We start from the raw sequence: 72,089 nt of genomic DNA, 5'->3' as shown, positions 1-72,089 counted from the left end.
TATATATATATATATATATATGGTGGGTACGGAAAGTATTCAGACCCCCTTAAATTTCTCACTCTGTTATATTGCAGCCATTTGCTAAAATCTTTTAAGTTCATTTTTTCCCCATTAATGTACACACAGCACCCCGTATTGACAGAAAAATACAGAATTGATGACATTTATTAAAAAAGAAAAACTGAAATATCACATGGTCCTAAGTATTCAGACCCTTTGCTCAGTATTTAGTAGAAGCAGCCTTTTGATCTAATAAAGCCATGAGTCTTTTTGGGAAAGATGCAACAAGTTTTTCACACCTGGATTTGGGGATCCTCTGCCATTCCTCCTTGCAGATCGTCTCCAGTTCTTTCAGGTTGGATGGTAAATGTTGGTGGACAGCCATTTTAAGGTCTCTCCAGAGATGCTCAATTGGGTTTAAGTCAGGGCTCTGGCTGGGCCAATCAAGAACAGTCACAGAGTTGTTGTGAAGCCACTCCTTCATTATTTTAGCTGTGTGCTTAAGGTCATTGTCTTGTTGGAAGGTGAACCTTCGGCCCAGTCTGAGGTCCTGAGGTTTTCGTCAAGGATATCCCTGTACTTAGCCGAATTCATCTTTCCCTCAATTGCAACCAGTCATCCTGCCCCTGCAGCTGAAAAACACCACCACAGCATGATGCTGCCACCACCATGCTTCACTGTTGGGACTGTATTGGACAGGTGATGAGCAGTGCCTGGTTTTCTCCACACATACACAGGTGATGTTAAGGCCAAAAAGTTCTATCTTGGTCTCATCAGACCAGAGAAGCTTATTTCTCACCATCTTTGGAGTCCATGTGGGTTTTTTCAGGCTGTGTCTTGCACTTGAGGAGAGGCTTACCCGTCCGTCGGGCTACTCTGCCATAAAGCCCCGACTGGTGGAGGGCTGCAGTTGATGGTTGACTTTCTACAACTTTCTGCCCACGTTTCTGGTGCCTCCCCTGCATTTGACTACATCTCTGGAGCTCAGCCACATTGATCTTTGGGTTCTTCTTTACCTCTCTCACCAAGGCTCTTCTCCCCCGATAGCTCAGTTTGGCTGGATGGCCAGCTCTAGGAAGGGTTCTGGTTGTCCCAAACGTCTTCCGTTTAAGGATTATGGAGGCCACTGTGCTATTAGGAACCTTAAGTGCAGCAGAAATTTTTTTTTTTTTGTAACCTTGGCCAGGATCTGTGCCTTGCCACAATTCTGTCTCTGAGCTCTTCAGGCAGTTCCTTTGACCTCATGATTCATATTTGCGCTGACATGCACTGTGAGCTTTAAGGTCTTATATAGACAGGTATGTGGCTTTCCTAATCAAGCCCAATCAGTATCATCAAACACAGCTGGACTTAAATGAAGGTGTAGAACCATCTCAAGGATGATCAGAAGAAATGGACAGCACCTGAGTTAAAATATATGAGTGTCACAGCTGCAAAGGGTATGAATACTTTTAAAAATAATCTCGGCAAAAAATGTCAACAATTCTGTGTTTTTCTGTCACTATAATAGTGCTGTGTGTACATTAATGAGGAAAAAATGAACTTAAATGATTTTAGCAAATGGCTGCACCTATAACAAAGAGTGAAAAAATTTAAGGGGGTCTTGAATACTTTCCGTACCCACTGTGTGGTGATATATATATATATATATATATATAATATATATATATATATAATATATATATATATATACACACATATATGTTCATACACAGCTTGAGTAGCAAGATTGTTTTCAGTTTTAACTTCTTCCTCCATTTTGTATTTTTGGGTAAGAATAAGAAGCACTTCAACATAAGAAATCATTTCTGGAATCTGCATCTGAAATAGGAATTTAGCCTACATTTTAATGTATTTCAGTAGGGACATGGATGAATTTAACCTGCAGTTACAGATGAATAAATAGGCTTTATGTTTTGTTTTTAACATAAAAAGTTGAATACTGATATTTGAAATAATTTAAAACATGGAAAAAAAATAGTCGAAATGTGAAATTAAAACCGCCATTAGGTGGCAGCTAGTGAATGTTAAAGAGTGAGTCACTGAGATTCAACCGATTCATTCAAACGGCTGATTCATTCAGAAACAAAGCATTTGACTGTGTTAATGAGTGAATCACTAAATCATTTATTCAACCAATTTGTTCAAAAAGCTGATTTATTCAATACGTTAACACCATCCATTGCTCATAGACACAAAACAGTGCTGTGTGATCTTTGTTTGGAACTATTTTCGTTAGCAAAATTTATGCAAAAACAAGCAATATTATGTCTAAAATGTAAGTCACTTATTGCTTTACTTAACTTGTATAAAATTATTATTAAATGTGTTCATGCATCTGCAGAAAATCGGAACTCTTTGTGTGATATAGATTAAGTTAACTAGACCTACATTAAATTATATAAATATAAAAAGCATTCAGAAGAAATTTTCCTTTCTACAGTTTAGAATGCCTGGAATTTTAATTTTTTTAAATAAGTGAAAGTGACCACTGCCTGAAAAGGTGCGTTTCCGGAATGTTCACGTCAGCGCACAAACCCGTAAATGGAACGTTTCCAGCAGTTTCCGTGCATGTGCTCTGGCGTTTCTGATTTCTGGACACCGTCAGAAACGGACTGTTTTGTGTGCAGCAGTTTTCCAGTCTGCTCACTAATGCGATAAACTCCCAGACACGGACAGAAATGTTTACTCACTCACCGGTAAATCCACGTACATCCCTGTGCATGAGAAGTAAAGTCTCCGCAGAATCCAGGGTACAAGCAGTTAAATCTCCGTAAACGTACACTCATGTCTCAGTAAACGTCTATAAATGACTGTACACTTAACATGTTTTAAATGCTATGGGCCTTCTATACAAAAATGTGTCATATGTACTTATAAAAACTGTCAACAAAGCCACAAACAGAGCAAGGCTTCAACAAAACTCAATTTTTATTTTTCAGCAAATGCAAGAGAGCAAATTTTTAACAGGACTGCAAATATTATTAAACAAACTCAGCAGGACGTGCAAAACATAATTTAGATGAGAAAATCTTTTTGCTAACACAGACACTTCAAGTAAATCATTTAAACTGATTAAAAAAAAATTATAATTTAGAAAAGAAACAATAAAAAATGTATGCTAACCTAAAGAAAAACACAATAATGAATACACTTGCAATGGACACTGCAAAGTCAGAACAGTGATTACTGCTCTCTCTCAATCAGACAGTCACACACACAGCAATGGAGCCCAACACCCACAACACACACACACACAAATATATATTCTACAACTCTTTTGGCACCATAGGACCATGCCATGTCTTTTTCATTTAATTCTTCCTTGAGAATTAATTAATTAATTAATTAATTGAGTCTGTTCTTTGTGGAAACAAAACTGCTGGATTTTATTGAATTGAAAGAGGAAACCGCAGAGGAAATTGCAGCTGAGGTCCTGGTGGTTGTTGTATAATTTATTTTTTATTGCAAAGTGGATTGGTTTATTTGTATGCAGACAAAAAAAACAACTTGTTGGTGGAGTAATTAGTATTGTTGGTGTAAATTTACATGTACATACAAAAATAAAAAAATTGGCAGAGAGATGCAATTAGCTTAGGTTGCCCTGCCCACCTCATTCATAACACAGCCAGAACAGCTGTGGGGTATGATTCCCCTTGATGTTGAGAACCCCTGCTCACAATTATTTTGGGATTTTTTTTATTTTTTCACAGTTCAGAGTTGAAAGACTAAAGAGCTTTTGTGAGTTTGTTGGTCAAGAATACCATAACATACTTGGTCACAGTAATGTTCGCTGGCTGTCCATGCTCCCTGCAATCGAAATCACTTGACAAATGGCAAATAAATAAATAAATAAATAAATAAATACATAAAAATTTGTCGGAGATGGAGCACAGTAGCCAAAGACAGAGCAATCCTAAAATACAATCATCTTAGAAAGATGTGGACTAGTTTCCTTTGAACTTGTTTATTAAGGCAGATATGTTTTAAATATGTTTTAAATACATATTACATTATTCCTTCTGTTCCATGTTTATGATTCTATAAAAACTGCTTAAGTAGTAAATTTAAAGAAACGTTGATGCCACTTAATATGTGTATTGTTGAACAAAAATGAATTAGAATAACAGTTAATTCAGTTCATTAGTTGAATTAGAAGCCCAAAACAATAAAAATACAAAAACAGAGGAAAAAGTTTTGTCCCCGTTTTTTAATTCATGGATAATAACAAGCGAGAGTTCAATGATACTTTTACCATTGAACTAGGAAATGTCCCCGGTTTTCATTGAAAAAATCTGGTAAATTACAGGTTCATTTGGCTCAAAATGAAGTTAGTCAAAGTCCCTTTAAGACAAGTCATGTCACTCAGCAGCCATCTTTAAAACGCCTCTTGGGCATCCAAGTGCAACTCAATCTCTTTGAATGGGGAAACATCAAATTCTATAAAACTGTCGATTAAATTTCATATCTGAAATTACCAAAGAAACCTGATAACAACTGTGTCATAAATGTTGTTTATTTTGCTCAAATAGCGTTATAAAAAGCTTATTATTCAGGCTAGATCTTTTTGGGCAGGATAAGCGATATATTTAAACCATTTAGGTGGGTGTGTCTGCTGCGCACTGTGACACAAGTAACTGATCCAACACAAAATATAGCCTATTATGTACGTAATTATTCAGGAATTATTAAACATGAAAGTATTAGTATGAGAAATGGATTTGAATATATTACAATAAATAATACAATAGCCTCTGTTAATATTGCTCTATAATGAAATGAAAAGCTTAACTTACCATCTTGAAATAAAGCTTCATGTCTTTAAATCCGTAAAGTATTTCTCTGAATAAATTATGATGTGTATATTTTTAATGTCCTGATTGAGCAACATCTATTTCAGACTCTCCAAGATCGCACAAATATGTTTATTACCGTTTCCATGTAAAATGTTGTATGCTAAATTAATAATTAATTTAACCCACCGTTTAAATTATTACCTGCTTCAAAATGAATGCTGTTAATGAAATCATTGTTGCTGAGGTCGTGTCCGTCTGATGTTTATCATTGTTCATGATGTTCGCTACTGTAATGAAGATAGCTTTTTAATAAGTAGGGGAAATTCCCGACATTTAAAAAAATAACCGTTTACATGCCTAGGGTGTTTGCATTGTAATAATATACAGAAATACTTCAGATTTAAAAATGCTGACTTGTTAGGTGATGTTTTCTCATTAAAATCGTACAATTTCCTATTAATTCAATAGAACGTTTACACACACTAGGGATTGCCAATATGGCGACGCAGCGGCTTCACTTTCATGACGTCATGAGCAATCCAGTTCTATATTATAGATCAGTGATTTGACCATATGCACGGTTACTTCCTGGTTTTAGATAAGCCAGCTCAGTCATTTTCGCTCAACTGTACTGTGCCGTAAGGGAGCGGCCTTTGCTCGGTTTCTCTACATAATCCATTCAAAATTTGGAGAAAAGTTTTGTTTGTCTAAGATGACCAAACGTCCACATATACATTTCAGGAATGATAAACACGAATTTTAAATTTACGCGAGAGAATCCGTTAAATCATGCTGCGAGTCAGTAAGAAATTAGATGGAGGTCTGTCCTTGCCTAATTTTGAATTATATAATTTAGCCTTTCAAATAAGGGGAATCAGAATCTGGGTTAATTCAGATTCTCCGGTTCCATGGCGAGTTCTGGAAGCGAATATTATCCATCCGGTTCGATTACAGGATCTCTCCTTTTCAGGTATTTCAAAATCCTTAAAGAAAACTTATGGACCAATTATTGAATATTTACTTGATGCATGGAAAAAGGTTGAGAAAATAATGGGTGGACCTTTCTTATATACTAAGACAACTCCTTTATGGCATAATAACCGATTATGCACTGGCAACAAACCCTTTGTTTTTAAAACTTGGTCAGATGCTGGTGTTCATAAATTGAATGATACTTATTTTGATAACGGCCTCAAGTCGTTCCAGGACTTAAGTGCAGAGTTTTCTTTACCTGGATTCTCTTTTTTTCTATATCTAAGACTGAGGTCAGCTTTAAAGGCCTACGGCGTTCCTTGGGCCACCAATGTGCTCTCTCATCCTTTGTGGGAGTGGTTGAACATTGATACTCCTTCTAGTGGTTTAGTTTCTAAGATTTATAATTCTATCCTCTTACTGCAGTATACTTCTATTCCAGCTATCCACTCCTGGGAAAGGGATGGTCTTGCTCAACCTGATTGGGATGTGGTATGGGCCAGATGTTTTACTGCTTCTAAAAATCTTGCACATCAGATGATACATTAAAAATGTATTTATAGAGCCTATTTCACTTCCAGTGTATTATACAAAATGAAGGTTAGATCTGATCCTTACTGTCATTAATGTAATAAATCTACAGTAGGCTCTTACTTGCACATGTTTTGGGAATGCCCGGTGGTGGTTCCTTTTTGGAAAACTGTATGTTCCGTTCTTTCAGATTTTATGCATTTAGATGTACCTCGAGATACCCTACTTTTTCTATTGTTAGACGATTCCAGTTTCCAGTTGAAGGTTCATCAAAAAAAAGGACCTTATCAGCTGCAAGTACGGCTGCCAAAAAGACTATTCTGAAATTATGGATAGAACCATCCACTTCCATAAATTTCATTTGGCTATCATACTTCAGAGACATTGTCTTGCTGGAAGGTACCACTTCCAGGCTCAACGGCGCAAAGGACAAACACTATTCGGAGTTGGAACAAATGTGGCTGAGATGTTGCTAGAAAAGGCTGAAAAGTTGACATCCCTACTATGCTTTTCTGACTTTTATCACCATCACTTTTATTTTTCTTCCTCTTTTTCTGTACAAGTGGACGGCTTCATGGCATCTGTTTGTGCATAGTTCTTCTGATCCGTGAACTGTGATTTGTTTCTGAAAGTGAATAAATCTGAATAAAAATGTTGATCATAAAAAAAATCATGCTGCGAGTCATTGCTATGATTGACAGTGACAACGGAATGAATCATCTGACAAGCTGATGTCAAAATAGAGCTGTGCATTCAGACTAACAAAACTACAGCAGCAACCAGTCTGTGCACTGTAAAAAAAGAAAAAAGTTAGTTCAACTCAAATTTTCAAGGCAAACCGACTGCACAGAATTTTTGAGTTGAAGATATCAACTTAATTTTTAAGTTTTGAAGAACTACAAGTATTAAGTTGCGTCAGCTAAGTTTTTTCAAGTTCTGACAACTACATTTTTTTAATTCAAGGTACTGGAAATTTCAAGTCTGTAAAAGCTTACTATTTTGAGTTCAGATTACCAAAAATTTTACTAATAGAAAAATTTGTCACAGCAGCTGAAACAACAATTACTGTCGTTGAGGTAATTCATTTTTTTTTTCCGTTTTCTGGAAACAAAACAAAATAATGTTTAAAAAGTCACCACGTTAAAAAAATTATGTTTGTTTTCAAATGACAAAGGTGAAAGGCTAGACACATTCAACAAACAGGCAACATTGTCTTTGTTTATAAGACAACTTACAAGACTATTATGTCCAGAAAATTATATATAACCAGTTTAACATACTCTAAGACTCAATACCAGGCACACACATGTTAAAAAGATGAGCTCTTTACATCACAGTACAACAAATAACTAACAATAATGATAAAACAATAATAAAAAAAGTTCAAATTAAGTAGCAAACAGCAAACAGCAAAACAATAATGCTATTACAGTAACTGCATAATTTATTCACGCTGCAATGCATGCTGGGAACTCACAAAGCCTTAACATTTCAACAATATGAAATTCTTTGTTCAGACAACTGTGTTTGACTAGTTTGGTCAAAACATTTGGGGTAATTTTGTTGGTCTGACAAGGATTTTTGTGTAGTTTCAAGAAAATACATTTTTTTGGTATTTGAGACCTCAAAAGTTTTTCGTAAACTGGAAAATGAGAAGTTTCATTTTTTACAGTGTTGTTGAGACCTTACAAATAATGCAATATTGCCAAAATGACAGATAAACAGTTGTATACACTGTAAAAAAGAAAAAGTTAGTTCAACTCAAATTTTCAAGGCAACCGACTGCACAGAATTTTTGAGTTGAAGATATCAACTTAATTTTTAAGTTTTGAAGAACTACAATTAAGTAGCGTCAGCTAAGTTTTTCAAGTTCTGACAACTACGTTTTTTTAATTCAAGGTACTGGAACTTTCAAGTCTGTAAAAGCTTACTATTTTGAGTTCAGATCACCAAATATTTTACTACTAGAAAAATTTGTCACAGCAGCTGAAACAACAATTACTGTCGTTGAGGTAATTCATTTTTTTCAGTTTTCTGGAAACAAAACAAAATAATGTTTAAAAAAGTCACCACATTAAAAAAAAAATTATGTTTGTTTTTAAATGACAAAGGCTATGACAATCAACAACAAACACACAACATTATCTTTGTTTATTAGACAACTTACAAGACTATTATATCCATAAAATATATATAACCAGTGTAACATACTCTAGGACTCAATACCAGGCACACAATCCTCAAGAATGGTGACAACCAACACATGTTAAAAAGATGAGCTCTTTACATCACAGTACAACAAATAACTAACAATTATGATAAAACAATAATAAAAAAAGTTCAAATTAAGCGAGCAAACAGTAAAACAATAATGCTATAACAGCAACTGCATAATTTATTCACGCTGCAATGCATGCTGGGAACTCACAAAGCCTTAACATTTCAACAATATGAAATTCTTTGTTCAGACAACTGTGTTTGACTAGTTGGGGCAACATTTGGGGTAATTTTGTTGGTCTGACAATAACATTTCTTTAATGTGTAGTTTTTTGTTAATAATTTTTTTTTTGTATTTTTGGGTCAAAAGTTTTCGTAAACTGGAAAATGAGAAGTTTCATTTTTTACAGTGTTGTTGAGACCTTACAAATAATGCAATATTGCCAAAATGACAGATAAACAGTTGTATAGTGCCTAAGTATTAATTCAGAAATGTGTAAATCCCCAGCTGAAAAAGCCAAATTATCTGAACTTTCTGAATTATCTGAACTAGGATTTGAAGGAATGTTTCTCTTCGACAAAGACGTCAGGGAAAGTTACCACAGGCATCGTGACAAGATGGCGGACGCAACCTTTCAAACTTTTGAAGGGAGCTCCTGGGAAAATCCTTGGAAACCCCGTCACAGGCGGTTGCCATGACAAATTTCAAATGAGCATGCGCAGATAAGTTGACCTCACTCTAACTGGGTGTCAACACAACTTCAAAATAAAATCAACTCAGTTTATAAAATAAGATGAACTTTTCCTCAGAAACGTCTGAAAGTGAGTTCAAGTGGCTTACAACAGATAGTTCAAGTTCCAACTAGCAATTTTATTGTCAGTGAATGCAAAAATCTTAGTAAGGTGAATAATTTTGAGTTGTCGTTTTTACAGTGTAGTGCCTAAGTATTAATTCAGAAATGTGTAAATCCCCAGCTGAAAAAGCCAAATTATCTGAACTTTCTGAATTATCTGAACTAGAATTGGAAGGAATGTTTCTCTTCGACAAAGACGTCAGGGAAAGTTACCACTGGCATCGTGACAAGATGGCGGATGCAACCTTTCAAACTTTTGAAGGGAGCTCCTGGGAAAATCCTTGGAAACCCCGCCGCAGGCGGTTGCCATGACAAATTTAATGAGCATGCGCAGATAAGTTGACCTCACTCTAACTGGGTGTCAACTACAACTTCAAAATAAAATCAACTCAATTTATAAAATAAGATGAACTTTTCCTCAGAAACATCTGAAAGTGAGTTCAAGTGGCTTACAACAGATAGTTTAAGTTCCAACTAGCAATTGTATTGTCAGTGAATGCAAAAATCTTAGTAAGGTGAACAATTTCGAGTTGTCGTTTTTACAGTGTGTTGGATAAAACTTGAACAATGTATTTTTTTTTAATTTAATTAAAAATATTTAATGCATTATTTATTTGTTATAACTTATTTAATTTGTATTTAACTATATAGGTATTTAAATAATTGTTGTCTGGCCTTATTTACATTTACATTTAGTCATTTAGCAGACGCTTTTATCCAAAGCGACTTACAAATGTGGACAATGGAAGCAATCAAAATCAACAAAAGATCAATGATATACAAGTGCTATAACAAGTCTCAGTTAGCTTAAATGCAGTACACGTAGCAAGGGCTTTTGAATAATATAATAAATAAAAAGAAAACAAATAGAATAGAAAAAGAATAGAGCAAGCTAGTGTTAGAGGTCTTTTTTATAATTGTATAATTAATGAAAAGAAAATAGATAAAATACAAAAAAAGATTAGAAAGATAGTTTTTTTTAAAGAATAGAATTAGAATAGTGAGTGCTAAAGTAAGAGGGTCAAATATGGAAGAGATGTGTCTTAAGCCGATTCTTGAAGATGGTTAAGAACTCAGCTGCTAGGATTGAGTTGGGCAGGTCATTCCACCAGGAGGGAACATTTAATTTAAAAGTCCATAAAAGTGACTTTGTTCTTCTTTGGGATGACACATTCAATCGACGTTCACTTGCAGAACACAAGCTTCTAGAGGGCACATAAGTCTGAAGTACTGAATTTAGGTAAAGGGGTGCAGAGCCAGTGGTGGTTTTGTAGGCAAACATCAATGCCTTGAATTTTATGCAAGCAGCTATTGGTAGCCAGTGCAAATTGATTAACAGAGGTGTGACGTGTATTATTTTCGGCTCATTAAAAATTTATCTTGCTGCCGCATTCTGGATTAATTGTAAAGGTTTGATAGAACTGGCTGGAAGACCTGCCAAGAGAGCATTGCAATAGCCTTGATGTGCCTAACTGGATGGTGAAATTGTGATGAAACAATGGGTTTGCTGGAACCACAAGCAGTTCTGTCTGCGAGCAGCTACCGTCGGATCATCAGGATGGAATAAGAAGTAGAGTTGAGTATCATCAGCATAGCAGTGGTATGAAAAGCCATGTTTCTGAATGACCAAACCTAATGATGCCATGTAGACAGAGAAGAGAAGTGGTCCAAGAACTGAGCCCTGAGGCACCCCAGTAGTTAGATGTTGCGACTTGGACACCTCACCTCTCCAAGATACCTTTAAGGATCTATCTGATAGGTAAGATTCAAACCACTGGAGTGCGGTTCCTGAGATGCCCTTTGCCAGTAGGGTTGACAGGAGGATCTGGTGGTTAACCGTGTCAAAAGCAGCAGACAGATCAAGCAAGATAAGTATTGAAGATTTGGATTTCGCTCTTGCCAGTCTTAGGGCTTCAACAATTGAGAGCAAGGCAGTCTCAGTTGAATGTGCACTTCTGAAGCCAGATTGGTTGCTGTCAAGGAGGTTGTTCTGTGTGAGAAAGGCAGAGACTTGGTTGAACACAGCTCGTTCAAGTATTTTTGCAATGACAGGAAGAAGGGAAACTGGTCTGTAGTTCTCTAAAAGAGATGGGTTGAAGGTGGGTTTCTTAAAGTCCCTGTAAAGGCAATTTAAAAAAAATGTTGGTAACACTTTATAATAACTGCATGCTATTAATCATTAGTTAAGCATTAGGAAACAGTTAATTCATCATTTATAAAGCATTAATAGACATTAATAAGCAGTTTATAAATACAGATATAAATGCTTTATACTTGATTTAAAAGCATATTTATAATGTATTTAATAATTGTTTTTTCATACTTTATTAATGATCAATTTATCATTTCTAAATTAAGTATAGCATTATTTACACACCAGTTATTAAGGAGTTGTCAGTGGTTCATAAGATCACTTAGAAATTGTAAGTAAATGATTAATAAACTATTTAAATGTGCATTCATACATCTTATTATTCAGACATATAGTAATAGTTACTTAGAGTGTTAATAAATGGTTTATTAGCATCTATTTCTACTGTAATTCAGGGTTAATTCAGGTAGTTATAAAACATATGTAGTTGTTAGTTAACTATTTATGTGAGCTCATCTAAAGTGAGGACTATTTATGCCCTGTAAAGCTTTTACAAATGAGATTTAAAGGCTGTTAATATTTCTATGTTCTGTATCACTGTGTTGTGTTTGTTTCCTTTTCCTGTTTAGAAGATAACTGAGACTTTAAATATCCTTTATAAATGCTTTACAAGGCATAACTAGTCCTCACTTTAGATGAGCTCACATAAATAGTTAACTGACCACTACTAAATGCTTTATAACTACCTGAATTTACTACATTTACTTACAATTTCTTGTGATCTTATGAATCACTGGCAACTCCTAAATAACTGGTTTGTAAATAATGGTATACTTCATTGAGAAATGATAAATTGATCATGAATAAAGTATGACAATAAACTTATTAAACACATTATAGATATGCTTTTAAATCAAGAATAAAGCATTTATATCTGTATTTATAAACTGCTTATTAATGTCTATTAATGCTTTATAAATTATGAATTATCTGTTTACCAATGCTTAATTAATGATTAATAGTGTGCAGTTATTATAAAGTGTTACCAAAATGTCTAAACACATTATACATGTTAGAAATGTATTGCTAAAACATATTACAAAGACTGTGAACTGTAAAACACTGAATTGTGGAGTTAGACCATTAAACAGTTTCTCACCCTTGCTGTGATCCGGATTTTTTGGGCGGGGCTAAAACGGGGGATTGATGACGCACTGCGTCCCCCTGAGCTCCTGGCCCGGATTTATGAATATAAATAGAGCACATTCGCGTCAGTTCGCCGCTCAACCGCGAGTTACTGTCATATTGTTACTTACTCTGGAGGCTCAAACATATATGGTTTTGTACAACCAATTAAGCTGTTAGGAGCATCCATTCCGGCTGTAGCTGTGACAGTTGAGTGTGGCGACTGCAGCTTTCCCGCAAGTGGGCGTGATTTCAGCGCAGCCAGGGGACACGCCCCCAGCGTTTGAGAGCTGAGACTACTGCTCATTTTTTTGAGATTTTGATAGCTTATTTTATATACTTACCGGCTTTTTTTATCATTCAAATTTTGCTGGGTGCCTAATAACACATTTTTTCTGTGGTATGACAAACTCAGAACACATACTTAAATTTGACTTTACAGGGACTTTAAGTAGTGGAGTTATACGAGCCTGTCTAAATGATGAGGGGAAAACACCAGTGTGGAGGGATGTGTTAATGATGTGAGTGAGTGCAGGTACAACTGCAGGAGAAATGGCTTGAAGGAGATGAGATGGAATAGGATCAAGCGGACAAATAGTAGGATGATTAGAAAGGATGAGTTTGGAGACTTCTGCCTCAGAGCGTGAAGAGAAGGATGTGAATGAGTGTATGTTTGCTGGTGAGATGTGCTTGACGGATTGTGGTGTGGAAAATTGTCTTCTGCCTCAGAGCGTGAAGAGAAGGATGTGAATGAGTGTATGTTTGCTGGTGAGATGGTTGATGCAGGAGGGAGAGGAGGAGGACAAAGGAGCGAGGAAAATGTTTTTAAAAAGCATACGAGAGGTAGACGAATTGTTAATTTTGTTATGGTAGTATGTCCTTTTAGCAGTGGAGACATTAGCAGAAAAGGAAGAGAGGAGTGACTGATACACATTAAGGTCAGTAGTACTTTTGGATTTGCGCCACACCCTTTCAGCAGCTCTAAGCTTAGAACGATGTTCACGTAGACCAACCAAGCGGCTGAAGGGATGGTACGGGCTAGCCTGGAAGACAAGGGGCAGACAGTGTCTAAACAAGATGTAAGAGTGAAGCAGAAAGTATCAGTAGCACTGTTAGTATCAAAAGATGCTAACAGTTTAGGGGAAGGAAGCGAAGATGAAACCATTGTAGATAGCCGGGAAGGTGAGAGTGAGCGTAGGTTACGTCGAAAGATGACATGTGGAGGGTGTAGTGTGGAGGGGTAAATGATGTGTCAGGGACCATGTTGAGGTTAAGAGTGAGGAGGAAATGATCTGAGGTGTGCAGTCAGTGGAGCAGTGTCATGTGTAAAAAAGATCCAGTTGGTTGCCTGATTTGTGAGTAGCAGTAGTTGACACACTCGTTTGAGATCAAAAGAGGCAAGCAGAGTGTGGAAGTCAGCAGAGAGAGGGTTATCTAGGTGGATGCTGAAGTCTCCAACCATAACTACGGGAGTACCATCCTCAGGAAAGTTTGAGAGTAGCACATCTAATTCATCCAATAATAGTAATAGTAAATAAATGAGATTCAAAGGAGTTGTTGATACCCAAAGATGGTAAAGGATTACATTTCCAATCATTAGAGATAAGCAGACCAGTACCTCCACCTCTTCCAGTCAAACGGGGGGAGTGGGAAAATTAGAAATTATTGGAGAGTGCTGCAGGTGTAGCAGTGTCCTCTTGTTTGATCCAGGTCTCTGTCAGGGCCATGAGATTTAGCTTTGAATGACTAATAATAGAAGTAATGAAATCGGCTTTGTTTACAGCAGACTGGCAATTCCAGAGACCAATAGAAAAAGTAGTGTATTAGCAGGCAAAGTGTGCAGGTTGTTAAGATTGCGCTGCCTACAGTGTGTGATGCATGGTTTGCGAATGGTAGTGATAGTAGGGTTCTGGAAACACATAGTAAGAATTGGTTATAAAAACTAAAACAGAAGTGAAACAAGTAGTAGGAAAAAGGATTAATCAAAACAATACTTATTTATTTCTTAAATGACAAGTGACTTTGTGACTTCCTGCACTTGCTATACTTCAGTTCGATAAAGTACAAAATGGGTTAATATATTTATTTTATAATAATCAAAAGACGTTTAAAAAACTAGGGTTGAAATGGCAGCTGCAGACAATGAGTGATCCTAAACTGTCATCTCGTGGTTATAACAATAATTTTATTTTCATCTCAAAAAGTCTTTATTTTTCTCTGAGACACGTTTTTGGCACATTACTTCATGTCGTCTTCATGAATTAGAAAGTCAACCTTTAATAATGTAAATTTTACTGCACAACGTTGAGAAATAATAAATGCTTTCAAATTGTATAAGATTTTAAAAATGTGTTCATGGCTTTGAAGATATTATTGATTATCGAGAATACCATTACCATGTCGTTTAAGAGATTAGTCTAACTGGCTAAACAGTTACGATAGTGTTATTTTTCAGCATTTAAATGTACAGTTATGTGTCTGGGTACTTTCCTGGGATTACCAGACTATAAAATGAAATGTTCTTTAATAACATGAAACTGTATGTTAATTCCGCTATCGTTATTTACGGTGTTGCAGTTGTTTTGTTTCGCAGTTTCTGATAAGAATGAGGCAGGAGAGGTTTCTGTGAAAGTCTCTACCTGTATAGCACTTATAAAATGAGCTATATGTGCTATATAGGTAGAGGTTGCTCACAAGCGACAAGCAGTGAAAAAGTCGCTTGCGGTGTGAACGGGGCTTTAGAATGCTGAATGTTTCTATAGCTACCGGGACGCTTCTAACGGCAGCTGTAGTGATGCCGACTTTACCAATTAGCGATTGGCTCCTACATTCAGAAGGTGGGGCTTCCTGCGATTGACCAGCCATATTGAGCGTTGCATTTTTCCCCATTCAAAACTATACGAGTGACATGTCTTGTGTATTCTATAGTCTTTGAGTTAGTTCATGCTTAAAACAAAACAAAACAAAACAAAACAAATATCTTCCACTTTAAGAATTTTTCTGTTGAATTGAGTAATGTGCTCACTCTTGACATAAAACAGCTGCAGGATGTGTTAACAATATCTGTATTTACAAGCCACTATATAGAGAGTAATCTATTTACAAATAAAGAGAAAAGAAAGCACCTCGTGGCTGATGATCAGATGCAGCACAGAGAGCGAGACTGAGGTGAGAGAGTAGATTGAGCTTCTGCTCTCACTCGAGAGATGTGAGGAAAACCCTGCGGTTTCTTCATCCAGCTGTTGCTGAGAGCTGCTTCTTCCTTCAGCCTGAAAACATCTGGAGAAATAAAGCTGGAATCGTGTGCTTTAATTTGTCTGAACGCACTGGGCTTTAGAGGACCTGAATGAGAGCAGCCGGTGCTCAAAATCAATGAATCATCAGAGGGATTTTCTAGCTGATGAAGATGAACTTTGGGACAGTTGTGATCTCTGTGGGTCTGTGCGGGCTGCTCAGCTTCATCCTGCTCGCCGTGTCCATCGGCACTGAATACTGGTACATTATAGATGTAGATGAAGGGAAGAACTCCAGCCTGGAGTACAGCAGCTCTCACTCCGGACTCTGGAGGATATATGAAGGTAAGATCACAACACAAGTTCATGTGAATATGAAACATTAGGCTAAATACTGAGTACTGATGAAGTAGCCTGCATGAGCTTAATGTGCATTTATTCATTCTCCTGTTCTTACTGTTTAACATTTCTCATTCCTATAGCAGCACATTAACCAGCAAACAGTTCGATTGGCTGCAAATGAAGTAATTTCAGAAATATTCACAGATTGAGTTCTCATCACTGGCTGAGTCTCCATTATGTACATAATTAATGTCTCGTCCAATTCTGTCGCTGTTTCATGGCACTAGACACAATTAAAGAGAGAAGCAGTTCATCACACAACTGTAAATGTTTCATGTTAGACACAGTTACTAAATCTGTTGCATAAAATAACTATTTTCCATTTCATTCTCATTGCAGTAAAGATGATTTCTTCCCTCTAACACAAATGCTATCTTGTAAGAAAAGAAACCCTTTAAATGCTGTGTGTTGTATGCAGTGAACTTTGTAGGCTGTAGTTAATTTTCAGGCAACTGTGTAAAGTGTAATGGGTGTTTGCAGCTTATGACTGGTGTTTCAATGTGACCCACAGGACAGAACGGCAGTTATCACGACATCTCGTTCTACACAGACTCGTCCGACCACACCGAGCAGGAGAAGCACCTTTTGAGTGAGTCTCTGAAAGCTATCTACAAATGAGCCACAATCAGAGAATGACGTTGGAAATAGGCTTGTTATGTTTAGTGTATTCTCACTCTCTTCAAGATCTGTATTCTCTGCACGACATCCATTCTGAACCATCATTGGCCACCTTTATTATAAGAGAGATGGCACAATTATCAAAGCTGATGGCCTTTGATTAGTAGTCATGTGCTATATTGACAAAAAGATGATATCTCAATATTTTCCAGGATTTTGTCGATAGCGTAAATGAGAAGCTACTTTGCTGAGTGTGATTGTGTGTCAGTACGTTTGCTGGTTAAGGTCTAATGTGGACAGATATCTCCCAAACCTTTTCATAACTTCATATTCTGTGCAGTGGTTACTTCACAGTAGTGATAGTAACTTTTCCACCTTAAACTGATTTCCATTGTTACCTTTATAAGGGCATCTTTTTCTAACCTTATTGGATGTATGCATCTTATTTCATGTCAAATTCTTAAATTTATTCAATAAATTATTTTAGAATAAAAAGACAATGTAGGCTGTTAACAATAAAATGAAATCAGTATTAATAAAATCAATTTTTTTTGTACTGCAGAAATATCACAGAAGCAGCATTTACATGAATTTATGCTGAACTTATGAGAATAATGTTTAAAAAAAGTATTGAATCATTCATTTAACATTTTTTTAGCAGCTGATTTATTCAGGTACAAGCAAGTGTCTGTTTTTATGAATGGCTCATTGAATCGATTAATTTAAAAAGCTGATTTATGTGACAAATTAATTATTTATGAAACTCTTTGTGTTAGCAATATAGAGCAACATTGACAATAGAAACTTCTTGTATACTGGACTATAAAAAGCAATATCACATTTGCAATCATGCTGATATTTGGGAAAAAAAATTCATTGTTTGAAATCGCTTTAGAAATGTGAGACAAAAATGCATACAGTGGAAATTTTGCCCCCATTTTTTTATTTTTTTTTTAAATTTTGGGGTCATTCTATATGATAAACATCACACAGCCCTAGTGGTCACTAGTTCAAACTCACTGAAATAGAAATGACAAAGCTGCTTCAGATGTCTGTAAACATGAATGTGTGGCAGCAGGTTACACTGAGCGTGTAACAAAGACCTGTTTGTGTCTCTGCAGACTTGCACAGGGTCATCGTGGTCCTGTTGCCTCTCAGTCTGGTGCTGCTGGTCTTTGGTGGGATCTTCGTCTGGTGGCGTGAGTCCCATTAACAGCAACACAGCATTCATTGGCCATCTACACACATCAGCTGAAATGAAGTGAGCTCTCAGCGGTGCTAACGCTGGAGTTTGTGTTATTGTGTAGAGGTCAGTGAGAGATGCATTCAGTGGCTCAGACAATGTCACACGTGGATATAAAACACAATGGGAATGAAAGAAAACAGAAAATGTCAGGCGCTCCAGCTGAGAGTGCAGCTGTTGGGTGAACTGGTCACACACAGTCAGGGGTTTTAATAGATATGGAAGTTTTTCGCTCAATAATACATATCCACAAAGCCTGCAGTAATGAATAGCAAAAATATTGAACAGATTTATTTGATGTGTTTCATCTGTTTAGGGGATTTATTTTCTAATCTTGAGCCAAATTATGTTCTAGGCACATATAAATAGCAGTGTATACACATTATAATGTTAAACGTATTCATACCAAAATTCTTTTTTTTTGGTAAATGTCTTTTGGTTTGGCATGCATACTGAACAAATGCAGTGTTGTTTTAACAACTGCTGATTACTATAGTGAGGCAATGCCAAGTCTCTTTCTGGATGTGCTAGCACTGCATGAATGTGCTTGAATGGTCTGCCTGCAGTCCAGATCTGTCTCCTGTTGAAAATGTGTGGTGAGTCATGAAGAGGAGAATAAGACATTGATAACCAACAACTGTGGAGCAGCTGGAGTCTTGTTTCTTGTTTAATTTCACTTGCACACCAGTAGAAATTAGTCTCTTCAATTCAGGAATGATTAAAAAGTGTAATTAAAAGGAAAGGTGATATAAAATAATTTCAAACATGTCTCTGTCCCAACTTTTTTGAAGTGTGTTGCAGCCATCAAAATTAATTTGTTTTAAATTACAAAATACAATTACAATTAAGGCCAGTGAAAACAAGAGTTCTATAATTTTACATTTTATCTTATTTACTGGCTCCTTTTTTCATATTCTTTCCTCTCGAGTGTTTCCTTTTAATGAATGTGCAGAATGTCGCAGAGCATCTGGTTTATAACTTGTTATTCTCTATTTTTGTTATAATTGCATAGAGGTTTATTAATTACAACACAGTGTCTTATCTATATCTATACTTTATCTTAAAAGAAAAGGAGAAAAATATAAGATTCATGAAAAAAAAACATTTATATTTTATTCTCTGCAGATGCTGTTTTTGTTTTATGTAAATTACTGTCAATTATTCACCACCAAATTTAGGTCATATATTCATCCAATCCAAAAATTAGAAAAATTAATTGTTATCAAATGAATTGTTGACATGCAAAAACATTTTCCATCCTGAAAACATTCCCTGTGAAGCCGCCAAAGATGTCATACTGTATGTCCGCAGAACTTTATTTCTTTACTGAAATTAAACTCAGTATATAAGTTACTAATATATACTGAATATAAATATATAAATATACCTACTATATAATAGGACAGGAACCACATTCAAAAAATTAACAAAATGGCTAAATGTGTTTTTCTCTCTGTACCCATCTGTCATCTCTGAAAGGCACAGAGGCATACCCCACATCAGCTGTGTCAGTGCATTTTTTATTTAATGTCTTGAAAAAGCACAGCATTGTTTGAGAAATGACTGATGTTTAATTGCAGAGCAGCAGGAAAATCTCTCCTCTGTTCTTTCTGTCAAGTGATTGTGAAAGGTCAGGGCTCCTCTGAGCTTCATGTACAGTAAGTGGGTTATTACAGAAATAATGACTGAGTTCCTGACGGTTCCTTCAAGCTGTTCTCAAGTAAAGCACAGATCTTCTCTTACGACCATGGTGATTACAGAATGAGCTTTCCTATTAATACTCTCACCACTAACCTGTGCGACTGTCATATTCTGTGCTTGTGCACTGCTGAGTTTCATTCTAAAGAAAAGACTCATTTGCTCAGATAGGATTTTGCCATCATGCATTTACTGTATAGAACAAGAATCAAGCCATTACAGCTTTCACATGGAGGCTGTTCAAACTCCTGCCACAGAGCACCACTCACATAGTTTTCCATTCAATTACATCATATTTGTACCAAATTGTTGTTAATGTACATAATGGCTTCACCCAGGCTGGAAGATTGTGCATTTTTTCATTAGTACTTTTTTTTATTATTATTTTTTTTTTTTTTTGTGGCTGGAATGATGTCTATGTTTCACACAGAGAAAAAAAAAACAGGAATTTACAGGATTAAAGAGTATTATTTTACAAAAAATGACTTTAGTCAGATTTATTGTGAAATCAATGCATGCTGGGTAATTTTTTTTTTTTTTTTACAAATGACTGAATGAACAGCAGAATGATGCTAACATCTCAGTAATTTACTGCTCTTGTTTTACTGTGAATTCACATTATAAAGTTGTCTTTAACTGTGACAAATTCAGCTGATTACTACTGTAATTGTTCTGAAGTGATTGGTAATTGTTTAGGATCTTGAAACTTGTATATTCATATTGAGATTTCTCATCATGTCAGAAGTTGACAAATGAAAACATTTGTTAAAATGATGACAAGCTAGAATATGAAATAAGCTAATTGCCTGACTTCAAGCTAGTAAAACTATGCTTAGCATGAACAAGAAGATTAATCAATAGCTTATTTCATATTCATATCTGTTGGTGGATGGATCTTTCACAATATTGAAGCAGCTGCTGAGATACCACTTTGAAAAAATTTTACATCAATACTCAACACACAAAACACAACAATTGTAACACTCAACAAATAAAACGATACTTACAACATAAACCGATATTACAAAATAAACAAATATTACAACCTGCTAAAACAAGTTCAACAAGAATAAAAAAATAAAAAAACATGATCTATGATCTTTTCGATGCATGCTGGGTGCCTTCATATTTATTGACTTACTTTCTTTAATCTTGTTTGTTTTGTGAGTATGTGAAATATCTGTGGGTTTTATTTGTTTCTAATACTGTAGATATTAGTATCATCACATTATAACAACGGTTGGTAATTACGGCTGTTATACTGTTCTGTTGAAAAGAGCACTACTTGAAAGTTCTTAGCATGTTATAAAATGAATGGTACACTTACTCCAGTGATAACAATTACAGTACATAAATGGTCCTGGTTTATATTAAGTGACCTCAACTCTTATATCAAAGTACAATGTACTCAATGTTAAGGTGTAAGGGATGGGTCAACAATGTAATTATAAATGTAATTACTGAAATTATTTTTTTAGGTATTTTTTAAAACATAAATACAATGTAAAAACATGTACACAATAAGTGCATTGTATATGATTATTTATATGTAAGTACATAGTAGTAACAGCCACTTAATATAAAGTGGGACCACATAAATAAATCAGATTTACAGTAAATTACATTCTGTAATTTCCCAAATAATATCATATGGTCATGGTATTAATAAGGGATAGGTCACAATCTGCTGCTACTGTGAAGGAGCGAAGGAGACGTAGGGGAATTTATGGAGAAAGTCTTTATTCATCCAATAGAATGCACACGTAGCATAGAGGATTGACGAACAATACCGGACAAAGGAACTCAGGGAAGACAAGACTTACACATCAGGAAAGACAAATACACAACATAACAAGGAACTCAATGAGACAAGGCTGAATCAAATGAACACACTAGGAACAGGAACATAACCAAATATGGGCACAGTCACACACACAACGTAAAAAAAAGCAGTGAGTGTATTTTCAGACCACTGCTGCATAGTCATTAGTTCATGTTTTTCCAGGAGTTGAGTGCTGTGAGGTGGAAGATTGTCTTCTGCTAATTCACAATCAGACGTCAATCCATCCATCCATCCTCCAACCACTTTGTTTTGCAGTGGGGATGGTGGAGCCTATCTCAGCGTCTTGGGCCCAGGGCAGGGAATCATACTGGATACAATCACTGTTAAAGTTTTCCTGTAAATGAATAGTAAATCAATATTCTGTTGCCAGTAGTTTACTTGTAATTTACAGTTGTTCTATTTCTACTGTAATTTGTTGCTGTTTGTTCCCATTCAGTCAAATTCGGCCATGTTCAGGAATTAGTACAATTAAGTTTGAATGTCAAACTTATTCAAAACAACTCCAGCACATTCCTCTAGGGGGCAGTAATGCTGGAAACTCTATGGAATGCTGCGCAAGCGATTTTTGAATGTCAATAGCCTGACTTTGGCATCGCTTTTGACAATGAAAACTACTGCAAAATATCCTTTAAAATCTGTAACAAGACACAAGCCTTTGTAGCTGGGATATAAAGATTGTATTTTTTTATTTTTTAACTAAATTATGTATTGGTTTCATTTTTCAATAGTATGTAGAACTATTATAGTTCTGTGGCTAAAACACCAAACATAAATGAAATGTTCTTTCTAGGAACCAGTAATACGACAACCTCCTTAGACAAAACACAAAAACCCTTTAGGAACCAGAACAAGACAACACCACTTTCGGATTTGGAAGAAAACGGCAACAAAAAAAAAAGGCCGGCAATGCGTTTAAAAATTAATTTAATTTCAATAGCATGTATCTGAATTACAAATGAGAGTAAAACCTGCATGGAAATGCTCTTTTTTAGGCCCAGGTAACAAGGGACACAACAACCTTTTGAAGTTGAGATGGAAAACTGTATGCATTTTAAATGAATTTATTGAAGGTTTAAATTTAAAACTCAGTCAAAACAACTGCAGTATCTTCCTCTAGGGGGCAGTAATACTGGAGACTCTTTGGAAGGCTTTGCAAGCAATTCTTGAATGTCAATAGCATGACTTGTGCATTGCTTTTGCCAATAAAAGCTACTGGAAAATGTTCTTTAAAAAATCTGTAACAAGACACAGCCTTATAAGCTGAGATAGAAAATTGTATTTATTTTTAAACTAATCCAATATTTGTTTAATTTTCAATAGTATGTGTTCTATTATAGTTTTGTGGCTAAAAACCCCCATCCAAATGTTGTTCTAAGAACCAGTAACAAGGGACACCACACCTTTTGAGTTAGATAGAAGAGCATATTTACTTTTACATTGATTGATGTATTTGTTGACATTTCATACATGTGCTGCCTTATAGTTTTGTGAATAAAATCAACATTTAAATGTTTGTTTATGAACCAGTAACAAGACACACCCTTTGAAGTTGAGATGGAATACTGTATGTTCTAAAAATGAACGAGTTAACAGATTCATAATCAATTCAATAGCGTTCATCTGATTTACATATGAATAGTAAAGATGGCTGTCCAATAATGTTTCTTTGAAGTAAGAAAACACAAACAACACCCATTTACGTTTACATATCAAACTGTGTGCATTCTAAATGAAATATTTAAAATGATGAATGTCAAAACTTGGTCAAAACATGAGCAATATCTTCCTCTAGGGGGCGGAAAACTGCACAATCTTTGTAATGCTTTGCAAGTTTTTTGTCAATTGTTCCATTTCAGTAACCTTTGTTTTGCTATAGTTCTGTGAATAAAACCAACATCTAAATGTTCTTTTATGAACCAGTAATAAGACACCCCTTATATTTAATAGTTATTTTTTATACATTTCACAAGTGAAGCTTTTAGATCGAATAATTGTACCTTTTGCTCTTAGTTTTGCACTTTGCAGACGGTCCCTATCCTGCACTTTTACATTATAAGGTCTGTCAGTTACAATACCTTAAGGCAGATTAAAACAAATAAAACACATTGTGTGTTCTCTTCTACATTTGAAAACGATTAGAACACAGCATGTTTCTTGTCATTGTGCTAAATCGTTAAAGAACTATTTAGTTATGCAGTTTGACTGGGAAAATAAAGTAGCCTATGTCACAGGATAAACATGTAAAATGTTCACAATATTTTTAATAGGTCTGATGTGTTTTAAAATTTGGGCAAAACCTACTTCCCCGTTAATAAGACTAGAGCAGGGATCTCCAAACCTGCTTCTGGAGAGCATCTTCAAGTAACTCTGAAGACCTTGATTAGGGTTTAAGCTGAACTTTGCTGGAATTTAGTTCTCTAGGAGCAGGACTGGAGACCCTTGATTAAGAGTAACTGAAGGAGAACTATTCATGTTGAGTTTGAGTGTGATAAAAAAATAAATAAATAAATAAATATATATATAGAAATTATCAAGTAAAAAAAAATAAAAATAAAATTACTAATTCATGTAGTCATTTTTTTGTTTGTTTGTTCATTATGTATGTTCTCTTTTGTAACACAAAGGCCTGAAATCAAGTTTCTCATTAAGGAGGAAGAGGAGGAGAAACCTGCCTGTAAAATTGAGAGTTTATGAGGAGACAGAGTATTATGCTTCTGTTGGCACTTAGTGAGCATCATCTCTGGGATGCAGCTGTGTGTTTCATGAAGACCCCGAACAAAATCCCATGATCCATGAATATTCCTCCTGTTCTCAGTGACGGAGCTGCTGTGAACTCTGACTCTCTGTGAGTATCATGTAGTTCGGGGCCCAGACTCTGTTGGTGCCTTCAATTAATTATTATATTGATGCACCGCCCCTAAAAACTGAAACACTGGATTTTTTTTTTTTTTTAATTGAACTTCAATTTATTGCGAAAACACAAAACTTTGAAATCAGTATTATACAATAAGATTACATGGCATGAGGGCATATAAAAAAGTTAATAATTTAAGATAAAAAAAATAAAATAAAAAAATAATAATAATACATTTGATCAACAACAAACAACCTGCTCCAAATTGAACTCAAATAAGGATGCACACAGACACACAGATTCACTGTAAAACCTGACGAGTTCTGAATACTCAAAACTTTTCTGGAAACTGATTACCTCAGACCATTTAAGTAGCTCAGTTTTTTAAGAAAATGATTATTATAAATGACAATTAAGTCATACCTAAAAGTTTACATTTGATTTGATTTAATATTGAAGTGTACTGTGCTTAAAACTATTTACCATACATAATGTTTTTCATTTTTCAATGATTTTGATGGAGTAGTATTTGATTCAATACAAATGTTAAATAAAAAAAATATGCATATACATATTAAGGTAAAGGTAATCTATATGATGCTTTTATTCACATGCAAACTTTGATCATCCACATATATAGAACCTATAAAATATGGTAAACTGAAGCTCAAACATGCTTGAGAACTAATTAGGTGTCTTAAACCGCACAAATAATCTGGATTATTTTTACAAGGTGTTTATGCACTTTTTGAAGATGGAAGACCAGATTATTTGTGCGGTTTAAGACACCTAATTAGTTCTCAAGCATGTTTGAGCTTCAGTTTACCATATTTTATAGGTTCTATATATGTGGATGATCAAAAGTTTGCATGTGAATTAAAAGCATCATATAGATTACCTTTACCCTTAATATGTCTATGACACTGATTTTTTTGCAGGATTGGGTGAAAAAATAATTAAAAAAAAAAGTTTTGGAAAATGGACCAGACTTATCGGTTTAAAGCAATATGAAAGTGAATAAATTATGACAAAATTAAAATTGGGGGGTGAATTAACCCTTTAAAAAGTAGTTAAATTAATTTATGATTTATTTATGTAAAGGTTCATGATGAGAATCAATCCTGACAATAGCAAGTGCTCCTCAAAGGTCCAGATCAGCAGAAGAAGTGGAAGATGGTGAAAGGAAGAACTCGTTTGTGGATTTCAACTGGCAAAATGATTAATCTACTAAATATATTCTGCTCAGGAGATTTTTTTCAATCTGTCAGTGTTAATATGATACGTATGATTGTTCATGTTTTCCATCAAATAATTTTCTTTTTTAATGCTTTAGTATGAAACTCATGTGAATCGTACAATATTACTGCAGATGTTGGGCGGTTTTTACTTTACCATCAGGGACAGTGTAACAGTCAATCACTTGTTTTAACAACAATAGCCGCATATTTACTGTAAAAAAGTGCATGGGCTGCTTGGATGCCTTGTGTTCTGAATATTGAATCACTTTTATTTTATTATTCTTGATTAGTATAGTATGTTGTGCTCAGGATACTTATCTAGTCATTGAATGGACATTTTTTCTTAATATGTAAGTTATACGTAACAATGTTTTGTGTCTTGCCGTCTTCCTGTCAATGTCATACACAATGTGAGAACATCGTAAGGTGAGTAATATGGATACATAATGTGTACATGTAAGGTACATAATCCCACAGGAGATGTAACCATAAATGTTAACAGGCAAATACAAAACATTTGGATTTAACTGAACACCATAGTATAAGAAACTCCTTGCACAGTCATGCAGTGTTATAGCATGAAATGTAACTTGTGACATTTAGCATAGCCAGACAGACAAATTTATTAAATCATATTCTGGAGAGGCACCATTAAGTGCTATTCTGTTTTTAATTTTGGAGGGAAGGGGTTGTGGAATACATTTAAAGTATTTGCATTAATATTTTCTCTTGCATCTATAGTCATAAACGAATTACTCCCATCCTAATGTTATCTTATTTTAAGACATATAACACAAGCATGTACAAGAAGTGAATATCAATTAATGCAAGCAGCTGCTCAGTTTGAGCCAAGAAAAGAGTTTGATCAGAAGTGCAAAATAAGGCATTCAGCTGCATTCATCAGAACATTTAATGATATGATATATCCTCACTAGGATGCATTCTTCCGTTTGAGAAGCACCCAATGACAGCAAAAACATTGCAAGAGTTAATAAAAACACACGACAATGCAAATGTTCAAAAACGCATTCAGTGCGAACGGCTCCGTAGACTGAATTCCAACGTCATCACGTGCAGTTTGGGGCGGAGCTGTTTCATGCTGAAGTGAAACTAAAAGCGACTGTGGCACACGCCATCTTCAGAGAACTCAAAATCAGAAAAAGTCGTCGTATGTTACGGTAAGTTCGTTAAAACGTTTCACAGCTGCAGTATTTTTACTAAGGAGCTTTTGCGACGGAATAGACTTGAAGTCGAACTCAAGTCACATCAAAGTTGATCAATGATCATTAATATCCCGTCTCTTATACTATACGGAATAACTTGTACATAAATTGCTTGGAAAATGGTTCGAACCTTCCTCGCGTTTAATATCCAAAGCAACAGTCCTTCTTTTATAATGTATTTTTTTTTTAATGTGGATGTAATGTTGATTGTCGAACCTTCCTCCGTTTCATATCCAGTAAATATTTGATCATGATTTTTTTTTGACTGGGGAAATAAAGTTGCCTGTCACAGGATTCACATGTCTTATGTTCAGTATAACGTCCCCATTATTTAGAACGAAGGATTTAACTTAAAACAACTCACATTTGTCAAATTTTGTTGTGTATTATAGGGGTATGCCGGTATCAAATTTTCATGTTGAGATTAATTGCTAAAGCTTTTATCACGGTATACAGTATTATCACGATATTGAGTTGCAAAAAGTGTTGTCATAAAACAGTATAACAGGTTTAATAACTTTTTTTTTCTAATAACAAAAATAACTGAACATTTAAATACAATAAAGGAATTGTATGAAGTGTATAAATTTAAAAAGTTTAAACGTGTTAAAGTATTATAAAGACCAATAGGTATCACTTTACAATAAGACCTCATTAGTTAACCTTAGTTAAAGCATTAACATTCACAATGAGCAATAGCTACATTTGCTACAGAAGTTATTAATCTTTGTTTAAAAATACAACTCTTAGTTCATGTAAGCTCATTAAATATCACAGTTGCAACTTGCAACTTTTGATTTTAACAACACATTATTAAATATTGGAATTAATTACCTAAGATTAATGAATGTTTAAAATAATTGTCTGAAAAAAGTCTGAATATTTAAGTATAAGTATTTGGCGCTGTGATGAACAACATAGCGAATACAAAAATCTGAATGGCTATTTAAATTATATAAACATTTTTTAGAAACATTTAAGAGAAGTATATATGAGTTTCTTTATGGTGTTTGCTGGGTTTCTGCTGATTTTCTGCTTATGATGTAAGATATGTTGTTGTATCTGAAATCGCCCCCTATACCCTCATTCACTATTCCCTACATTAGTCCACTCATACAGTTCACTTGAAGGAGTGAATGAAAGTGAGTGAGTGAATTCGGACACTGAGTGCACCGGAAGGACTGCTGCTTTTGCATAGTTTGTTTGATGTTTATTTGAAATTTGAAGGTGAAGTGTTAAGTTTTAAGATTAAATATTGAATTTTGTATTGTGTATTGTGTATAATAAACTACTAGTTTAAACATTTAATAGTCAATTTACAATGAATTTGTACCTGTGTTGTATTACGCTGTATTACGCCGTGGATGTGCGCTTTCAAATGAATAAAATGATAAAATGAATGAATGATTCAGCTGCAGCGCCATCTTCTGGTGTGATGTGGGAATTCATTTGGCATGTGACTCTTAGAGTGCATTATGGGTTATCTCTAGCCATTTGGTGTATATTTTTTGCGGTGTATTTTTTGATTTGATTAGTGCACTCGATAACGTCCACTCTGGTTTCGGACACCACTAAAAATATTGTGCATATTCATTATCGTGATATATCGCATTACCAAATACCGGCACATATCTAATGTACTATGGTCTTTTTTTTTTTTTTGCTACATTACAGGCCTAGAAAATCAAGTTTCTCCATCAAGGAGGAGGAGGAGGAGAAACCTACATTTGAATGAGTGTGTATGAGGAGAGATAGCAGGAGGCTTCTGTTGACGCTCAGAGAGCAACATCTTCAGGATTCAGCTGTGTGTCTATGAAGAGTAACATGAGGAGAGATGGGATATTCCTCCTGATCTCAGTGATTTTCACACTCAGAGAGCAGCATCTTCAGGATTCAGCTGTGGTGTCTATGAAGAGTAACTGCTCCATGATTTATGTTCCTCCTGATCTCAGTGATTTTCACACTCAGAGAGCAACATCTTCAGGATTCAGCTGTGTGTCTATGAAGAGTAACAACTCCATGATGTTCCTCCTAATCTCAGTGATGTTCACACTCAGAGAGCAACATTCTTCAGGATTCAGCTGTGTGTCTATGAAGAGTACAACTCCAGGAATGTTCCCCCTGATCTCAGTGATGTTCACACTCAGAGAACAACATCTTCAGGATTCAGCTGTTTGTCTATGAAGAGTAACAACTCCAGGGATTATTCCCCCTGATCTCAGTGATGGAGCCTGCTGTGAACGCTGACTCTGTGTGAGTATATGTAATTGTGGGCCAAGACGCTGTTGGTGCCTTAGATGAAATATTATATTGGTGCACTGCCCCTAAAAATACTGAAATAGGCATGTTGTGTGTGTTGTGTGTGTGTTTTTTTTTTTTTTTTTTTTTTACTACTGAATTTATTGGCAGAAACTAGATGCTTTTTAATCAATCATATACAGCAATTAATCATACAACAATAATCAATAAAACAACATATATAGCACACAAATGTGAAGTAAATGATTCTAGATATTAAATGATAAATAATACAGTCGCCCAACAACAAGCACTCTGCTCCAACTGGCACCAATTGGGGACGCGACACACACAACACACACACACACACAACACCAGACCACACACACACACACAGACAGACACAGATGTTGGCACTCCTGCCCTACCCTTCACAGAAACCTTTTTTTTCTATTTTTACATTTCTAACAAAACATGTTTTTATTATTTGTCCTCATAATGTAGGTGAAGCCAGGTGTTTCCTTGTCATGTAATTTGTGTATTTCAAAGTCAGTTTGATAGGTGTATAACACAGATGTGAAGCTTTAAACAGAAATTTTCACTGAGAGCTTTTCCGAACCACCAAAATTAACTTCATTTTGACCACATTTTTGTTTGAAATGATTTCAAAAACAGTTTTACTTAATAAATATTAGTATGAAAGTTTAGTGAAATGTTTTCATGATGACGTTCATTACATAGGTTTTCACGCGTATCGCATGCTTAGTCAATGAGACCCAGTGTAGGTGAGTCATAAACCTGGTGAGGTTACTTATTGTCTGGTGGTTGTTGTTTTTGCTGGTGTCTTTTTTATTTACTAAATAATTCTTGTTCATACATTAGATAAAACATAGGCTATATCTTTTTTTCCTTCAAGGTGTAGGTGCAGAACATCACTGGAACAGAACAATATATTACACGGAGAAACAGAGCATACATGATTCAAATGTCAGAGTTTAACATATGTGCTATAAATGGTGCTATAAAACCCAAAAAAGAATAATAATATTAAAAATATGTAAGAGTTTAGTGGATGCATGTATTGTGTTGGTCTTCACATGTCTCACACAGCTATCACGAGAACCACATAAAAAATAAGAACAAAGTTCAAACTGATAACCTGTAAAATATAATATTTTATTTTATAATGATTCAGATGAGTTATTACAAAACAAATACATATTTATTCTCTGGAAGCCAAGCTCAATGAGTAAACACTGTTCCTGTATTCCTGACATGGGTCAGACTCTGTCACCACTCACAGAGACACCAAATACGGGGACATTGCTTATAAACACAAATACAAGAATAGATACACTAGTTTTAAGAAAACTATAATTACATATTCATTTTATAATAGAAGAGCAGGGGATTGGAAATCAGCTCCTTCAGGTCAAAAACAGGCCACTCTTTTTAAAATTAACTGTAGTGAGTCAGGTTTTGTCAGTATCTTCAGTTTTTTTGGAATTTGTGGTGCATGAGCTCATAGACAAATTAGGGATGTCCCGATCAGGCTTTTTTGAGCCCCCGATCCGATCTGAGTCTTGAAAATATTGAGTATCTGCTGACGATCTGCTGATACAGAGTCCCGATCCAATACTTTGTGTAAGAGTATATTAGACTCTATGGTTATACTTGCATGATTCTTGAACTTGTCTATTATATATGTGTATATATAATATATATATATCAATGTCCCTCCGCTATGCATGACCCGAGAATGTCTTATACATTCCCTAAGTGTCATAGTGGATCTAACCATGTCATAATGCATGTTATTACTTAACTATTTACGTATTACAGCAATACGGTTTATAAATGTCTTCTGTTTTAAACTGTACAGTATGCAACACAAATACTTCTTTTTATACCAATTTGATGGAGCAGACAGATTGTCTTCAGAAAAAAAAACTGAAACATTTCTGTCTTTTTCTCCGTCTCATCAGCAGGAAGAGAAAGAGAGCAGCATCTCCAGTATCCAACTGTGTGTCCATGAAGAGCAACAGATCCCTGAATGATCCACCCATGTTCAGTACTGGAGCAGTGCTTTTTGACCCTCTGTGAGTATATGATCTTGATGTACCAGACATTTAACACAGGAACACAGAATGTACACGGAGATTACAAGACAGTAAATGTTCTTTAGCCAGAAAATATCATCAAATGAAATCATGTTCTCCTTTTTAATAAGTACAACAAAGAAATGAAAATCATGATGTAAAGCAAGAAAACCTTACAGAAAGATGCCTTTGTTAAATGAAGTTAGTGACACAGAAATCAGAAAATTCTGGTTTGGAATAAATAACTATTTTTAAATGAGTGGTTTGCAACCTGTTTGCCATGACGACTGGCTGGGGTGCTGTGGATAATCAAAAATGTCTAATTCTAGCACTGTAATTATTAATACTGTAATATTTGATCATTTTGATCAGCAATCCTATAAATTAGTTATGACTGCATCACAGTTGTCAACTTTTCAGCCAAAAACTTCATTTACATAATCACTCTCTCTCAACAAACAGAGAGAGATTGTGGATGTGGCTGTCTCTTGTAATGCTTTGAATTCAATCACTAAATGATGAATCTGAACATTCTAGTTTGAAATAAATGTGATCCTAAATCAGCAGTTCCCAAAGTTTTTTGCAGTGATGACTAGCTATGGATAGTGCAGAATTTCTAATAGAAACCAAAATGCTCAATTTTCATTTTTCTTCAGGTTTTGTGCTATATGTTTTACTAAATAGTCTCTCCATAAGCAATGGTAATAAAAAAATTATAAAATAAAAACCTTCTAGTCCTCTAAAACCAATACCACAATCATTTCACTTCTGGTGATGGGGATTTCAACAAAACAACAACAACAAAAAAAACTTATTGCATCTTTGATTGCTTCTATAGTATATCATCTGTCACTGTTTAAATTAAAAATAATTTCACGTGAACATTGCTTTTTGTCAATGTCAATGTATCTGTTACTGGATTCTAAAATAATTTGACAATGTCTTTTCTTGTTTGTTTGTGTCTCTGTTCATTTTTTCAGTGGTAAAGGAGCTGTGTCCTCAACGACCGTCACATTCCCCTACTGTCAGATCCACACCAGTCATCATGATACAGAAACAGACCTGCAGCTCAATTCAGACCAAGCAATGCATGATGATCTACAGAAACTCAAAGACAAGCACAAAACCAGCATGAAGAACAAGTATGAGCGCTTATTTGAGGGATTCAAACTACCAGAGAATAAAACCCTCCTGAACAGGATTTACACACAGCTGTACATCATAGAGGGAGAGAGTGAAGGAGTGAATGAAGAACATGAGGTGCTACAGATGGAGAAAAGTTACAGGACACTCCAAGACACTCCAATCAACTGCAATGACATCTTTAATCCTTTACCTGAACCAGGATATGAGGAGATGAGAAGAGGGCAGAAAGGAACAATAAAGACTGTTCTTACTAAAGGCATTGCTGGAATTGGAAAAACTGTCTCTGTGCAGAAGTTCATTCTGGATTGGGCCGAGGGAGCAGCAAATCAGGATGTAGATTTCATGTTTGTGCTTACATTTCGAGAGCTGAACTTGATTAAAGATCATCAGTACAGTCTTCACAGACTTCTGCTTGACTTTCATCCTGAACTTCAGCATCTGGACTCAAAGATTTATGATGAATGTAAAGTTGTGTTCATCTTTGATGGTCTTGATGAAAGCAGAATTTCACTGATGTTTTCAGACAGTCAGAAAGTTTCTGATGTGACTGAGATTTCATCAGTGGGTCTGTTGATGTCAAACCTCATGAGAGGAGATCTGCTTCCATCTGCTCTCATCTGGATCACCACCAGACCAGCAGCAGCCAATCAGATCCCCTCTAACTACATCAACCGTGTGACAGAGATTCAGGGATTCAATGATCCTCAGAAGGAGGAATATTTCAGGAAGAGAATCAGTGACGAGCATCAAGCCAGCAGAATCATCTCACACATCAGAAGAGCAAGAAGCCTCCACATCATGTGTCACATACCCGTCTTCTGCTGGATCTCAGCCACTGTGCTTCAGAACATCCTGAAGCAAGATGTCAGTGCAGAAATCCCTCAAACTCTGACTGAAATGTACATCTACTTCCTGCTCATTCAAACAAATATGAGGAACCAGAAGTATAAAGAGAGAGGCCCAGAGAAACTCCTGCAGTCCAACAGAGAAGTGATTGTGAAACTTGCTGAACTGGCTTTCAATCAGCTGATGAAGGGCAATGTGATGTTTTATGAGGAGGACCTGAGAGAGAGCGGTATAGACGTCACTGACGCCTCAGTGTATTCTGGGATTTGCACTGAGATCTTCAGAGAGGAATTAGTGATTTATCAGAGGAAGGTTTACAGCTTTGTACATCTGAGCTTCCAGGAGTTTTTTGCAGCACTGTATGTGTTTTACTGCTATTTACACAAAAACAGTGAGGTTCTGAAAATGTTCCTAACAGGAAAATCCAGAAGTCATTATGAGAAAGTTTCTCTGGATGTGTTTCTGAAAGGAGCAATGAATAAAGCCTTGAAGAGTAAAAATGGACACCTGGATCTCTTCCTTCGATTTCTTCATGGCGTCTCACTGGAGTCCAATCAGAGACTCTTACAGGATGTACTGATACACACAGAGAACAACCCAGAGAGCATCAAGAACATAATCCAAAACCTCAAACGAGGTCAAAAAAACAATGTCAGTCCTGAAAGATGGATGAATCTGTCGCATTGCTTGATTGAGATGAAGAATAATTCTATTGTTGAGGAAATGCAGGTATTTTTAACATCTGGGAATAAACAAAAAAGTCTTACTCTTGCACAATGCTCAACTTTGGCAAACATGATCCTGATGTCAGAGGAAGTGCTTGAAGAGTTAGACCTAAAAAAGTACAAAGTTAAGTCATCAAAAGAGGGTAGATGGAGACTGTTACCTGCTGTGGGGAACTGTAGAAAAGCTCTGTAAGTATGAAACAATGAACACATTTACATTTGACTGAAGTTGTGATTTCTGTTTGTTTGTTTGTTTGTTTGTTTGTTTGTTTGTTTTTTCAGTTCAGTTTCTTATCTAAAAAAAAAAATCCAAAATAGAGTTTCATACAAAAGACTCTGAATAAGTGCATAAAATATAAATATATTAACATACTCAATAAACCACATCACAAAAATGCATGGTTATACAGTTCAAAATATGTAACACCATCATTATTTTTCATATCCTTAACTCTACACCTTTGTACCTTATCCACCCTTAAAGGGTGCATAGTTATCGTACTTACAGAACACAGAGAGGGTACGGTACAAAGTTGTACTTTTGAAGGTATGAAAAATAACTGTAGTGTTACATATGTTGAACTGTAACCGTGTTGGCAGATTTACCATCATTACCATGTTTATATTAAAAATATCATGGTAAATCTGTGGTCTAAACTATACAGTAGTTGACAGTAAGCCTACAATTTGTATGCTTTTGTCTGACAGATATATTAAAAATAATTACAGAACCAAACATGATCCATTTTAACTTTTAATGTTCAACTTAAAAAATGATTTATAATTTACAGGTCTAATTATATATTCAAATTTACATGTATTGAGTTTTGTGGTGCTCCAGAACCATATTCAGACACAGACCTGTGTTTTTGTGCTTTTGCCTTTGAGGATTTTGAATATAAAAATAATTAAGATGGATTGAAGTGAAGACTTTTAGCTTTATTTTAAGAGGTTCAACAAAAATATGACATTTACTATTTAGGAGTTACAGCCATTTTAAGCAAAGTGCCACCATTTTTTCAGTTTAGTGGGACTCAATGTTGACCACACATGGACAGTTTGAAGAGGTTAAATAGTGAGAGGTTAACCTGGGGTGCTGTCACAGACACACCAGGCTCCAACACTATCCAATCACAGCGCAAAAGTGCCACCATCGGAGCCAATGGATTATGTTGGACAGTTGACAAAGAAGGCATGCACACTTGCGAGCACAACAACCTGCACCACTGACTCATCAGCACCTTATAACTGTGCACATACAGCGACACACACACACACACACACTGTCTGGTCTCGTTTCGCAACTAGGACTTACACACATGCTTACGTTCAAGGAACTACCAGTGTTATCTACTTCAATAGTATGTCAATGTCTCCACGATCCCAAGTACCGTGTGTGTGTGTGTGTGTGTGTGGTGTGGTGTGTGTGTGTGTGTGTGTGGTGTGGTGTGGTGTGGTGTGTGTGTGTGTGTGTGTGTGTGTGTGTGTGTGTGTGTGTGTGTGTGTGTGTGTGTGTGTGTCTCTCTCTCTCTCTCTCTCTCTCTCTCTCTCTCGTCATCCTCCTCCTACATCTCAACTTCTCCACTGCCACTTGGATCTTCACTCTGCCAAAAGACAAAGGACAGTATCATCATTCTTTCACTTATCATTCATGATTGCCACTTCAGTTTGACTCACCTGTGTTCGCTATTCCCTCTGCTTGAGTCAATAGACAACCTTACCTGTGATCTCCCATCTCCGACCTGTCTGTACTGTAACAGGTGCTTCCTATTCCCTCATTACTTCAAGACAAATTAAGCAGAAAAAAAAGATCTGGGCCCTCATTCATAAAGTGTACAGATTTGGTCTTAGAGTGTGCGTAAGCTTAAAGCCATGCCTACACTCATATTTGTAAAAACTGCCTTTGACGTGGAAAAGTGCTTAGCGTCACGTCAGGGTCTGAGCAGATGTACACACTTTTCTTGTTGGAGTACTGCAGGTTTTTGGAAATGTAAACTGTTCTTGCAGCTCGCTGTTTAAAATTAGACGATTTGGCCGATGACTGGTAATATTTATATGTTAATGGCATTAATCAGGAGTTGTTAACAAGTCAGAGAGCTGAAACCATCCAGTTGCATGCAAGTTCAAGATCATTTTCGATTTATAGATTTCACATCTGAAAGAGAGGCATATGTGCGTTTTCTGTGCGTACGTTCTTTCTACGAATCACACGTATGCATATTTGAGAAATAATCTTAAGATTAAATTTAGGATGGTTTCTGCACAATATTTTATAAATGAGGCCCCCGGACTTGATATGAGGAACCAAAGTGTCATTTGGAAGCTGTTTGACTGGTGCTACCAATATGAACTCCAAGGAGATCTAGAGAGATCTAGAGAGTTAGCAAAACCTTAGGTGTGGCCAGATCAACGGTTTGGCTACATTCTTAAGAAGAAAGAAAGCTCTGGTGAGCTTAACATCAAAAGGCCTGAAAGACCAAAGAAGACAACTAAAATGAATGATCTCAGAATCCTTTACTTGGTGAAGAAAAATAAATACAAAAAATCATAACATCAACAGAACATAATCTGGAGGAGGTAGACACATCATTGTCATAATCTATAATGAAGTGAATGTAAATACAGAGAGTTAACAACAAGGTGCAAACCACTGGTAACATTCAAGAACAGGAAAGCAAGATTTGACTTTGCCAGAAAACATCTAAAAAAACCTCCCATGTTCTGTAAAATGATTCTAGGACTGATGAAACAAAGATTAACTTGTACCAAACTGATGGGAAGAGAAAAGTATGGTGGAAGAAAAGAACGGCTCACGATCCAAATCACACCACATCAAGTGTCAAACATGGTGGCAGTAGTATTAAGGCGGCATGGGCATGTATGGCTGCCAATGGAACATGCTCACTGGTGTTTATTGATGATATAACTCCTGACAGAAGTAGCAGGATGAATTCTGAGGTCTTTAAGGCTATAATAATTTTTGAAGGCAAATAAATTTTATATTCTTCAAAAGTCAGTCGCCTGATCTCAATCCATTAGAGCATGCTTTTCAGTTACTGAAGACAAGACTGAAAGCAGAAAGAACCACAAACAAGCAGCAGCTCAAGATGGCTGCAGTGAAGACCTGGCAAAGCATCTCCAGATAGGAAACTCAGAATTTGGTGATGTCCATGGGCTCCAGACTACAGGCAGTCATTGACTGCAAAGGATTTTCATCCAAGTATTAAAATTATGCTTATATTTACAATAATGTCACTTTGTCCAAATACTATTGAGCCCCTGAAAATGGAGGTACTGATTTGATAAAAAGTCTTGCACCTTCAATCACATCTTGATTGTTTTTATTTCAAATCCATTGTGGTGGTGTATAAAGGCAAAAGCCCACAAAAAACTCAGGCAGTGTCTAAATACTTCTGGAACTGACTGTATGTCTTCCATTTGTAATTGTGCGATTACTCCAGATTTGTTTCTCTATAAATAATAAGGATTCTTTTGAGCTGTATTTCCCAAAAATATCATCAGACTAAGCTGACTGCATAGATGGCAGTAGTTTGAAGTAAAAGTAAAGATGCTTTTGTAAAACACAGCTCTGTTTGAAGCACTGAGTGAAGTGTCAGGAGTGAACACTCTCTGCAGTGGGAAGCTATATATCCAGCGCCCGGGGAGCAACTGGGGGTTCAATGCCTTGCTCAAGGGCACTTCAGCCATGGGTATTGAGGGTGGAAGAGAGAGCTGTTCATTCACTCCGTCCCACCTACAACTCCTGCCAGCACCGAGACTCGGACCTGCAACCTTCTGGTTACAAGTCCCACTCTCTAACCATTAGGCCACAGCTGCCCCCTACATGCCTAGAGATTTGATTATTTTATGTGAGGGTCAATTCCTTTGAATACACCAGCAATATCAAAACTTATCAATACTTCAGGATCGATCCACCTGTCTCTTAAAATATGTTTAATTCAAAATGTAAAGGTTTATTATTAATAGTCCACAGATTAGTTATAGCTTTCCACATAGTTTATTTCCTTCCCAATTCCTTATTTCCTTAACAATTATACACTTGGGAATGTGAATTTCTTAAAATCAATTTTCATATACTTGATTTTTAAAACATTTAATTTAGGAAGGACACCTATCATGCCAAGACACAAAATAATCTAGTATAAGCACTATAGCTGTTCTTCCTTAATGACACAATTGTCAGCACACTTAAATGCATGTCTTTTCATAAAGGATAACTACAAAGTGTCAGATTCATTGAAAAAATAGCTGTCGCTTCCTAAGACCAGGGATATGCAATCCTTTTCCTGGATTTCCAGTGTCCTGCTGAGTTTAGCTCCAATCTGTCACAACACAACTACCTGGACGTTTCTAGTTATTAAAGAACTATAATAAATAATAATAATAACCACATATTTAGCTAACAAGACATGTACATACAACAAGAAAATATGTTAAAGCATAATACAAATACTGTTCATAAAATATGAAGTAATCAATTTAAAACATATGAAACATAAAATATGAAGTAATGTCTTTATTTTAAATGATCAATCAGCATGATCTTTTCTGGTGAATGAAGTTTGGGAAACCAGCACACCAGCATGTCTTATATCCAAAGCCCTCTCTTTTTTTCAGATTGGCAAGCTGTAATCTCTCTGATCAGCACTGTGAAATTGTGGCTTCAGCTCTACAATCTTCAAAATCCCCCCTGAGAGAGCTGGGACTGAGTAACAATAACCTGATGGTTTCAGGAGTGAAGCTGATCTGTGTTGGACTGAAGAGTCCGAACTGTCAACTCAACATACTGAGGGGTTTGACTTTTCACATTGATTCAGTATGTTAATAATAAACACATGAAGCTGGGGTTTGCGATTAAAGATACAAAATAGAACAAAGATACAAATTAAACAATGTTTAAACTTTTCAAGTTTGAAGGTGTTCAAACCGAATTATCAAATGTAAAATTGCATTGCATAGTCTTGACCATATAAATTAAATATATATTAATTCTTGTTAAAACTACAAAAGTAATTCAGTCAAGAGCAGTGGGTGATTTTCTCTCTCTTTTGTGTTTTCCTGGATTAACATTAAGGACACCGACAGTAGCAAGCAAATTAGGCGCTGTCACTTTAAGAGACAATACATCAAATCCGAATCAAAGTACACATCCAATTTCTTACTCAAGTGTTTATGTTCACTTAAGACATACCCAATAGTTTTTCAAGGATACTCACCAAGATGGTATTTCAACATAATTTGTATGTATTTTTGGTAACACTTTATTTTAGGGTCTCTTAAGTAGGTTGTTAGCATTCATATTACTAGAAGATTAGCTATTTATTAGTACTACTTAAGCACATATTAATTCCTTATTCTACATGGCCTTATTTTACCTCCCTAATCCTAGTCAATACTTAACAACTTAACAACTACCTTACTAACTATTAATAAGCAACCAAATTAGGAATTTATTGAGGGAAAAGTATCATTTTTGGTTTCTTTTCATTGAGATTGCGAAAATTTGCTGACATCCAAACATCCAAGTGCACACAGGGAGTCCAGGGAGCAGCTGGGCTTTTGGGGACTTGCCCTTTACAATCCCTGCTAGTACTGAGACAATTTCTGATATATGCTGATATATACATTGCATGTCAGAGACCTGGAGCTGTCTCAAAAACATCTTCGCCACACATATGCACTTTTATATTATATGAAACTTATTTTAGAAAATAATATTAATAACAACATTCACACTCACTTTATATTATAATTATACATACAGTACCTCCGCCACAACATTGTGGTTTCATCGATGGTATATATAAGGGCTTAATTATTTTAAAATATTTTTGTTTCATATCATTAAATACTATTAAAATACTGACAAAAAATAACCATATATCACACACACATATAACACAAAGTTTTATGTATTTATATTTTTAATGTTTTGAAAACTCTCCCAGGATGCACACTCAGTTAAGGTGACGGTCATAGAGCGGACTCAGGTGACTGGTAATTTTACATTAGGATGAATATGCTACCTACAGGTGATTCATGATTTTTTTTTTAATCTTCCAGCAAAATATCATCATCTTTATCATCTCTGTCAAGTTAACAGTGCTGGCTCAGTAAATTAGTAAACACTTTGAGTCAATGCCTATATAATATATAATAAATTAATAATGCAGAAGTAAACATTCAAGCAGAAATAAGAAACATGGAAACTCCATCTCTCATTTCAAACTCGCTCACCCCCGGCCATCCCTTCCAGCTCATCTGTCCTCTCCACATAGGATTATAGGAAATAATGCTTCAGTGAGTGTACATCGTTTGAACACTCAAAATCAGAAGAAAGGATTGTGGATAAAAGGTAGTGAACAAATGTAGAGAATGTTGTCATTCATAAAGCTCTAAACAGATATATCATTTATTTTTTCCTCACAGCCTTTGCAGTTGCACTGTATACATAAATACTGAATCATAAAATGAAAAAGTATTTTTAATTTACACTGAAAAATGCTTGGAGAACCATCTTCAAATTTAATCCTGAGCTTGTTAAAACAATTATATTTATGTAAGATATGTTTCAAGGTTTCAAAACATTTTAAGTCTTAATATGTTTTCCTTCTTTTTAACTTTTTATTTAAACTTTTTCTTTAACTGTTTAGCATTAAATCATATTGGGATGTTTGTAAGACACACTGTAAAAAATGACCGTGAAATTTACAGAAAAACTATGTAAAATCCACACAGAAAAGTATTGTAAACCCCAAAACATATTTTTTTTGTTTAATTCACAGTGGAATTTTGTAAACTATTAAACATAATATTTTGTTATATTTACAATAACAATATGTGATTGTAATCAAAATTATTTGTTAAAATTACAATTATTGGTATCAAAAACAGAGAAATACTGTAATACTCATAACAAAACAATTTTGTTAATTTGACATGCAAATATTGTAAAAGACTAACTTTTTAGTCTGTTGTTTTTAAAAATACAAATAAAGTATGTATGTCACTTTACAAGTTTATGCTGTAGACTAATTTTAGCATGATTGATGAAACGATGCAAATTTGAGGTAATACATTTTTTTCCACAAAAAAATAAAAATAATTGTGAACCTGAGAGGTTGCCCCATCTATATATATAAAAATATGGCTACAATTATAATAATATTTGTTTTTATAATTTAGGCTATTTGTTTGTAGCATATTGTACACTGTAAAAAATAAGTGTTCATTTTAACTGTACAATTTGTAAAACGCTACAACAAAAAAGTGTTAATAGGTTACAGTAAGTTCCTGTACTATATACAGGGGAAAAACTGTAAAAGATCTAACCAGACATTTCATGTAATTTTACAGTAAAATGCTGTTAATTTTACAGTTTTTAGAAATAAAAAAAGAACAAATCAATGTATAATTTACAGTCAAAAACTGTAAACTGATATTCCCAGAATTCCCTGTGTGACGCTCCACATTTGAAAGTATTTTGTTTAAATAATCATGTTTAATAGTTTTTTGTTATCAGTTGTACATTTGGGCTTTATGTTACATCTTCTGCTGTTTAATTGAAAGTTTATTGAATTGTTTAAGTATCGTGTGTCACCCATGATGGTGTTTTGTGTTTGCATGAATGACTTTGTGCACCTTCTATATATTATATACAAACTTCTGCTTGTGGCGAAGCTACTTGTGATGAACTTCGATTCTTCATGTGGCTTTCTCTTTTAACACACCTGCATTATTATGGTGGTTGTCAGTTATGTTAAAGGTACAAAAACAGATTTTAATAGCAGTGTGCGTTGTTGAATTTACTGGCTTTACATTAAAATTTTCTTGTTTGTAAATAACAGTTTTATACTGTAAAATTTACAGTTTTTGGCCGTAATTGTGTTTACAGTTTTTCTGTATTTTTTTACAAAAGTATTCTGGCAACCACAGCTGCCAAAAATTATTTTTGTAAAAACTACAGACTTTTTTTTACACAGTGTACTGTAAAATTTACAGTTTTTGGCCGTAATTGTGTTTACAGTTTTTCTGTATTTTTTACAGAAGTATTCTGGCAACCACAGCTGCCAAAATTATTTTGTAAAAACTACAGACTTTTTTTTACAGTGCACCCAATTCAGGCCTTGCAGTGTCTACTAAAGAGATGAAGAGTTGAAGTTTAAAACCCTCTGATTTAGAGAACTAGACACATTAAAGGGAGATGAAGAGAGGTGCGACGTGGGCCCTTATGTGCATGTAGAAGAACAGTTGTGTTGCTGCATTCTGAATCATTTGTAAAGGTTTGATTGCTCATAATAAAAGTCTAGCCAGAAGAGCATTGCAGTAGTCCAGCCTAGAAATGACAAGGGCCTGGAAAAAAAGTTGTGCAGCACATTAGGAAGGGCCTGATCTTTTTGATGTTGTGCAATGCAAATCTGCATGATCAAGCATTTTTTTAACGTGTTCTTTGAAGGTCAGCTGGTCATCAAAGATTATGCGAAAACTTCTTACCAAAAATTGATGGGGTAATTGTTGATGAACCTAGCTGGATGGTGAAATTATGCTGTAGAGTCGGAGTGGCAGGGAAGACAGAGAAGCTCAGTCTTTGCCAGTCCAGACATTATAACCAAAGTCCTCTCTCTTTTTTTCAGATTGGCAGACTGTAATCTCTCTGATCAGCACTGTGAAATTGTGGCTTCAGCTCTACAATCTTCAAACTCCCCCCTGAGAGACCTGGACCTGAGTAACAATAACCTGATGGTTTCAGGAGTGAAGCTGATCTGTGTTGGACTGAAGAGTCCGAACTGTCAACTCAACATACTGAGGTTTGATTTCACATTGATTCAGTATGCTAATAATAAAACATTTGAAGTTGAGGTTTGCAAACAAAGATACAAAATAGAACAAATATACAAAATTAAATGGTGTTTAAGATTTTCAAGTTTTATGTTGTTCAGGTACAAAGTAAAACCTTGCATAGTCTTGGCCATATGTATTAAATATAGATTAATTCTTGTTAAAACTACAAAAGTAATTCAGTCAAGAGCAGTGAGTGATATTCTCTCTTTTGTTTTCCTGGATTAACATTAATTACACCGACAGTAGCAAGCAAATTAGGTGCTGTCACTTTAAGAAACAATACATCAAATGATACACATCCAATTTCTTACTCAAGTGTTTATGTTCACTTAAGACATACCCAATAGTTTTTCAAGGATACTCCACCAAGATGGGTATTTCAACAAAATTTGTATGTATTTTTGGTAACACTTTATTTTAGGGTCTCTTAACTATGTGCTTGTTAGCATGCATATTACTAGAATATTAGCCATTTATTGGTACTAATTTAAACACATATTAATGCCTTATTTTTACATGACTTTATTCTACATCCCTAATCCTAGCCAACTAACAACTTACTAACTATTAATATTAACAGCAAATTAGGAATTTATTGAGGGAAAAGTATCATTTTTGGCTTTCTTTTCATTGAGATTGTGAAAATTTGCTGACCATCCAAACATCCAAGTGCACACCAGGGAGTCCAGGGAGCAGCTGGGCATTTGGGGACTTGCCCTTTACAATCCCTGCTAATACTGAGACAATTTCGGACGCTGATATATACATTGCATGTAAGAGAGCTGGAGCTGTCTCAAAAACATCTTCGCCACACATATGCACTTTTATATTAAATTAAACTTATTTTAGAAAATAATATTAATAAAAACATTCACACTCACTTTATATTATAATTATACATACAGTACCTCCGCCACAACTTTGTGGTTTCATCGATGGTATATATAAGGCTTAATTAATTTTAAAATGTTTTTTTTCATAATCATTAAATACTATTAAAATACTGACAAAAATAACCATGTATCACACACACACTAATATAACACAAAGTTTATGTATTTATTATTTTTAATGCTTTGAAACTCTCCCAAGATGCACACTCAGTTAAGGTGACGGTCATAGAGCCTCCCTCAGGTGACTGGTAAATTTTACATTAGGATGGAATATGATACCTACAGGTGATCATGAGATTTTTTTTTAATCTTCCAGCAAAATATCAATCATCTTTATTCATCTCTTGTAAGTTAACAGGCTGGCTCAGTAAATTAGTAAACTTTGAGTCAATGCCTATATACTATATAATATATTGATAATGCATGAAGTAAACCTTCAAGCAGAAATAAGAAACCTGTAACCCCCCCTCTCCTTTCAAACTCGCTCGCCCGCGCCATCCCTTCCCCGTCATCTGTTCCTCTTCACAATGGATTATAGGAAATAATGCTTCAGTGAGTGTACATCAGTTGAACACTCAAAATCAGAAAGGATTGTGGATAAAAGGTAGTGAACAAATGTAAAGAATGTTGTCATTCATAAAGCTCTAAACAGAGATATCATTTATTTTTTTCCTCACAGCCTTGCAGTGCACTGTATACATAAATACCTGAATCATAAAATGAAAAAGTATTTTTAACTTACACTGAAAATGCTTGGAGAAACATCTTCAAATTTAATCCTGAGCTTGTTAAAACAATTATATTTATGTAAGATATGTTTCAAGTTTCAAAACATTTTAAGTCTTAATATGTTTTTCCTTCTTTTAACTTTTTATTTAAACTTGTTCTTCACTGTTTAGCATTAAATCATATTGGGATGTTTGTAAGACACACTGTAAAAAATGACCGTGAAATTTACAGACAAAAAAACTATGTAAAGATCCACACAGAAAAAAAGTATTGTAAAAAACCCCAAAAACATATTTTTTTTGTGTTAAGTCACGGTGGAATTTTGTAACTATTAAACATATATTTTGTTATATTTACAATAACAATATGTGATTGTAAATCAAAATTATTGTTAAAAATTACAAATTCTTGGTATCAAAAAACAGAGAAATTACTGTAATTTTAACCTAAACAAACAATTTTGTTAATTTGACATGCAAATATTGTAAAAACTAAAAGTTTTAGTCTGTTGTTGTTAAAAAATACACAATAAAGTATGTATGTCACTTTTACAAGTTTTTATGCTGTAGACTAATTTTAGCATGATTGATGAAACGATGCAAATTGACCGGTAATACATTTTTTTCCACAAAAAAATAAAAATAATTGTGCAACCTGAGAGGTTGCCCATCTATATATATAAAAATATGGCTTACAAAATTATAATAATCATTTGTTTTATAATTAGGCTATTTGTTTGTAGACTATTGTACACTGTAAAAAAAATAAGTGGTCATTTTAACATGTACAATTTTGTAAAAACGCATACAACAAAAAAACGTGTTAATCGGTTAACAGTAAGTTTCCTGTACTATATACAGGGAAAAACTGGTAAAAGATCTAACCAGACATTTCATGTAATTTTACAGTAAAATGCTGTTAATTTTACAGGTTTTAGAAATAAAAAAAGAACAAATCAATGTATAATTTACCAGTCAAAAACTGTAAACTGCTATTCCCAAATTCCCGGGGGTGGACGCTCCACATTTTGAAAGTATTTTGTTTAAATAATCCTGTTTTTTAATATTTTTTTTTGTTATCAGTTGTACATTTGGGCTTTATGTTACATCTTCTGCTGTTTAATGAAAGTTTATCTGAATTGTTTTAAGTATCGTGTGTCACCATTATTGTGTTTTGTGTTTGCATTGAATGACTTTGTGCACCTTCTATATATTAATATAAACTTCGCTTGTGGCGAAGCTACTTGTGATGAACTTCGATTTCTTCATGTGCTTTCTCTTTTACCACCTGCATTATTATGGTGGTTGTCAGTATGTTAAAGGGGACAAAACAGATTTTAATAGCAGTGTGCGGTTGTTGAATTAACTGGTTTACATTTAAAATTTTTCTTGTTTGTAAAATAACAGTTTTATACTGTACAAATTTACAGTTTTTGGCCGTAATTGTGTTTACAGTTTTTCTGTATTTTTTACAAAAGTATTCTGGCAACCACAGGCTGCCAAAATTATTGTTGTAAAAACTACAGACTTTTTTTTACATACCGTGTACTGTAAAAAATTTACAGTTTTTGGGCCGTAATTTGTGTTTACAGTTTTTCTGTATTTTTTACAAAAGTATTCTGGCAACCACGAGCTGCCAAAATTATTTTGTTAAAAAACTACAGACTTTTTTTTACAGTGCACCCAAATTCAGGCTTGCAGAGGTCTACTAAGAGATGAAGAGTTGAAGTTTTAAAACCCTTGATTTAGAGAACTAGACACATTAAAGGGAGCGGAAGAGAGGTGCGACGTGGGCCCTTAGGGCATGTAGAAGGAACAGTTGTGTTGCTGCATTCTGAATCATTTGTAACGGGTTTGATTGCTCATAATAAACGTCTAGCCAGCAGAGCATTGCAGTAGTTTCAGCTAGAAAGGACAACGGGCTGGACAAGAAGTTGTGCAGCAACATTAGGAAGGGCCGATCTTTTTGATGTTGTGCAATGCAATCTCGCAATGATCAAGCATTTTTCTTAACGTGAATTCTTCTGAAGGTCACTCTCGGTCATCAAAGATTATGCGAAAACTTCTTACCACAAAATTGATGGGGTAATTGTTGATGACACTAGCTGGATGGTGAAATGATACTGTAGAGTCGGAGTGGCAGGGGGTAAGACAGAAAGCTCAGTCTTTGCCAGTCCAGACATTATATAACCAAAGTCCTTTATCTTTTTTTAGATTGGCAAACTGTAAATATCTCTGATCAGCACTGTGAAATGTGGCTTCAGCTCTACAATCTTCCAAACTCCCCCCTAGAGACCTGGACCTGAGTAACATAACCTGATGGTTTCAGAGTAAGCTGATCTGTGTTGGACTGAAGATCCGACCGAACTGTTCAAACTCAACATACTGAGGTTTGATTTCACATTGATTCAGTATGCTAATAATAAACATTTGAAGTTGAGGTTTGCAAACAAAGATACAAAATATAACAAATATACAAATTAAATGGTGTTTAAGATTTTCAAGTTTTTATGTGTTCAGGTACAGAAACCTTGCATAGTCTTGGCCATATGTATTAAATATAGATTAATTCTTGTTAAAACTACAAAAGTAATTCAGTCAAGAGCATGTGAGTGATATTCTCTCTTTTGTTTTCCTGGATTAACATTAATTACACCCGACAGTAGCAAGCAAATAGGTGCTGTCACTTTAAGCAAACAATACATCATCAAATGATACACATCCAATTTCTTACTCAAGTGTTTATGTTCACTTAAGACATTACCCACAGTTTTTCAAGGATACTTACCAAGACGGGTATTTTCACAAAATTTGTATGTATTTTTGGTAACACTTTATTTTAGGGTCTCTTAACTAGTTGCTTGTTAGCATGCATATTACGAGAATATTAGCCCATTTATTGGTACTAATTAAAAACACATATTAATGCCTTATTTTACATGACTTTTATTCTACATCCCTAATCCTAGCCAACTACCTTACGACAACTATTAATAAACAGCAAATTAGGAATTTAGTTTTTTTGAGGGAAAAGTATCATTTTTATCAGCTTTCTTTTCATTGAGATTGTGAAAATTTGCTGACATCCAAACATCCAAGTGCACACAGGGAGTCCAGGGAGCAGCTGGGCATTTGGGGACTTGCCCTTTACAATCCCTGCTAATACTGAGACAATTTCGGACGCTGATATATACATTGCATGTCAGAGAGCTGGAGCTGTCTCAAAAACATCTTCGCCACACATATGCACTTTTCGTATTAAATTAAACTTATTTTAGAAAATAATATTAATGCAACAACATTCACACACTCACTTTATTATTATAATTACATACAGTACCTCCGCCACAACTTTGTGGTTTCATCGATGTATATATAAAATATATTAATTAATTTTAAAATGTTTTTTTTCATAATCATTAAATACTATTAAAATACTGACAAAAATAACCATGTATCACCACACACACATATAACACAAAGTTTATGTATTTTATTATTTTTAATGCTTTTGAAACTCTCCCAGATGCACACTCAGTTAAGGTGACGGTCATAGAGCGGCCTCAGTGACTGGTAATTTTTACATTAGGAGGAATACACTAACTACAGGTGATTAACCCTCTGGGGCCTGAGGGTGTTTTGGGGGCCTAGAGAAGTTTTGACATGCCCCTGATATTTGTGTTTTTTTTTCAGTTGCTTTATAAAAATATAAATGGCTAAAGTCTAATAACACTGTAATCAGCACAAACTGGACTACAATAATATGTGAGCAGCATGTATGTACATGATTGTGGTTTTTAAAAAAAAAACGTTTATGCGTGGTTAGTGAAAAACAAAAATTTTGAATCACTGGAAATAAGGCAAATAAAACACCTAGAGAACATTTGTTCACAAGACTTTTGAGAACAGATTTGAAGCCTAGAGTTTTTGCTTCAAAATTATGTGAAAATCATCTTGATTACTTCGCTCACAGAAAAAACATATTGATTTAAATTTTTTAAGACACTTTTTGTGTAGGTAAGGTATATGCGAGAAGGCGTCAACTATCATGCATAATGCTGTGATTCACACCTGAGAAGACAAAGGCCCGCATAATGAGCTCCATAATGAGCCTTTCAGCCTGGTGTGTGACTGAGAGAGAAGAGTTTACAAGAAAGACTCTGAGGACAAAATCAAATTTTTTAAACTACATTATTAACATTATTGTGATGGTCCTTGATACTAGTACTAATTTATAGAAAAAAAAAGAACACAGTTACCACATAGCACACATATTATCAGTGATATTTACAGCTTACTTGATACATTTACACCTCAGAGGGATCCCGGGTATAACACATTCAAAATACTTACACCAGAGATATCTATTATAAACGAAGCTTAGTTACATTCATAAACACAAGCATGCTTTGTATGTAGGCCTATACAATATATATAGTATAAACATATGTGGCTATATTTGTGAACAGAGAGAATAGCCTATCTCAGTAAAGTTTTGTCTAACCATTCTTAATGACATTAGGCTAGCAACATACAATATTTTTTTTTATATCGTATTGCTGTTTATGTTATATAACATAAAAAAAGAAAACAAACAAAAAAAAACATCCTGGCATGGTGAGACATTTAGATGCTGTGAATGAAACTTTATAATGTTTCACTTGATTATACATTTAGTCAGGAATTATAGTTTGAAAAAGTCTAACTAGTAAAATGTGTACAGGTTATGTGAAAACTAATACAAGTTGGATGATAAAAAAAAAGACCTTAATCATGTTTAGGATCTCTGCTTGATCAAGCTTGCTGCATCAAAATCCCACAGGTAATCCAAAGCGTCTTGAGGGTGAATTCTTTCTTATTTGTCACAGCGAGTCTTTTCTGCGGTGAATTCAGTCTCATTCCTCTCAGCGCGAAGTTCAAAGTAAAATGTAAAAAACTGCTTTGTTTGTTGTTATGGGGCGTTTACTCGCTGTGAGCTTCACTTGGATGATTATAATGCCAATAGCGTGCTCGGCGCGTGGTCACATTAGATATAATGAAGGGAGACGTGAAAGACTGGACATCGCATTGGTTTCATATGGATTACGTTATCACAGAATATTGTTTTCGATAAGACTTGCTTAGTTTAAAAGTAGACATGTCAAGCTTTCTATAGAAAATTTCTCTCTCATGTCTCTGGCTCGAGTATTTGTGTTGATCACCGCAGACCAAGGCTGCAAGGCAGCGTACCCTGTTTGTTTTCTTTATTTTATAAATGCACAACGTTTTGTTGTATTATGTGTGTATACAAATAAAATTAGACCCCTTTACAGATTCGATTGAGTGTATTTCTCTTATCTGTACAATCAAACTGGAAGTGTAATTTAAGTTCTTTTCGGGGTTATCAGGAGAAAATGCGTCAAAACGCATATTAGCGTTAGTCGGCCCCAGAGGATTAATGATTTAAAAAAAATAATAATCTTCCAGCAAAATATCATCATCTTTATCATCTCTTGTAAATTAACAATGCTGCCTAAATTAAGTACATTAGTAAAACTTTGAGTCGATGCTATATACTAATATATAATAATATTAATAATGCATGAAATAAACATTCTCTAGCCGAAATAAAAACATGTAAACTCCATCTCTCATTTCAAACTCGCTCACCCCCCGGGCATCCCTTCCCAGCTCGTCTGTCGCTCCTCTCCACATAGGATTATAGGAAATAATGCTTCAGCATGTGGTCATCAGTTGAACACTCAAAATCAGAAAGGATTGTGGATAAAAAGTAGTGAACAAATGTAGAAAATGTTGTCATTCATAAGGCCATAAACAGATGTACAGTAGGTGGACATCCAAAACGTCGTTTCTACCGCCGCTCGTACCGCCGCCGCGGTGTCTGCAAAGTGCATTTGCAGCTTTTGACCGCTGAGTGGCGCTTTAATCACAGGGTTTTCAAACAAAGCACATCAAAGCACATTTTCGCAAATAGACGTCAGCTTTGGCCTCACCGAAGTGTTTATATTTGATTGCAGTCGGGGAAAATGAAAGAAAAAATATTTAATATTCACAGATGAAAGTTTAGTCCTTATGAAGATATGGTGCGTTTCTTAGAACGAATTCAAGCAGGATAAATGTCAAGCCTATGAGCCTGTGCTTATATTTTCTCTACACCATATTTTAGATTAGACACATTTAAATAGTGTGCAGTATTATTTATATAATATGAATTATGTGTTATATTATTAAAAAGAAAATGTGGTTTACTTTGCATCGGAGCATTAAAAGTGATAGCCTATTGTGAGCTAGGCTTGCGTGTTTTATAAATTATTTTCTTTATTTTAGTAAAACGTAAGGCACTGTATAATTTCGCTCCCATTATTTAGGCCTAATTAAAACAAGAAACGAATAAATTAAACCTGCAACGATTTAACTAAATCATTGCAACTCTAAAGAATGGATGGATTAATAAAACGTCCTCACTTATCAACAAAGTGCACACGATGTAAAAAAAAAAAAAAAAAGAGCTTCACTAATTGACAACTTCAGTGATTTTAAATGGAGTCTTCTTTGCTTGCATTCATATAATTTAAGTAAAGTCTAAAAATATAAATAAATAAAATAAATAAATAAATTGCAGCCGCATTTAAATGCAGGTTTGTGTAATATTCCGTAAAATATCAGTGCAAGATTTGCTCTGCATGATGCTGAGTGCACGCAGCATTTATTCTTATTTGTCTACATATTTTATCTTCATTACAAATCTTGTTTGGTTTTATTTTGGATAATTGCATGTAAAAATTATTTACTTTGTAATGCATATGCAAAATGTGAATTATTATTTATATTCAAGTGTTTGTGCAAAAATTATTAATGCATGACAGGGAGGCGCCCTCTCGATCACGTAATTTTTTTCCTAATAATGAAATAACTGAAAATTGTGGCGTCTCAGATACATGAGAAATATATCTACAGAAAGCTTGAAATGTCTTTTAAACGAATCAATTCAAAACGAAAGCATTATGTAATCTGTGAAGGTTGTATTTCTGTTTAAAGGCGTGTCCATGTGGAGAGAGTCAGCACTGTGAATTTCATCTTGGAGCCGACAAGATAACATTTGTTTATTAATAAATAATTAAAATGTCTCCTTTTTCATAATTATTAGGCTACTTCTGCCTGTGCTTTGTGACGAACTTAATGCATGTTCTTGAGCGTGGAATATATTAAGGCTGGATTATAGCTGTAAATTTAATATAAACTTGCGATTAGTTGAAATAATGACAAATGAACGACTAGCAACTAGAAAAATCTTACGTGGGAAGCAGACCTATTAAATACCATCTAGACATCTCTGTTAAAGTTTTTTAAAGAATTTTATACGCGTTTGCATAAATTCTTCCTTCAGAACGGTCTGTAATGGAGAGATGCCTTAACACTGATTTTTCCTCTGAAACACAAAAAACGAAAATTGAAATAAAATAAATATTTTATGTTTTGAGAATGATTGGGCTCAAGCCTCCCCGCGCGTTTGAGACACGCTGCAGAGCAGAGTATGAGCGGAGCGGAGTGATTCTGACTGAAGAGGAGGGGATTTTTTAAAAGTCAGGAGCGTCGTGGTTTTCACTCGCTCCAGCAGCGCTCCATCACGAATACAATTCATGCCAACAGCCCGTAATATAACTGCATATTTAGCAAGAATTCACATGATAAACATATTTAGCTATATCTTGATATCTCTCCGATCAGAAGACTATAATGATGGCAATAGTCGAGCGGGATGTTACAGGCTAGTTCTCAAGGACTTTGTCTTTATTTTACTGATTATTTTCGGGTTAAAGCATGATTTAAACAGATACAGCACATTCACACGTAATCGCTGTCGCAATAATGCATTCAAACAAATGTAATCTTACAGTAGGCTACTTCATCTGTATCTGATTTTGAATGAGCAGAAATCTGTAAGAAATGCATCGATCTGTAGATAAAATAACTGACGAAAATGTAAACTGTTATTTTCATCACAAACAAAATTTGCACAGCAGAAAGCAGCAATTATACCTTTTAATGCTGACAATTTTATTAGTTTGGCGTTTGGTAGGACAAAAAGTTTGCACACAATAGCCTATTCCCCTTTGAAACTCTCCTGTAATTTTATTTATTTATTTATTTTTTATTTTATTTTTATAAGCTATTATGAACATAACATTTCAACTTTAGCCACGGGGTGAAGGCGGGAGCAGTGTTTCTGGTATCAATGAACGCAGGAGCTTAGTGATTATTAAATGCTCGGAGCGCGGAGGGAAATTGTTGCTGCTCCACTCCGCTCACATAGACCTACTGTACTGCCGAGTGAGAGAGATGTTCGCCCTATATGAACAAGGCCGTCCGGTGTAGACACGGTTAGACAGTGTCTGCTATATTTACAAATAATTGATATAAGAAATAAAAATAAATACATAACCTAAACCAGCGGCATAACGAGATGAAAATATAGACTAGAAAACTGATTTAGGCCTACACTTGGTCTGTCCTCCGTCCATGACACTGACTCACTGCGGAGCTGCCAGTTTTAATCTGAACAGCTCTTAACGCCGATTGGATGGCATGATGGGCTAGTATTAAAAAATAATAAATTTTTATATTAAAACTTGTTTTGAACAATTTCTTTGTCATTTGAATATTGATTTTAAGTAGGGGGGGCAAAAAAAAAAATCGATTTAAATTGTGGATTTTTTTTGTGAAAAAAATCGGGGATTTTTTTAGGCCATATGCCTATGGCCCAGCCCTAATGCAACAGTTTTTTTTTTTTTTTTTTTAAGTTAAGGCAACTTCCTCTGAAATTAAGTTATAAAAACTAATAAACTTTATTGCGCTATACAGTAGTCAACATTTGAAGTGATCAAACCTTTCTTTAAAGTTGTCCTAAAACCTGTTCTGCAAGTTTGAAACCCTCATAAGACTGTCCATATGTAAGAGCAAGAAATTCACACCTTTATCTCGACCCCCACAAGCTATACAGAACTACCCCCAGCCCCCTCCAGCTGAACTGAACTCGGCCTGTTTTTTAGCTGTGAGGAACGGTGTGTTGTTACTGGGTTGAAACATGCCTGCACTCACAGCAGCCCTTCTCTTTTTATTCATTATTTTCCCGCAGCCCATATTATTATTTTCACTAGACCAAAATAATAACAAATTATCAATTGATAATTAATCATTATTTTTGCCAAGAATCATTGTTATTTGTGAACGTAGGCGTTTGTGGAAGGCTTTAAGACCAAGCGGAATCCTCCGTAAGCTGCTCCCGCTTCACAGCGCGCGGGACTAGCGCAAACTGACCCAACATTTAGCAAGGCAGGAAAACATTCAGTCTGCCTGAAGGAAGACGTATTTCATTGTAAGTTAATGCTGTTAAATAGAGAGTAAAAAAAGCTATCCTTAAACTTGGAGCTCATTATATTGAAGTACAAATCCAAACACCAGAAGCAACCTACACTCTCAGTGTTCTTTCACTGAAAAGTATGCATTTTATTTATTTATTCACAGGCTATATGGTTGAAATAGTAATATTTTAGTTGAAAACTTTAAGTGCCATTGTTTAAAAAAATGCATCAAATGTTTCATAGACCTTCAGTTGTCATGCTTTAAAAATCCCATGCCATTTGTAATTTCACTGTGTTTTAACCTCCTAAATTACTACCCCAATTCTATAATGGTAAAATGTATTCAGACCGATGGCATTTTTTATGACATTATTTATTTTTCTTTTTAGAATAGGCTAATTGTAACATAAATGGATGAATCAAAACAAATATAACTTTTTAACTGCAGGCAGATATAGGCCTATATTATTGTACATTACAAATATTTGGATTCCTTATTTTATTAAAGAATAAATACTTATTTTCTTCAAGAATAAACATTATAAATAAATAATTAAAGAAAGAACCTCTATTAGCCCTTATTTGTAGGTTGTAGGAGATATGCGAGCGATTCATAGATTTAAAAAAGAAAAAAGTGGGTGCTTGGTTTCAGAAAACGAATACAGCTCGTAAAAATGCTATGATGAAAAAGTCATGCTAACTTATTAATTCATAGAAATAATTTAATTTTTTCGAGATTCAACTTGAATTTCAATACTATTAAACTGACTTTAAAATCTCAAGGAGTTTATAAGTTGAAACGGTAAAATGTCACAGTGCATGTTAAATAGCCTAAATGAACTTGTGTCTTATATAGTATCCGAAGACTTGAGTGCAATATAATTTAACAATATAATTTTATTTTTTATTTTAAATGAACAATTCCTGTATAAAATGTGACAGCAACCTTTATATCAAACATTTTGAAATCGTCCACAGCTGAGCAACGCGAGAGGCAGATCTGAAGGTTATATTTGTTTGTTCACGAAAGTGAATGTGATGCACAAAGTCATTTTTAGATGCAATGGAAAAATAAAGCTGGATAAAAACATACACGAAAACAAGCTAAAAAATAAATTACATTTGTGAGAGTTGCATTTTATTACATTCAGAAATAATAAAGGCAGGCCTAATAATGCTATAGGCTAATGTACCAACAGGACATTTTTAGTTTCCTTCACTTTACAACAAATCCTTTAAATTTAAAAAAATTATCAGAACAGAACAAGAATTACAAATATATAATTCTAATGGATAAATATAATTGCAGCAGGCTATATAATAATATAGGCTTACAAACAACAACAAAAATAATAATAATTAAAAATAATATAAAGCGATACATTATGTTGGGCTTATCTCTCTCATTCGGGACAAATCCAAACATGTTGCCCATTTGAAGCTAAACTCTTATTCATTAGGTAGTGGCCCGCTGCTCGCGCCGCATGGCTCGGTGAACGACTGCTGTTTCCAATGAATATGTGCGCGTGAGGCACCAGCGCGATCAAAGTCACAATTCACAATTATTGGTCACACAGTAAAGGCATAATTCAAAAATGCAAAGTGTTAGCAGTTTAAAAAATCAAGAATAATAGTAGAGTTAATAAGAATTATTTGTAAATGCTGGACCGTTCTCATTTCGCTCTGCAAATGGAACCAGAAGATTATTATTATTATTATTATTATTATTTTTAAACCAAGAATGAACCGAAATGAAAACATTTTAATCTGTATATACGGATTAAAATGTTTTTCATTTCGGTTCATTCTTGGTATAAGTATATATATATAAAATGACTGTTTAAAAACAATAGCATGCATAAGAGCCTTTGTGTAAAGGTTTATTTTTAATTTTTTGATGAGTAGACTGTAGCCTAAGACTATCCTATTTTTAATGGCTTTAACACTAGAAGCGCCAGAATTCCAAAACTACTAGAACAGCCGTGAGCGGTCATTTTGACCGCTATATTATAAACGCTATAATCTCTAAATAAATTGCCCAAATGAGAGATTAATGTATTAACTGTGTTAGGATATCTTTTAAAAAAACAAATAACACCAACATTTACATTTTTTATTTAGTTAAAAATGATAATTATAAATTTAGAAATATTCGCATCATTTCATAGTAAAATGTAATTATTGCATATTCAGTATTTCTCTGTATTTATTTTACATAACTCAGAACAACAAAATAACATTTAAAATGATCTATTTGATTATGAAAAAAAAATGTTACAACATTTATGATACATTATAACACAGAACATAAGCTGGAAACAAGCAGCTCTAAAGTTAAAAAGAGTCACGAACGAAGTTTGGAACCATAAAACAATTACGCTACAAATTCTATATTAAATAAATCTATATCGTGCTCGGCTATTTAAGATTCACAGTCAACACAAGTTACTTCTGTTCTTCTCGCACAATTTCCACACACGGGTTTGTGGCATTTGCAGCAGGTGTCATGCGTTTTATTTTGTTTGCAGATTCTCCGCACCTGACACTGTCTCCGTTTTGGTGTCAGTTGCGGGGGTTGATTTTTTTGGTTGGGACCTTGTGTCAACTGCGATGCTGCCCTTTTTCCCTCCATGAACTCCGCTCTCAGCTCCTCTGCCAGTCGCAGCAGGAACTTCCTCCGGGCAATTTTGCTGCTGGTGCACTCCTTGAAGAGGATGTGGGCATTGATTCCAGCAAGGTCGAGGATGTTGTAAAATACAGCCACTGGCCTTCTACGCGTACCGCCTTTCACAGAGTATGCCCGTGCCATCTGATCTAGGACATCCACCCCATACTTGGTGTTGTTGTAATAGGTCACAGACTCCGGCTTTGCTTTCGGCCCATCGGTGATGCCCACGCTTGTGTGTACGGAGCTCAAAATGCACACATTCTTCCTCGGCTTTCCCTGGTATATCGTGAGCGTCGCATCCGCACATTTTAGCACTTTTGTGTTATACAACTCCGCTTGCTCTTTTGCGGAGGGGGGCAACTCGCGCTTACTTTTTCCCATAGTGCCAACCAGGCTGGTCTTCTTGGCCTGTAAGGCGGTGGCCAGTTTCAGTGAAGTGAAGAAATTATCCGTTGTAATATTTCTTCCCTTACCCAAGAATGGCTCCGCCAGTTTCAGCACCACACTCTCTCCCACGAGCTGACCTCTGCTCCGTGCCTCTTCTTTACCCAGAAACGGAGCCCCGTTCAGCATGTATTTCGAACGGACATCAGCAGCCAGCCAAAATTTGATGCCAAATTTATCAGGCTTATTCCCCATGTACTGAAGAAATCTGCACCGGGCCTTGGTGGGGAATAGGTGCTCATCTATGGTTATGTCGGCACCGGGCTTGTAACAGGCTATGCTGTTCTGAATAAACTTGTTCCAAGTGGCCGATACCAGGGCAAACCTGTCATCCTGCAGACGCACATGTCGGGTTTCTTTTTTATCGAACCGCAGGAATCTCATTATCTCCCTGAAGCGATTTCTGGCTATGGTTTCTTTGAAAAACGGGAAGCCCCATTTCTCCGACCAAAGGCTCCCCAAATCCATGTTCTTCGCACCCTGTGCTCCACGGATATATAACAGAGCTATGAAGGCTTTCAGTTCAGCCACTGTCAGGTCCCATGAGCTGTCACCACGGTGCTGATGTGCCTCAGCCACAGTGCAGTCCCTGATGTGTTTCAACATGCCATCGTCAAACAAACACAGAAAGGCAGTGAGCGCATCTTCGATGTTGCACTTTGCGTGCGCGGTGGGACCGGCAGCTTCAGTCAGAACATTTTGGCTGCCTTCTCCCTGGACGTTCATTTGACTGAAGGATGGTCCACACCGTCCCATCCTTTCCCTTTTCCACAGCCACCTCCGGCCGAGATGACTCTAAGGGCGGGCTGAGCACTCCAGCTGGCTCAAGTGCAGGTACTGGTTCGGGAAGGCCTAGGACAACAATATAACACTAATAAGAATAATAATAACAAAAATATAATAATAATAATAATAATAATAATAATAATATCACAATAATAATAATATTCTAATAATAATAACAATAACAATTACGTAAGAATGATAGTAATATTCTAATAATAATAATAATAATAATTGTATAATATTATAAGATAATAAAATAATAATAATATGAACAGCAGAACTAGTAAATATGGGCATCCAAGTTTACCTGGAACGTCAGCTGTGAACGGAACATCTGGTTCCCTAATCTCCGAGGAAGGTAGCCGCCTCTTTTTCCTTTTTACGGACTCTGACTCACTCTCTGATGAGGATGAACTGTTGTCTTGCACCCAGGAAAGGTCGCTGTCACTTTCCACCTCAGACAGCGCCCCTGCATCAGAGTCATCACTGTCCAGATTGTGAAGCATTTCCAAGGCCATGGCAAAAGTCGTATTTCTCTTCATTCTATTATTTGTATTAGACATTTTCTAAACGCTCCCTATAAACTCTTTATAAATTTATTTTTTAAAAGGCAATAATAATTTGTAGTCCAAGAATTTGTATTTATAATCAAATGAGCATATGCTAATAGTACTGGTGACGCTGACAGAGACAATAAACCGCGGGAAAGAACAATAGAATCGCGCGAGATTTAGAGCGGTCAATATGACCGTTATGGCTTTAATAGGTAGAAATGCTAATTTTTTTTTTTGCCTTTTATGTAATTTATATAAAATCTATTGTAAGTAAAAATAGAAACACTTTTAGGAAAAGTCACAAACCAGCAAGATTGTATTTTTTTTATTCAACAAAGTTATTGTACATATACATTTCTTAGCGGTCATTTTGAACGTTTTGGCTGTTCTATTGTTAACAAAAAAGCATTTTTGTACGTTAATGTTATTGTTGTTTAACATCTTCCTTTCATTTTACAATTACATTCAGTTCGCAACCCGTCCCTTTGCGCCACCTGGCGGTAGTTTCGCGAATGATTTTAACACGCGACTGATTTGCAGTTAACGCCGCGGCCCTGCGGCAGCATTACACATTTTGGTTGTCTACCATCTGTAGAGTGTGTGCCACACATTTCCATACTGTTGAAGAGTGTGTGCCGTGAGCACAGTAAAATGGCTGATGGGACAGGAAAGTGTGTTTTATTGACATATATTCTAACAAAATCATTACACCGCAGTTCACAGTTGTTCTACTGAAACTCATTTGGCTGCTGTAGCTTTTCCGCACTCGTTTGACTTGCACCTGACACTGAGGTGAAGCTGAAGTGCACGTCTGAAAATTATCCCATTTGATGTGGTCATAAAGAGATACGGCGGTTGCTTTTTTTGTCAAGGAAAAAAAGGGACAAAAACTACAATTTTGAGTGGGATGGCCAAAAGGGTGACCCCTGGCTCCGCCCCTGGATCAGTTTCATTTACTGTATTTATGACTGACAAATATGCCTCACATTAAGTTTATTAAACTGTTTAATTCAAATGGATGGAAATAAATTTATATTCAGGACAACCACCTAGCAGTGCATTACAATAGTCCAGAGGTCATAAATGCATGAACTACAGTAGGTGGCCAACCAAAGTGTGCTTTCTACTGCACAGGCAACGCCGCTGCTGCGTCTGCAAAGTGCATTTGCAGCTTTTGACCGCTGAGTGGTGCTTTAACCACAAATTATCAAGCAAACGCAACAAAACACATTTTCGCAAACAGCCGTCAGCTTTGCCTAGACGATGTGTTACATTTGATGGCTGCAGTCGGCGGAAAATGAAAGAAAAACACTGTAGTTAAAATATTTAATATTCACAGATGAAAGTTTAGTACTTATGAAGTTATGTGCGTTTCTTTGAACGAATTCCAGCAGGATAAATGTCAAGCCTTTAAAGCCTGTGCTTATATTTACTCTAAGCTACACAGTATTACACCATATTTTAGATTTGAAACATTTAACGTGTACAGTATTATTTATATAATATGAATAAAGTGTTATATTATCCTGGAGAAATGGTGGTTTACTTTGCATCATATTCTAGCATTAAAAGTGGTAGCCTATTTATAGGCTATATGCAAAAGTCAATATTTTCGCTACTTAATATATGTGAAAAGTACATTTTTAGTTTATATTTAAAAATTCCTTTAATATAACAGCATGCATTTTTGTCACACATATAGCCTACTTTGTTAGGCTATTCGTTACCTGTCTGGTATTTTGACAGAACATTGTTGCATGTTTATGAATTCTTTCCTTTATTTTAGCAAAATGTGAGGCACTGTTTAATTTCGCTCCCATTATTTAGGCCTAACTAAAACAAACAAATAATTAAACTTGAAAAGAAGGGACGGATTAATACGTCCACACATTTAAACTCAAGTTCTTTCATTATAATCAACAAAGTGCACATGATGTAAAAAAGAGCTTCATTAATCGACAACTTCAGTGACTTTAAAGGGAGCATTCTTTACTCACTTTCATACAATTAAAACTCAAAAAAATAAAACATAAATTGCAGCCACATTTAGATTGTAAGATTGCTGTGTGTGATGTGCAAGAGATATGCTGTGGGGCTACATCATTTATTCTTATTTGTCTACATATTCATTCTTCTTTACAAATCTTGTTAGGTTTTATTTTGTATCATTGCATGAAAAAATAATTAACTTTGTGATGCATATGCAAAATGTGAAACTGCAATCTTATTCACAGTCTATAGCATTTTATAATTATTTGTACAATAATATTTAACATAACCTGCTTTGTATCTTTATTATTTAATGCAAAAGCGATTTATTAAAGCAGGTTTATGAGAGTCATTCGTTTAATTTTGATCAGGAACAACTAATAATCAACGAATTGGAGCAGCATTGGCCGTTAGATCATTTTAAAACGTCAAAAAGCCTTCAATTTACAGGTTATAACGGCATCTGTCTCGGATGTAGAGCTGTGAAGATTTATTTTAATGCGGATCCCATACTGTAACTGGAAACAAATGTGCTTTATTACTATTTATATTCAAGTGTTTGTGCAGAAAATTATTAATGCGCATGCAATGAAATAACTGATAATTGGGATGCCTCATATATGATAAATATATCTACAGAAAGATTGAAATGTCTACTTTTAAATGAACCAATTCAAAAGAAAGCAAATACTCCCTGATTATGTAATCTGTGAAGGTTGCATTTCCCTTTAAACGCGCATTCCAGTACTGTGGAGATGAGAGTCAGCACCGTGAATTTCATCTTGCAGCCGACAAGAAAACATTAGTTTATTAATAAATAATTAAAATGTCTTCTTTTTCATAATTACTAGGCTACTTCTGCCTGTGCTTTGTGGCAAACTTAATGCGTGTCTTTATATCCTCTGAAACACAAAAACGAACATTTTGATAAAATTTATATTTTATGTTTTGTGATTGGCGAACCCTTCTACATTCTGCAGATATTGTTGCTTCTGGTTTGTGCATTGTAAATCACAGAAAGTCAATAAAATCCAAGATGTTTCTCTCACAGTGATTTTTTTTTACTCTGTATGCCATTGCATGCCAATTGCAAAAGCCAAACCAAATGAGGCATTTATCCTAAAACAGACACTTTGCCCTGCTCTTTGATTGCCCTTTGACCTGCTCTGCAAGTTTGAAACATCAGACACTTTCCATATGAAAGAGCAAGCGATTTACACCCCCACGATGAAGCTGAACTGTCCCCAAACCCCCTTCACCTGGACTGAATTCAGTCACACTTGCTCAGTGTAAAATGGACATGCTCTATCTGAAGGAAAAAAAAATGGTAACATAAACCAGCGAACTGCAGAATGAACACATCTGCATTAATCATTTTATATGTTATTTTTATTTATTAAAAAAAACTCCATAATTTGGGATTTGAACCTGCGTAGCTGAAATCACTGGCTACCATCCACTAATGAGCTATGGATTAACTTGATAAACCAACTTCCCTTTTCCATTGCTTGTTTGCATACGCAAGACAGACGCGCTCTTTATTCATCTCACTTCACAATAATAAAAATAACAGTGGCATCATGCTGATAATTCTTGTGTTTATTATAGTGCAAGGAAGCCTGTTCAAGTGCTTATCTCATTTAGGGCTAATATATAGGCCTATATATTTTATCATAATGAACTGGACTGCCAGTGAGCGTGCTGCTTTTGATGCTGCTTTTGATGAATAGCCTACAGAAAAACTGACTTATAGCACCGATGATAATAGCACCGTTAATTTTTCAACTTCACATAAAATTATTAATAGAACAAAATTTTTTTTTTTGCTGAAATAGTGATGACTTTTTAAAAGTTGTTTCTTAAATATGAACCAAATCTCGATACATTAAGGTCTTATTGTCCTTATTAGCCCTTCATGGATTCAGTCTTACATGTATTCTGTAGTTTATTGTGAATATGACCCACCAGTTTTGGACAATGCAAAGCTAAACTGCACCTGATTTTAGAGCCTTTCATTTCAGCACGAGCTCTCCTATTCACGCAGAACGAGACAGCAAAAAGTGCATCTTGTTTGTTTTCTCTATTTCACAAAAGCACAAAGTTTTGTTGATATTGTGAGTGTACACAAAAATAAGGGTAGACCATTTATAGTTCCAAATGAATATTAGTCTTATCTGTTTGAGAAAAAATTAAAGCGTACTTCAAGCTGCTTCAACTGAAGAACAAAATGCAAGTGATCGTGCTGGCCCATCTATGCATTAAGCGCTGCAGCTTCCACTCTAAGCTTAGATCCTACACCTAACAGTGCACTTTTATCTAAATGTTTAAACTAACATTGTAATATGCTTGAAGTGTTTTATATCCATAGATCTTATTTTCAGCAAGTTGTGATGATTTGAGGAGGCAAAATTTAACAAATGTAATCAACTCAGCTGTCAGCTGGTATCTGCTTTGTCCTCACTAAAAAAAAGAAAAAAAAAAATCACAAGAGCAAGTATATTGTTTGCACGTTTATTTACATTAAAGGCAAAATAACTAAAATAATAAGAGCACAATTATAGATCTAGAACTTCTTTAAGTCTAAATATCATTTAGTAATTGCAATGTCTTCTGGTCCATATGCTTTCTTTAGGAAGGTGTGTTAGACACAGATTAATATAACATAAAAACACTATACATATTTATATATTTTGCTATTGTATTGTGGAGTGACACTTTCATAAACTTTTCTATACTCCTCTGATTATATATTGGTAAATATTACAATAACATAGCACAACAACAGTGATCAGCAGTAATGATAAGCCTAATACTCACAATAAAAAATAATAAGGTCATATAGATCATAACACAGTCTTGGAGGAAAGTGGATTATTCTTCCCCTGAAATGTTTGCGAGGCAAATGTTGGATCACAATACCTAGGAACCACAGTTTCCACAAATCTCTTCACTTGATTCTGATGTTTTCTTTTATTCTGGATGGCAGGGGCAGTGACTGTAACATCGAGCATATTTTGCAGTATTAAACACATTTATATCGATCATATTAGGCTCTGAAAATTCTTCAAAAAGAACACAAAGAATGGCCTTCTCAGCTGCCATAGTTGCAACTCTTATGTCATCAGAACAGGGTGTTAAACGCACCACCGTTTCCGTATAAAAAATGGTTTGCACCGTTTTTTTTTTTTTTTCAGGGCTGCCGGCCAATGGGGCCGAGCTAGGGCCTATATTTCTCTACCCGATTTCTGCGTTTGGAAACTAATGTTGTGAATCAGGGGTTGTTTTCTAATTACATGACAACATTCTTAAGTTGTACTGTTTTTGTAACAAGAAGTCAGAGGCGTATGCATCCATGTGCAGAACTTTATTCAAAGAATGGTCAGACAGGCAGAAATCAGGAATGGCGTCAGGTATATTAGGGGCAACCAGAATCGAAAACAGAACCAAGCAGAGATCAGGGCAGGCAGCAAAGAATCAGAGTCGAAATACACAATCCAAGATCAGACACAGGAAAACCAAACACAAGGGAAACCGCTTGGAAATGCTAGACAGGCTAAACAAGACTTCGCAGTGAGTGAGCGTGATTGTGCTGCTTTTATGTGTGTGTAAATGAGGTGCAGGTGTGGCAAGGAAATTGGCTGATGAATGAGGTGCAGGTGTGGCAAGGTGATTGTGATGCAGTGACTCATGGGGAATGTAGTTCGGGTGTGGTGCAACAGTATGAGAGGTGCAAGTGTCCAAGTGAAATCTGGGGCCTCATTTATAAACGTTGCGTACGCACAAAAGAAGGCGTACGCCACTCTCTACGCAATAATTGATATTTATAAAAAGCAAACTTGACGGGAAAATGTGCGGTCCTTCACGCAAGCTCTGACCCAGGCGTACGCACAAAAATGGGTGAAATGAGAAATGGCGACACCGTCGGCAGATGGAAGAAACACGTGAAAGTGAAAGTGAAAATGACAATACTGCCTCTCATAAATAACATGAAGACTTCACAAAGCAAGTCTTACAATTAACAGACTACACGAACACCTGTTTGATCGATCAGCAGTGAAACAAACAAAAAAAATCAAACGAAAATTACAACAGAAATTCAAATGAACACATATTTGCAAAAAGAAAAGTGAAATATGTTCTGCAATATTGGCATGTTGTGCAATTCATCCTCATAAATAATATACTTAACAGAACGAAATAATGTACAAAACTGATATTCTCGTCAATGTGTCCGTCTGGCGGAGCAGATATGATTGCAATTAGATAGACAGATAGATAGATAATTAAGGAGATAGATAGATAGATAGATTGATGGATAGATAAGGAGATAGATAGATAGATAGATAAATAGATAGATGTATTAATTGTCCACTGGGGAAAGTTGTTTTCATAGTAAAACATTTCTTCATAAGCTACGGAATTATGGTATTCATGCATATGCCTTTAGTTTGTTTTATTTTTGATAAAACTATGTATGGCGTATGTCTAAACCATTCAGAAAGCAACAAGAAATTACATTTGCGCTGAACAATTTCCCATTTCCACGTCGATTATTACCGATATCTGTAGCTTGTCAGATGCAGTTAAATGGATGGAAATAAAATGCCCCATCACAATGCGTAATGACGCACAATGGCTGATCTTGCGCTCTTAGAAGATGTGGCAAATGGAAGAATTCGGAGTGAACGCATCTTTAGACAGCAAGAAGACTTGCTGGCAAATGAGGACGAGTGGCTTATGAGCCGGTTCCGACTTCCTCGAGCCGTCCTGTTGGACCTCTGCGGGCTTTTGGGCCCGGCGTTACAGAGGAGCACTCGGAAGAGCCGTGCCAGTCCCACTTCAAGTCCTAACAACACTAGGATTCCTGGCGACTGGCACTTTTCAGAGGGAATTGGCTGACAGGTCAGGAATATCTCAGCCGACCCTTAGCCGGGTAATGCCAGACGTGTTAAAAGGCATAATAGCTTCGCCCCATGATTCCATAAAGTTTCCATACACGGCGGGTGAACAGGCAAACAAGAAAGCTCAATTTGCAGCTATGTATGGTTTCCCAAATCTCATCGGTGCTATTGACTGCACTCATGTTGCCATAAGGGCACCGAACGTTAATGAAAATACTTTCATTAATAGAAAGCATTTTCATTCAATCAATGTCCAAATTATTTGTGATATGTTGCTCACTAATGTAGTAGCTCGGTGGCCTGGGTCAACCCATGACTCATTTATTTTAAGACACAGCAGTGTTGGACGCAGACTCGAGGCTGGTGCTATACGTGATGGCTGGCTTCTAGGTACGTTTGGTTATAGACATTCACATTTTAATGTACTTCAATGTCTTAACCCTTTCACTATCCTTGCAGGGGACAGTGGATATGCCCTCAAACAGTGGCTGCTTACGCCTTTCCTCAACCCACATAGTGCAGAGGAAAGGCACTACAACATGTGCCACAGCCGAGCTCACGCTATAGTGGAGCGCACCATCGGCCTGTTTAAGGGCAGATGGCGCTGCCTCGACTGCACTGGAGGGAGGTTATTGTACACGCCTGAAAAGGTGTGCCAAATCGTGCTGGCATGTGCTGTGCTACACAATGTGGCACAGCTTAAAAACGTGCCTCTACCCCCTGGCGCCGATTGCTGTGTTGGCCCCGACCCTGAACCCCATCCCCCACGCATTTGAGCCAAATGCTGCTGCTGTGCGCCAGCGTTTGGAAGTGATGCGTCGCTTGTAAAGAACAACAAAAGGTGTGGAAAATATTATTTATTCAAGAATTCCCTCATCGTGCAGTTTATTTCAGTCAGGGCAGTCTTGATTTCGCCCAACTCCTTGGCCACCTCTCTGATTGAACTAATAACTTCCCTCTGCATTTCAAGGACTGCATCGGTGAGGACACGTCCACTGCTGGAGGGTTGAGAGCCGCGTGCCGTGGAGACGCTGGGTCCAGACGGCTGCTCAGCTGCAGCATCGTAACCACTGGCCCCGCTGGAACACCCAGCAACTGAAATAAAATTTGTTCTATATTAATAAACTGTAATTGTGTAGCCTGCATACATGTGACTTGACTGCATTCATTTTACTTATTTCTCTTACCTGTGTCACCCGGTGCATCTGGCGCGCCAGTGTCCCCCTCCACCTCAGTCACCACTCCACTTAATAGGGATTCCCCAATAATTGCCACCAGTCTCTCATCAAGAGGGGTCAGCTCCGGTGTCCCCTTTCCCCCACCCGTGGCAGACACACTCTGGCGATGGAGCGCTAGACGTTTTTTTGCCTCGACTTTGATGTCCGACCATTTCTTTTTTATTTCGGCCACGATCCGAGGTTGTGAGGCTACAGCATTTACGGCGTCTGCCACCGTTTGCCACTCAAGTGCCTTTTTGGCATTAGTAATGCCCACACTGTGCCCTCCAAACAACATTTTTCTCCTCTTTTCCACCTCGCCAACGATAACTTCTACTTCACATTGAGTGAAGTTACGTTTTTTTGATTTCCTCTCTGTGTTTGCCATGATTTCGCAATCAATGAATATTAACTTGTGGGCGTTTCACGGACTATTTATGGGCAACTATGGGCGTGTCATGAAGCCGCAAAAGCTGCGCTACATTTAGAATTGATTGTGATTTATTAAGGGAAAAATCCGTAGGATGTGCGTGCGCACGGTTTTATAAATCCGAATATTTCTGTGCATACGCATGTCCTATGTTTCATCCGTACGCCACTTCTGACGCAAATCCTACGCAAAGTTTTATAAATGAGGCCCCTGGTGGTTGATGGGTGGAACGGTCCTGAGTGGAGTGCCCTCTACTGAAGTTCATGGGCACTCCAACTAATGATCGTGACATAGCCCCCCCCCCAAAAAGGAGCGGCTTCCAGATGCTCAAAACCATCTAGGAGGCCGGTGGAGCGGAGGCGGAACAGGGGGAGGGATGGAGGGCCAGGTCCATGTGGAAGTGCAGCGGCCGGGGACGGGGTAGAGCAGGTGGAACTGGAGCCCTTCCTGGGCCTAACATCGGAAACAGGAGCCCCTCCCTGGGCCTGACATGGGAAACAGGGACCCGCCGTGGGCTTAACTCGGGAACAGGGGCCCGCCGTGGGCTTAACTCGGGCACAGGGCTTAACTCGGGAACAGGGGCCTGTCGTGGGCCTAACTCAGGAACAGGGGTCCACCAAGGCAGAGCAAGTGGCGTGGGAGCCCCCCAGAGCGGAGCAGAGGACCACCACAGTTGAGAAGAGGGGACAGAAGCCCACCAGAGCGGAGCAGACGACCACCGCAGTGGAGTCGATGGCACAGGAGAGCAAGTCTGGTCAGTTGGGACTGAAACAGAGAACATAAACAGGTTAATAGCGGCCTCCCTGGCCGTGATGAGATGGTAGCTGGCCTCCGTGGTCATGACAGGGCAGGCGGTGAGTTCATGGAGGACCCCCGTGGCTGCGACAGGACAGACAGAGAGTTGGTGGGTGGCCTCCGTAGCCATGACCGGAACGAATGAGAGCTCATAGATGGCCTCCATGACCGTGACAGGATAGGACAAGAGCTCTGGAAGTTCAGATCTGACAGGGCTCTGGGAGTGCGGCTGAGACGTGACGAGGCTCTGGTAGATCCGTGGTGATTTGACTGGGTTCCCGAAGATCGACGGTGACTTGACTGGGTTCCCGAAGAGCGACGGTGACGTGGTTTGGTTCCCGAACAGCGACTGTGACTTGGCTTGGTTCCCGAAGAGCGACTGTGACTTGGCTTGGTTCCCGAAGAGCGACTGTGACTTGGCTTGGTTCCCGAAGAGCGACTGTGACTTGGCTTGGTTCCCGAAGAGCGACTGTGACCTGACCTTGCTCATGAAGATCGACTGTGACCTGACCTTGCTCATGAAGATCAACTGTGGTTTACTTGACTCATGGGGGTTAATGGTGACTTGACCTGACTCTGGACGGTCAGCGGTGACCTGACTAGACTCCGGGATATCAACAGGGACCTGATCAACGGTGACCTGACTAGACTCATGAAGTTTAACTATTGTTTCACTTGACTCTTGGGTGCTAGTGGTGACTTGACTTTGTTCTGGACGGTCAGTGGAGACTTGACCTGACTCTGGATGGTCAACGGTGAGCTGACTAGACTCCGGGATATCAACAGGGACCTGATCAACGGTGACCTGACTAGACTCATGAAGTTTATCTATTGTTTCACTTGACTCTTGGGTGTTAGTGGTGACCTGACTTGACTCTGGAAAGTCGACGGGGACCTGACTTGACTCTGGAAAGTCAACTGAGGCTGTCATCTTGTGCAGCAGCGCTGGGCTGGCGGCCATCTTGTGCAGCGGCGCTGGGCTGGCGGTCATCTTGTGCAGCGGCGCTGGGCTGGCGGCCATCTTGTGCAGCGGCGCTGGGCTGGCGGCCATCTTGTGCAGCGGCGCTGGGCTGGCGGCCATCTTGTGCAGTGATTTTGGGGCTTTAAAGTCCTCTGCCTCTCCCACAGTGAAAGGAGAACGACATAACAAGAGTGCAAAGTCCATTATTTCCCTTAAGCTGCCATTAGAAATTACAATTGACTTGCTTCTTGCATCAGACCAAGGCTGCATCTCATTGCTAGTTTTACTTGATCTTAGTGCTGCGTTTGACACCATAGATCACGACATACTCATAGATAGATTACAAAACTATACAGGTATCCAAGGGCAGGCTTTAAGATGGTTTAGATCCTACCTGTCCAATCGCTACCAATTTGTTTATTTAAATGGGGAGTCATCTCATTTATCACCAGTAAAATATGGAGTGTCACAAGGATCTGTCCTAGGTCCTCTGCTATTTTCAATATACATGTTGCCCCTTGGTAATATCATTAGAAAATACGGGATTAGTATTCCACTGTTATGCTGATGATACTCAACTATATATCTCAACAAGACCAGGTGAAACTTCTAAATTATCTAAGCTAACAGAGTGTGTTAAAAATGTAAAAGATTGGATGACCAATAATTTTCTCCTATTAAATTCAGATAAGACAGAGATATTACTTATTGGACCAGAAAACATTACACAGAATCTCGTAGATTACAATTTGCAACTAGACGGATGTACTGTTTACTTCCTCTACTGTAAAAAATCTGGGTGTTATATTAGACAGTAACTTGTCTTTTGAAAATCATATTTCCCATGTTACAAAAACAGCATTCTTCCATCTTAGAACCCTTGCCAAGCTACGAAACATGTTACCTGTTCCTGATGCAGAAAAGCTAGTTCATGCATTCATGACCTCTAGACTGGACTATTGTAATGCACTGCTAGGTGGTTGTCCTGCATCCTCAATAAACAAGCTACAGGTAGTCCAAAATGCAGCGGCTAGAGTCCTTACCAGGTCAAGAAAATATGATCATATTACCCCAATACTACAGTCTCTGCACTGGCTACCTATTAAGTTCCGTATCAGTTACAAAATATTATTACTTACTTATAAGGCCCTTAATAGCTTAGCTCCTGCATACCTAGCTAGTCTTCTACCACGCTACAACCCATCACGCTCCCTAAGGTCACAAAATGCTGGACTTTTGATAGTACCTTGGATAGCAATTTTGATTAAAGGAGGTAGAGCTTTTTCGCATTTGGCTCCCAAACTCTGGAATAGCCTTCCTGATAATGTTCGGGGCTCAGACACACTCTCTCTGTTTAAATCTAGATAAAAAACACACCTCTTTGGCCAAGCATTCAAATAATGCATCTCATAATTTTGGACTGCAGTTATATCTGATCAAATGTGCATTATTATTCTTTAGCTTGGGTTAAACTAATTAATTTTACTTGGCTGGAACAGCAGCTACGCTAATTATGTCTCTATTTGTTTCTCTGCTTTGCCACGGGATTTACATCCCGTGGTAACTAGGATTTACACAAGCTCCAGTCTGGATCCAGAACACCTGAGAAGAGATGATGCCAGCCCCTCAGAGGACCTCAGATGATGCTAACCCAGAGACAACATACAGAACTACCACATTTTGCTATAAGTTTGATTGCATAATTGCTGTTAATAGTGTTAATCGTCTGTTTGTTTACATCTTTTTTATTGCTTTTTCTGAACATTTCTGCTATATGGACATAAACTGACAGTCACCACTGATAAGCTACTACTAAATATTGTAGAAACTTAATTTTCTGTAAAGTTGCTTTTTAATGATTTGTATCGTAAAAAGCGCTATACAAATAAACTTGAATTGAATTGAATTGAATTAGACTCCCCTCTAGGTAACCATGATTTTACCGGTTCATTGAGTCCAAAACGGAATAGATCCTTAAACAAGACTTCATCGTCTAGAGGAACTCGATATACCAATTCACAGAACTGTTGAACATAGTCCTCAACAGATCGATCTCCTTGCCTTAGATTTAACAGCTGGTCAACTGGATCTGTGGTTAGGCTGGATTGGTAATAGGCTGACATTGAAACCGGAACTGATACCTCAGTGGCAAGGGGATACCGGACTGCTGGATCCTGGTATGGCGAAGTCTTCGGTAACAAGAAGTCAGAGGCGTTCGGATCCATGTGCAGAACTTTATTCAAAGAATGGTCAGACAGGCAGAAATCAGGAATGGTGTCAGGTATATTAGGGGCAACCAGAATCGAAAACAGAACCAAGCAGAGATCGGGGCAGGCAGCAGAGAATCAGAGTCAAAATACACAATCCAAGATCAGACACGGGAAACCCAAACACAAGGGAAATGCTAGACAGGCTAAACAAGACTTCACAGTGAGTGAGAGTGATTGTGCTGCTTTTATGTGTGTGTAAATGAGGTGCAGGTGTGGCAAGGAAATTGGCTGATGAATGAGGTGCAGGTGTGGCAAGGTGATTTTGATGCAGTGACTCATGGGGAATGTAGTTCGGGGGTGTGGTGCAAGAGTATGAGAGGTGCTAGTGTCCAAGTGAAATCTGGTGGTTGATGGGTGGAATGGTCCTGAGTGGAGTGCCCTCTACTGAAGTTCATGGGCACTCCAACTAATGATCGTGACAGTGTTGTTTAATTCATTTTTATTTTTTCATTTTATGGATTCCCCCAATCTCACACATGCCAAAATTCGAAACCATATTATTATTTTTATTATTATTAAGAAAGTGATCAATTTCTTAATTCATGTCCATAACTTTTGGCATGTCATGTATACAGGAAAAAAATGTGTTAAAAAAAGGCCAGATAATGAATAAGTATGTATGATCTTCTGAAATACATCAGAGAATTAGGCTATTAAATGTAAGTTTCAAGCCTTTCATTGTGACATTAATGTGACTAAAGTGGCAAAATATGTTAGAACTAGGCCTAGCCTATAACAGTCAACAATTAGCCGCATTTTCTATCGTTTTATTTTTTTATGGCATAATGCACACCTACTTAAATGTAATCTAAACATTCCAAGTTAATAGCCTACTTTTTTTTTGTAAGATTTCTAGGTGTTTTTCATGTCGCAGTTTTAGCCTATTAATCTTGATTTCACAGCTTATTTAGTTCAAGTTTATTTATTTATTTTTGGTGTGAGTCTGTAAATTGCGCCTCGAATAGTCTCATGAATGTGCAGCCAATGGCCCAGATTGGGATTTTTTGTTAAAAAACTTTAATTAGCATGTAAAATGAAATGAAAGCTCCTTAATAATAATATTACAACATAAGGAAATTGTGCAAATTGAATGGTTTTCATAATGACTGTTTAATAACCATAAAATGCAAAGAGCCTTTTTCTTTTTGATGCGTAGGCTATAGTCTACATGAT

General features: G+C 36.3%; 3 protein-coding genes across 3 annotated transcripts; 2 read left to right on the top strand and 1 right to left on the bottom strand.

Annotated features, from left to right (window-relative positions):
* Positions 1–15,517: 15,517 nt before the first annotated feature.
* On the top strand, positions 15,518–18,557 carry LOC109055466 (transmembrane protein 235-like). The gene is made up of 3 exons (XM_042759336.1): positions 15,518–16,228; positions 16,797–16,874; positions 18,025–18,557. The coding sequence occupies exons 1-3, from the start codon at positions 16,051–16,053 to the stop codon at positions 18,114–18,116; spliced, it is 348 nt and encodes a 115-aa protein (XP_042615270.1). The 5' UTR covers positions 15,518–16,050; the 3' UTR covers positions 18,117–18,557.
* Positions 18,558–31,157: 12,600 nt separating this feature from the next.
* Positions 31,158–46,251, top strand: LOC122145513 (NACHT, LRR and PYD domains-containing protein 3-like). Its single transcript, XM_042759268.1, has 5 exons — positions 31,158–31,339; positions 32,320–34,245; positions 38,695–38,870; positions 42,719–42,884; positions 46,218–46,251. Exons 1-5 carry the CDS (start codon positions 31,158–31,160, stop codon positions 46,249–46,251), a joined length of 2,484 nt encoding a protein of 827 aa, XP_042615202.1.
* A 9,595-nt stretch (positions 46,252–55,846) lies between these two features.
* LOC122145512 lies at positions 55,847–57,769 on the bottom strand. The gene has a single exon (XM_042759267.1). The coding sequence runs from the start codon at positions 57,767–57,769 to the stop codon at positions 56,324–56,326; it is 1,446 nt and encodes a 481-aa protein (XP_042615201.1). The 3' UTR covers positions 55,847–56,323.
* Positions 57,770–72,089: the final 14,320 nt, after the last annotated feature.

This window comes from Cyprinus carpio, chromosome A7 (genome assembly GCF_018340385.1).
Source record: "Cyprinus carpio isolate SPL01 chromosome A7, ASM1834038v1, whole genome shotgun sequence".
Lineage (NCBI taxonomy): Eukaryota > Metazoa > Chordata > Actinopteri > Cypriniformes > Cyprinidae > Cyprinus > Cyprinus carpio.
The sequence above is the reverse complement of the archived record's forward strand: the minus strand, read 5'-3'. Positions and strand labels throughout refer to the sequence as shown.

What these genes read in the sequence shown, in the direction of transcription:
- LOC122145512 (XM_042759267.1), bottom strand. Translation starts at nt 57,769, where the DNA reads ATGGGACGGTGTGGACCATCCTTCAGTCAAATGAACGTCCAGGGAGAA.
- LOC109055466 (XM_042759336.1), top strand. Translation starts at nt 16,051, where the DNA reads ATGAAGATGAACTTTGGGACAGTTGTGATCTCTGTGGGTCTGTGCGGG. An exon ending in ACTCTGGAGGATATATGAAG is followed by an intron (nt 16,229 to 16,796) that starts GTAAGATCACAA and finishes TGTGACCCACAG; the next exon opens with GACAGAACGGCAGTTATCAC. An exon ending in GCAGGAGAAGCACCTTTTGA is followed by an intron (nt 16,875 to 18,024) that starts GTGAGTCTCTGA and finishes GTGTCTCTGCAG; the next exon opens with ACTTGCACAGGGTCATCGTG.
- LOC122145513 (XM_042759268.1), top strand. Translation starts at nt 31,158, where the DNA reads ATGGAGCAGACAGATTGTCTTCAGAAAAAAAAACTGAAACATTTCTGT. An exon ending in GCAGTGCTTTTTGACCCTCT is followed by an intron (nt 31,340 to 32,319) that starts GTGAGTATATGA and finishes TCATTTTTTCAG; the next exon opens with TGGTAAAGGAGCTGTGTCCT. An exon ending in GGGAACTGTAGAAAAGCTCT is followed by an intron (nt 34,246 to 38,694) that starts GTAAGTATGAAA and finishes TCTTTTTTTCAG; the next exon opens with ATTGGCAAGCTGTAATCTCT.